The sequence below is a fragment of the Pyrus communis genome, chromosome 11 (assembly GCF_963583255.1).
Source record: "Pyrus communis chromosome 11, drPyrComm1.1, whole genome shotgun sequence".
NCBI classification, from domain to species: domain Eukaryota; kingdom Viridiplantae; phylum Streptophyta; class Magnoliopsida; order Rosales; family Rosaceae; genus Pyrus; species Pyrus communis.
Window position 1 is genome coordinate 6,507,313 of NC_084813.1, and position 71,317 is coordinate 6,578,629.

The 71,317-nt window shown below is 36.8% G+C and overlaps 8 protein-coding genes across 8 annotated transcripts; 2 read left to right on the forward strand and 6 right to left on the reverse strand.

Annotated features, from left to right (window-relative positions):
* The first annotated feature begins 6,669 nt into the window (after window positions 1-6,669).
* On the forward strand, window positions 6,670-7,947 carry LOC137707528 (protein LURP-one-related 12). The gene is made up of 2 exons (XM_068446412.1): window positions 6,670-7,006; window positions 7,256-7,947. The coding sequence occupies exons 1-2, from the start codon at window positions 6,782-6,784 to the stop codon at window positions 7,664-7,666; spliced, it is 636 nt and encodes a 211-aa protein (XP_068302513.1). The 5' UTR covers window positions 6,670-6,781; the 3' UTR covers window positions 7,667-7,947.
* Window positions 7,948-19,984: 12,037 nt separating this feature from the next.
* On the reverse strand, window positions 19,985-21,585 carry LOC137708946 (uclacyanin-3-like). Its single transcript, XM_068448103.1, has 3 exons — window positions 21,381-21,585; window positions 21,286-21,304; window positions 19,985-20,378 (listed from the first exon to the last, which is right to left on the reverse strand). Exons 1-3 carry the CDS (start codon window positions 21,583-21,585, stop codon window positions 19,985-19,987), a joined length of 618 nt encoding a protein of 205 aa, XP_068304204.1.
* A 1,327-nt stretch (window positions 21,586-22,912) lies between these two features.
* On the reverse strand, window positions 22,913-24,386 carry LOC137709412 (umecyanin-like). The gene is made up of 2 exons (XM_068448504.1): window positions 24,070-24,386; window positions 22,913-23,709 (listed from the first exon to the last, which is right to left on the reverse strand). The coding sequence occupies exons 1-2, from the start codon at window positions 24,245-24,247 to the stop codon at window positions 23,249-23,251; spliced, it is 639 nt and encodes a 212-aa protein (XP_068304605.1). The 5' UTR covers window positions 24,248-24,386; the 3' UTR covers window positions 22,913-23,248.
* Window positions 24,387-30,609: 6,223 nt separating this feature from the next.
* Window positions 30,610-36,614, reverse strand: LOC137709529 (cucumber peeling cupredoxin-like). Its single transcript, XM_068448614.1, has 3 exons — window positions 36,402-36,614; window positions 35,661-35,676; window positions 30,610-31,322 (listed from the first exon to the last, which is right to left on the reverse strand). The coding sequence occupies exons 1-3, from the start codon at window positions 36,561-36,563 to the stop codon at window positions 30,865-30,867; spliced, it is 636 nt and encodes a 211-aa protein (XP_068304715.1). The 5' UTR covers window positions 36,564-36,614; the 3' UTR covers window positions 30,610-30,864.
* Window positions 36,615-39,469: 2,855 nt separating this feature from the next.
* On the reverse strand, window positions 39,470-41,372 carry LOC137749153 (glucan endo-1,3-beta-glucosidase 14-like). The gene is made up of 3 exons (XM_068489267.1): window positions 41,138-41,372; window positions 39,752-40,785; window positions 39,470-39,658 (listed from the first exon to the last, which is right to left on the reverse strand). Exons 1-3 carry the CDS (start codon window positions 41,370-41,372, stop codon window positions 39,611-39,613), a joined length of 1,317 nt encoding a protein of 438 aa, XP_068345368.1. The 3' UTR covers window positions 39,470-39,610.
* Window positions 41,373-42,795: 1,423 nt separating this feature from the next.
* On the reverse strand, window positions 42,796-47,491 carry LOC137709362 (methyl-CpG-binding domain-containing protein 11-like). Its single transcript, XM_068448453.1, has 2 exons — window positions 47,279-47,491; window positions 42,796-44,000 (listed from the first exon to the last, which is right to left on the reverse strand). Exons 1-2 carry the CDS (start codon window positions 47,339-47,341, stop codon window positions 43,152-43,154), a joined length of 912 nt encoding a protein of 303 aa, XP_068304554.1. The 5' UTR covers window positions 47,342-47,491; the 3' UTR covers window positions 42,796-43,151.
* A 12,668-nt stretch (window positions 47,492-60,159) lies between these two features.
* Window positions 60,160-63,335, forward strand: LOC137707976 (G-type lectin S-receptor-like serine/threonine-protein kinase SD2-5). Its single transcript, XM_068446935.1, has one exon. The coding sequence runs from the start codon at window positions 60,732-60,734 to the stop codon at window positions 63,180-63,182; it is 2,451 nt and encodes an 816-aa protein (XP_068303036.1). The 5' UTR covers window positions 60,160-60,731; the 3' UTR covers window positions 63,183-63,335.
* A 2,607-nt stretch (window positions 63,336-65,942) lies between these two features.
* On the reverse strand, window positions 65,943-69,787 carry LOC137708836 (uncharacterized). The gene is made up of 3 exons (XM_068447991.1): window positions 69,023-69,787; window positions 68,564-68,736; window positions 65,943-66,388 (listed from the first exon to the last, which is right to left on the reverse strand). Exons 1-3 carry the CDS (start codon window positions 69,650-69,652, stop codon window positions 66,226-66,228), a joined length of 966 nt encoding a protein of 321 aa, XP_068304092.1. The 5' UTR covers window positions 69,653-69,787; the 3' UTR covers window positions 65,943-66,225.
* Between the last annotated feature and the right edge of the window lie 1,530 nt (window positions 69,788-71,317).

Here is a 71,317-nt window from a genome sequence, read left to right on the forward strand (position 1 = left end):
TGGTCAACGATAGCCAAAACTTTGCTTCTAGGGTATTTTCGTCAAGTCATGTTTTTTTTTTTAAAATTAATAAAATTGTAAATGTGGAAACAGGTTGTCACATATTTAATGTTGATTATGTACATCATTTTGCTACATATGATATCTTAATGTGTATAAATATATGATCTCATTAACATTACTCCTTCCTCTTGAAGAATGTTCTTTTTCCCATCTAAATATATTATAATTCCATAAGACATTATACGTCAGATGAGGCAGACACCTACAACAATTAAAAAAGATATTGTGGCAGTTTAGATAGTGATAATCTCATAAAATAAAGTAAATATGTTTTTTTTTCACTGATAAAATTTTAAGAAAGTAATCAAACCCTACTATATAAGGCATTTGTGTGAGGCTAACAAACTAAACGGTGTGGGGGAGGGGTGGGGGTGGGGTGTGGGGGAGGGGTGGGGTGGGGTGGGGTGAAGGTGTGGAGGAGTGGGCTAAACTTCACAATGAGTCAGTCATAATAATATGATTTAACTTTGTTTTTTTGTGAGAATCAAAGCTAAGACTTGGATCTCATTTATAAGTGAAGAAGAATATCAATCTTTCCATTGTCATCTTGCTTCTACGTGACTGATGGTATACTCCCTCCTTCACAGGCAACTGCAAAATTGTCTGATGGTGCTCCAATCCCTCCTCTGACAATCAAGTCCAAGTTTTTTCAATTTGGATGGTTTTATGCCCCCACTACTATCTTTGGATTAGCGTTCTTCATCCAACCAACATCAAAGACAAATGTGAAAAAAGATTTTATACAATTAATCTTGGGTCTTCTCTTCTACTTCTGGGGAATTTTCGAAAAGAAGATTGGATACAAGTATATCTATCATTTTTGTTTTACCTTCGTTCTTCTCAAAACAACCGTTAGAATCATGACCACTTTTTTACTTTTCATTGATTTTAGTTTGCAACTACAAAATTTATTTAAAAATAAAATAAAATAGGATATAACGGTTAAGGCAAACAAAATATTCCTTACACCAGAACAGTCTAGGATTTTTTTAAAACATGAATCAAATGAAAAGCATTTAGAAACTTCTAGTTATAAATGGATAGGCTTTTTAGCCAAAATAGATTATGAGATTTGTCTAACTCCTCATTTTGGTTCCTGATATTTGAAATTAATAGAAGTGGTTCATAAAATTGTTCACCATCAATCATTTTGGTTCATCGGTAAAAATTTTGTTAAATAAGGATCAAAATAATAAAATTACCCTCAATTTAATAAAGGTTTTTTTAGCCAAAGTGGTCCCTGAGATTTGAAATCGATAAAATTAGCCACTGAGTTTGTCCATTATCAATCATTTTAGTCATTCCGTGAAAAATCTTCATAAAAGAAAGATAAAATTACAAAAACACCCTCAATTTTTGTCAAATTATTTGGCCTATTTTTTATCATATTTAGGATAGTTTTGTCACTTGGATTTTTTTTAACATAATTTTTCACCGAATGACCAAAATAATTGATAGTAGACAATTTCATGGACCACTTTTATTGATTTCAAATCTCAGGAACCAAAGTGGGGAGTTATACAAATATCATGGACCATTTTAACTAAAAAGCCTATAATAAACAATATGTCAAAATGATTTGACAAAAATTAAGGGTATTTTTGTTATTTTATCTTTATTTTATGGATATTTTTCATGGAAAAAATGATTGATTGTGGATAAACTTAGAAATCAATTCTATCGATTTTAAATATTAAGAATCAAAATAAGAAGTTATGCAAATCTCATAAACAACAATTTTGGCTAAAAGCCAAAGGATATTGCCGAGAGGATTGCATCAGCAAACAAAATGTTATGGACATCCTCAATACACAGACGCAGCCTTCAAATGAGGAACTGAAGTGATACTGTCAGTTTGCAGGCAATAATTCCATACACCAACCCCAATCAATCCACATATGTATCCCCAAGTCTTTACAACTCGCTCGAGATAAACCCAGATAACTCAGTAGCACTCATTGAAAGCAACCGAGTCATATGAATTTGATTCGAGTGCCCCACTCGCTCATTTGCCACAGACTCGTCTTAGCTCTTAATATTATTTGGGTCCATTCAAGATTATTGAGACAGAGACCACAGACCACAGACCACAGACACATACTGACAACCCATATAGGTCCAATGGCCATAATCCGTGCATAATTTAACGTAAGTAACGAGAAAATTTTCGAGTGTGATGTGACGTAATATTCTAAACACTATTAACTTAATACAAATATTAGACGCTTTATCAAAAGGGATTTCAATTTTTAAGTAAAAATAAGAATTAGTTGTAAGGCTCATGCTGTGACAACCCGTTCCAAATTTTACGTTTTTATTTTATTTTAAAAGCGTGAATTTACTAAATTGCCCTAGAGGCAAGGACTTTGACTTCCGTTGACCATCGACTTGAGAGATGTGGGACTTATTCTTTAAGCATATCCTCGTAGTACTCTTTGGTACGAACGTATAGGCGAAAGCCGTTTGCGCGTTCGGATTATAACGGTATAGTTACGAACGTTCGAAATTGGTTATTCAAGGTTTAGTGGGTATTTAAATTAAACCCCCACTTTGTGGGGGAAGCCCAAAAATCAGAAAGGGAGGGAGGAAAGAAAAGAAGAAAAAAAAAAAAAAAAAAAAAAAAAAAAAACAGGGAAGAGAGCTTCCCGTGCACCCATACCCGCGCCACCACGAGACCACCTTCCAAGGCCGATTCCGGCCAGCTCCGGTGGAGTTTTTCGATGCCACCACCACCATCTTGAAGCTCTCATTCCCCTCTACAAAACCCACCCAAGAACCACCTTGATTGACCATGGTATGAGACGGTTTGAGGCCACGAAAGTTGACGAAAATCAATGGTGCTCCGGCCACCCTTTTCGATTTTCCGGCCAATCGGCAAAGCAATGGCCGATGCCACCACTTGGGCTTTGTAGCCCACAATCCCAGGAGCAAAACCCAACCAACCTTGACCCCGTTGGACCACCGTAGACGACGAATCGACGTCGGGAAGTTTTAGGCATCCGCCGGCTTCGTGGGCAAAATTGACCATCTTCCGTCCACTTTTGGACTTCGTGGCAGGTATGAAAGTTGCTCCACTCACTGAGATCTTCATTTCTGAGTATGGTTTGGATATATGTATATATGTTGTACTGTCTTATGGAAAACGATACGGGTTTTACATTAGGGCATTACTTTTAGAGAGGTAATAACTTTGGGAAGCTTGGTTTTATTGCTTACTCACACCTTCTGTTTGGTGCCCTCCAGGTTTTAGCTGCTGAGTTTGTATCGACAACAATCTGTGGTGAATCTTAGTATTAATGGATATTTTTGAGGGTATGATTCTTACCCATACTACTGTACCTTACTTATGCTCTGACATCGCGTGTGAAATGGGTTCGCTCCCACTCGTAGCGCACTCTGGTACTTAGACACTTTTAGATTCAAATTTATTCACTTTTTGTACACTATCACATTTTATGGCTTCGTCACCTTCCAGGTGTCGGCCAGCACAGTTCGATTCAGGGTCCAAGTGGACTTTCTGGGTCGGGGTGTGTCACATGCAATATCAAACTTTAACATTTGAACCATTTATTTTTTTTAGTCGCATTTTATAAATCATTCTTATAAAATATTAACAAAATCGAAAATGTTTGTAGCATCTAATTGAGTTCAAGGAAATTTACAAATGCTATGTTCTAAGAAACATTGAAATTTCATCATAACAATCAAATGAGTAAATGATTTCAGATTGAATTGATTTTTTGCAAGGATGATCTATGAATGAAGATTTAAAAAATAAACAGTTTGAATCGTTGAAGTTCGATGTGATATAAACCTTACAAACAATCCCCATTTTTACCAAAAAATAGGGATCTTTTTGGATAAAGCTTTAATATATAATATCACTTTATAAAATATAAATGTACTGCAACAAAATAAATGATTGATATACGATGGCAGTCAGTAACTCGCGTAATATTATTAAGGGGTTTCTTAATTTCAATTCTTAGAAAAGATTATTATTCAATTAAAATCTAAAGTTAGATTACAAGTTGAATAAAATTCTTTGAATAAATATTCACGTCATCATTAAAATTAAAATTTATAATTGTTATTAACATTTACTGCTTTTCTATTTCTAAAATGCTCCATAAATTTTAGGGCTAGTTTGAGGTTTTGATACTTTTTCAAAAAATAGCTTATTAAAAAAAAATCTGAAACATCAAATGTGTTTAGTAAAACAAAAAAAAAAAATGTGTTTTCTTAAAAATCTTCTATCAATGATAGTATAAAAAGCAAAGAAAAGCGGAAGCACAGTCTATATTATGCTTCTCAATTTTTTTTCAAAGCATAGTGAACCATGGCCATTTAATGAAATTTTTAAATGGCAATTATACTCCCATATATTTTATAAAATTATAAGCTTTGCCCCTGCAGTATTCTTTTCAGAAATTATTAAATCACATTCAATACCATTTTTTTTTATTAATTTAACATATTCATATCAGTTTTATATAAAAGATTATCAAACACTAAAACATTGTTTTTTTTTTAAAAGCACTTTTACAAAAAAATTTACTAAACACTCAACAACTTTATTTTACAACCGTTTATTCTCACATTACAGCATAAGCATCATTTTAAAAAGCACAGTAATACCAAACTAGCCCTTAGTCACTGATTTATGTTTGACCTTCTCTCCTAATAAATGAATCTGAATGATAAAATACCAAAAAAATATTAGTTACACATTTAAAAAGAAAAGGAAAAAAATGCAAAGAGATAAACTTGAAACCATTATTCAGAGCACATAGAAAAAAGTCAAAGTGAATATACATTGTGTCTAATTATCGGTATGGAAGAATAGGTACGCAAGTAATTTATATGGAAATATCGGTATGGAGGCATAGAAGTAAGTATTAATATGTAAGCATTGATGCGGAAGTATCGATATGGAAGCATAGGTACACAACTATTTATACGGAAGTATCAATTTGGAGGCATATGTACGAAAGTATTAATATGAAAGCATGGGTACAGAAGTATTGACATGGAAGCATAGATACGCAAGTTTTTATAGCGAAGTATCGGTGTGGAGCATAGGTACGGAAGTATACATATGGAATATAGGTACACAAGTATAGATATGAAAGTATAGGTACAGAAGTACCAATATGGAAGTATAGGTACAAAACTATCGATACAAAGGCATCGGTACAGAATTAGCGATACATAAAAGTCAAAACATATAGAAACATAATTTATACACAAACATATAGTATATATAGATACACATGTCTTACTCAACCGTGCTAAAGAATTCGGATGCATATACGAAGAAACATGGATATGGAATCTGTAGGGTTTCCGGACATATTATTAGATAAATTTAATTTGAATAATTAAATCACACAGCGGAAAATAATAAATAACATACAATATGTTATCCCAATATATATCTGGTTAGTTTAATTGATAAAGTAACAAATTAAGAAGTCGTAGAGATTAACAAGACGGTATGAAATTGTTAGATGAGCAAGCTAAGTCCACTAGAGTTCATTACTTGAGTCTCTTGCTCGTATATGCCGTTTGATTAGATCATCCCTATGTTTGCAATCTTCCTCTTTGTGATCAATCACGCGAAGCTCCCCAAGTATTGAGCCTCGAAGAGTATCTACACTGATAAAACTAGCAATGGATGATGGAGTGATCAATTTGATGTGCTAGTAATATCACTCACTTGGTTAATGTTGGATGGGGACACACAACGTGTTTTAGCTTTAGGGTTTTTCTTTCTTTTCTATGAGGGTTGGGATGGTTGGGGGTAGGGGTGGGGCAACATCATTGACAACATTGTTGGATTCATCACCCATTTTTCTAGTAATGGTATTGAGCTATTAGCGATGCATGATTTTAACGGCGTGGACATTGATCTCTACCATGTTTTTTATTTTATTTTTTTTAATTTATAAATAATCTTTTTATTGCATTCTGGTGAAAGAACTTGAAAAATTGGGACGAGCATCTACCGTTAAGTTTCATAAATAGGGTAGTAAGTTTCATAAACAGTTTGTATGAGGGACATGCGAACCTAAAATTAATTTCATAAACAGTTTGTGTGAGGGGCGTGCAGGTTCGCGCGTCCGTTTTTTTCTTAAATATTAAAATTATGTCTTTTTTTTTATTAAAATTTAAGTTTTTTTGTTATTATTATTTTTTAATAGTTAATATGCATTTAATAGTCAACGGATGTCAATAATATCCCTTAAAAGTAGGAAATCAACATACAACACTTTCCATTTAAAAATTAAACTAATGACACGTAAATAAATAAATTTAAAAATACTTAGGTAATTATTAGTCAAAGCGGTCTAATTAAATATTTAAAACACAGAAATATTTCATAAAAAATATATAAAAAGAGTGGGGCATTTTAATTTCCTCAAAATAGTATAAGAGTGGCATTTTGTAAGAATTTAATTTAATAAAAAGAATGAACTGATAAGTACATGTGTGGCGGTGACAGTAAGTAAAACTATGTGACAATAGTTAACATTATAATTTACTATAGTCTAAGTTTTCCCCCGTCCCTTTCTCTCAGTATAAATACTCCTCGTCCCCTTAGCTTTTCTTACCTTCGAAGTCTCTAATATTCTTCTCTTCCTCTTCACAACGTCCATATTTCCCCACTCACGGATTCGCATCAAGCACCTCAAAACACCCAAAAATTCAGAAGAAAATGAAAGAGCGGGTGCTTGTGGAACCTGCGTTCGTATTTGATCAGGATACCCACCTCACCGTTTCCAAAACCTCCATCTTCTTCCCCGGCGACGGCTTCACCGTCTACGACTGCAAAGGCCAGATGGTCTTCCGAGTCGACTCTTACGCCCCCGACGCCCACGACAGTAGCGAACTCGTCCTCATGGACCCCCAAGGCCGCTGCCTCCTCACTGTACGCCGAAAGGTAGCGTAAAAACAAAAAAGAACCTCCAATTACGCGAGTAGACTCACTGAGTTAACTCAGCGAGTTAACAGTTTTCGTTGTTGAATTTCATGCACGTGCGCTGGCAATAATTTTGCTTTCCGATTCGAGAATTGGGTTTAATTCACTTCCGTTTTCGCTTGCTTATTTTGGAAACCCGTCCATGAAAAAGATTTAACACTCAGTGAGTCAACTCGAGTTCTAATATTTTGTTGTTGAAAACTTTAGCAGAGGCCGAGTCTGCATCAACGGTGGGAAGGCTTTGTGGGTGAGAGAACGGACGGCCAAAAGCCCATCTTCAGCGTACGGCGGTCCTCCATAATCGGACGGTCGAACGTGACGGTGGAGGTGTTCGGAGATCCAGGGGAGGAGTACCATATCGAGGGCTCGTTCGCGCAGCGCTGCTGCACGATCTTCAATGCAGAGAAGGAACGGGTGGCTGAGATCCGACGCAAAGTGGATGCCTCCACCCACGTGGTGCTCGGGAAGGACGTTTTCTCTCTCTGTCTCAAGCGTGGATTCGATGGGGCGTTTGCCATGGGAGTGGTGCTCGTGCTTGATCAGATCAACGGCGACGATAACGTTTTTGATGATGATGTTGTGGAGGAGGCGGAACCCACCGCCGAAGATGAGAGAGCGTAGGTGCTTTGGAGTGGTTTAACTGTCACCTAAGTATCCGGAGTGTTCGGCGGACCGGTGGCCTCCTGTCTTTGGGCGTAGATCTTGATTGTATTTTGTTGAACTTTAATAATTTAAAACGTATAAAAATGTATTTTGTTATCTCACTCAAACGCTCAAGTGGGTTTGGGAAAGAGCACAAGTGTCAAAATGATTTGCAGGGTTGACTATGGTGATGGCAAGATCAACATGTTTATTATACAAAATGGCAAAATCAACATAACCATCATATAAATCCTTGTTAATATTTTGTTTCTGTCTTTTCCTTCTCTCCCCTTCCCGTAAGTTTGTATTTGGCGTCAAATTATTGTCGTGAAACAAGTTGGGTAGTCGACGTCTTTTGCCTTACGCACACAACCAACACAACATTTTAATTTTAATTGGCACCTTTAACATAGGTTTAGGGCTGCAAGGCATGAAATTTTTCGAGTTTCCGGAGGTTTAGAGTTTAGTCGGTACAACACTATGGTTCGCTTCGAGATATTAGGAGGATCTGGATTCGTGATACTATTTTGTCCCTTTAATTATGATTATGTAAATAATTTTTAAAAACTCATGAGGAGTTTGCTGATTTTTATTTTTCTCTTCGGAATCCCTTTTTTTTTCTTTCAAGTTTTCGTATTGGTGTGTACGATCTCTTTGAGATCTATGTATAAAGGGGAATAATTGTTTGATTTATTGAGCCTACTTTACTTGGTGTTATGTATTCATGACGGTGATTAGGTCATGCGGGTAGACTATAGCCATCGTATCTGAATACAATTGGATAGATTTTGTTCTCAAATCTCTGTGTTACACAAGTTTAGCGTTTATATTGAACCTTGTAATCGTATGATTCACAGTTAGTCGATGATGAAAGTCTACTTATTGCAATTACTAATGATGTACTACGATATTTTTAAATCTAGTTTGAAATGACTATTTTGGACTTAAATTCCTTATGAATATATTTCTGTAATGACCTTTTTCCAATTAATTAAATATTGTTCTATTTCAAAAAAAAAAAAGAAAAAAAAGAAGGGTTAAACGTAATATTATGGCATCTTGAGTGGTAATTGCATGATTTCTCATATGTAAGTCGGCATTCCTTCTTTTATAGATATAGTGATGTGTCATCATTTTACCATAGAAAGTCATATTTGAACCCATTCACTTCCATAATCATTGTTTAAAGATAATCGTCAAAAAATTGATTCAATTTGAAAAAACATTTAATCATCCATATGAATCAAAGAATTTGATAGTTCATTATGAGGAAGTTATTTGTTACCATAACAGTCAATTTGTTTAACACATATGAGTAGCTAAACAACCTCTTTAATTGAATGATTTTTTAACAAACGATTTTTAGATGATAAAAGAGAATAAACAATTTGTATTTTGACGATTGTACAATAAAATGACAAATAGTCATTGTGTAAGTGAAGAATGATACATGTAAGGAGCCAAGTATTGTGCATGCCAAATACTATAAATTTCACAATTTGGTTCTAAGTGGTTTCATTTGCACCAAAAACTGGTCTAATGCCGTCACTTAGTATTACGATCTAGTTGTATTTCTCTTCACTTGTGAGTGAGAGGTCTTAAATTCGATTCTCCCCAAAGACGAATTTGAACCACATTATGTTAGAACATTGTGAGACTTAAACCAATCCCTCCCCTTAGTATAAATAATATCATTTGTTCAAAAATAAATAAATAAAGAAATAAAGAAATTGGTCTGATGACACACCCCGATCCGGAATGTCAACTAAGACTCCGAATCGAGTTGTGTTGGCCGCCACCTGGAGGTTGGGGAAGCCATAAAGTATAGTGATGTGGAAAATGTGAATAAATTTAAACCTAAAAGTGCCTAAAAACAAAAGTGCACTGTGAGCGGAAATGAACTCATTTTACACGTGACGTCAGAGTATAAGTAAAGTACAGTAGAGTGGATTGAAAATCATACCATCGAAGCTAATCTCCAATACCAAGATTTGCCACGAATCCTCATCGATACGAAAACTGTGCTACTCGAACTTGGAGGGATAAAAAAACAAGAGTGAATGGGCCTGAAAATAACACTTTAATAAAGACCTTCTAAACATTATAATCCCTGGCTGTAATACATGTATAGTTTCTAGGAAATCATACTATGTATAAGTATGAAATCAAATGTAAATCAATAGTAAATCCAGGAATATTCCAAATTACTACATATCGGCAGCAGTATATAAAAAAAATCAGGTACTCATCAATCTATGATAACACACGAGTCGAAGTTGCCTAACGCAACTTGTACGACTCATAAATCAATTTATGATAACACATGAGTCAGAGTTATCTAATGCAACCTGTACGACTCATAGGCAACCTGTACGATAGTGTCAAAGTTGACTAGTATTGCAACCTGTAAGACAATGTCAGAGTTGCCTATTATTGCAACCTATACGACAGTGTCGGAGTTGTCTATTATTGCAACATGTACGACAGTGTCGGAGTTGCCTAGTATTGCAACCTATATGACAATGTTGGAGTTGCCTATTATTGCAACATACACGATAGTGTTAGAGTTGCCTATCGCAACCTGTACGACAGTGTCAGAGTTGCATAAAACATAAATAGAGTCAAGCCATAACTCAGTCATTTCAAATAACACCATAAACTCACCTAAACTTACTTGCACGTCCCGTTTTCACCTTAACACTTCCAAGCATTCACAACAATTATATGCAGGTAATATGCATATGGTTATGCCATGATGCAATCTAAAACTCAATCATATCTTAGTATTTTAAAATATATATTAACATGGCATAAAATGCATAAATCAATTTAAAAGCATTAGTGGAACTATCAATCATATATATACTATAAAAATGAAAAGACCAACTCACCTGAGGTTCGCACAACAACTCCCTAGCACGAATATCGAGGCGTCACGAACGATCGTTGCCTAGAACAAATATTCAATCATGTCTCAGAATTGTGATCGATAGAACACGTAACTTACAAAAAGACATCCCCAAGGACGTTCTAGAACGATTTGAGACCCATTGACCAAAAATCAATCGTGGGTCAAAAATCAACGGTAGGGTCCACAACCCTACGTAACTCAATCTGGAAGATCCTCATCTCGGATTCCCGATCTGTAACTTATAAAATACAAATTATGCTTTTAGAACATCATACTAAGGTTTCATTACGATCTAACGGTTGGATCTCCGCCAATTGCAAAATTCAAGTGGCGGTCAACGTTTTATTTTACGAACTTACAATTCCAATTCGGGAAGATCCGTAAATCAGATTCCCAATCCGTAAGTTTCTAATATCCTCAAATATTACGTACTATAATGTATTAAGGTTTGGTGACTATTTAACGGTCGGATCGTCAATTTCACATAATGTTCAAGTAGCGGTCTTTATCAAAACTATGTTCAAACGATGAGATTTCATCAATCAAACTTCACCTATGGAATTGGTGTGTCAAACTTAGCTTAGGAAGGTTAAGGGGTGACTTGGCTCACGCGCCGCCGCACACGGCAGTCGGCCGTCCCGATTCGCCTGAAAATTCAGCTATCTCCAAAAATTCTCAAATTTTATATTAATGAAGATCTCAAAGAGTAGAGAAAGTTTTAAGTCCAATTTGGCCGGGAAATGCTCCAATTTCACTCAAACCCACTGGAACCCTAAAATGGGTGAACTTCGATTCTTCTTCCTTGGTGTTCCAATGTCTCTACCACTAGTTGGGTCTTGTTCCTGGGTCCAAGGGAAGTTGATTAAGGGTAGTTATGGATGGTAAAACTCGCCGGATGGAAGGAATCACCGTCGAGCACCTTCAGTGCTCCGATGAGGTTTTACACGGTTTTGGACCTAAAACCTTTTAAATTTGGGTGGAGATGGTAAAGGGGAGGTTGTAGAAGATGTTGCAGGTGATGGATGGTTGAATTTCACTTGAAAAATGGATGAGATTGGCCGGAATTGACATCAGTTCGAAACTGGGTTGTGGAGCATGGACGGGTCAACGGGAAAGGGTGGTTCTTTCTCACCCTTCATGATTGGTCCCTCCTGCCACCACCTTCGCCCCCCCCCCTCCAAAAAAAAATCTCTTATTGATCCTAAAAAATTGGGCCCGTCCTTGATTGGTTACAATTCCAACATGGTGGGAGTTTTAATCAATCTAAAATTCATAGCTTAGTAAAACGACTTCAAATATCCATAACTATACCGTTAAAACTCGGACTTGCAAACGGCTTTTGCTTATGCTTTCGCGGCTTCGAGATCTATTCAGAGACATTAATTGTGATTTCGAACGGTCAACAAAAGTCAAACATCTTCGCATGTAAGGGTATTTTCATAAAATCATTACTTTAAAATTTATAAAATTTAAAATTAGGGATGAGTTGTCACATCTGATGCCTGATTTACAAAACTTATATAATAACAATTTATACTTTGACAAAATGACCAAAAGAAAAATCAGAGAAGGAAGACTATAACATATTAAGATTTATCGAAAAACACATATATATTAAGATCATGGGCCATGGCTGCGGGACAAAAATAATGAAAACTATGACATATTAAGGTCTCCATGGCTGACGAAAGTTTTCAAGTAGTAGAACCTAATTAGTATTAGGAAATTTAAGGAATGAATTGCTAGCATAAAAGGAGTCCCATATAGGTCAGGGTAAGAATCAAGGCAATCTATTAATTGATGATTTATTTTGGTCATATCCCTTCATGAACAATTAAGCAATATTACTATTTAGGCTTTTTTTTTTTTTTTTTTTTTAAGATGTTAGAAATTTGTTTAAGTCTTCTTGAGTGATTCCTAGAAACGACCCTAAACGCACGAAAAAAGGCTCCCAAAAATCTTGGAAAAAACATGCTTTTGCTTTCGAAATTAGGATTTCGTTTTTTCTCTCAAACCACTTGGAATTTCTTTACCAAAATTGAAATAGAATATCATATAAATATAAAGAATATAATCCAAGCAATAAAAAAAAAAATATGAAGGGAAACAAAAACAAATTTTCACAAAGTAGGAATCCATGTTTTTTCAACCTTTCTTACATGGCATATATATAAATAAATAGGAACCACGACACTATCCTGCAAGCATCACCAAATGCTCCACGATGCGAAGAACCTCCTTGTACATCTAGGAACTCGAAGGATGTCGGATTCGCTACAATATGTGAGTTATCCCACAGAGTTTCGCCTCCTAGTACCTAGGCCTAAAGTGATTATAACCCTATAGAGAACTAACTTCAAAAATGAACTATGAGAGCAGAGAGCTTTTGCATAAAGCTAGATAATCAAACCTGGAGGAGCACACTACTCCAGTCAATTAGAATAAAAGAAAATTAATGAAAAATGTTCGAAAATTTTGAGTTTTAACAATAATGACAAATTAAAGGGTAAAGTGAATAGTACCATGATTGACTTTTTATTGTAAAAATATGGTTTTTCGTTAAAGTAAACAGTACCATGACTTTTTCGTTAAAGTTCCTGAAAATTAACTGCTTCAAATTCATGACATAGTTTGAAAATATTAAAAGATATACCAAAGGTAAATTTGATATTTAGATCAAATACTTCAATATACCCTATGTACTATTTCTTGAATATGTATACTTTTAACTGCCACTACTTAGGACACAATGACTTTTCTAACAAATTTTCCCTCTTTGCCTAATTGAGGTTATTTTTTCATCGGTAGAGAACTGACTTGTATCAATATTATACGACTATTATATGCCTACTTACGAAATATGGGCCACCAAATGAGTTGACTCATGCAGATATTTTCCAAAAGTCATACCCTATATATCCTTGAATTCGAACCACAAACTTGAAATTTACACGATGCTGCTGACGTTTCAGTTATGATGCTCATAATATTTCTAATTAAGTTACAGTTTACTATATAAGAATATATTTATAAATTATACACGTTAGAGTATGCATGAATCCCATACAGTATCATATATTTTCACTAGGCTGAGTAGGCAGTCGTATATGTGTGAACTTATAGATTTGACAATGCGGACATTTTGGAAATGTATCATGCATAGTCGTTATAATTATAAAACTGTAGTATATGAGTTAGAATTAATCAAAAGTCAAGGAAGACCAAGATAATTTGACCACAAAAGAGAGGACGGCCAGGATAAGAAACCCACCACCTTCGCCCTTGTTTCCAACCATCAGCTGCAATCCCTACAAGCCCCGCCGTCGACTTCTCGTTCGCACCCGTCTCTCTCTCCCTCCAGTTCTTTAATTTGAAATTAGAATCAGGGGTTCTTCAATTTTATTCCCTCTTGCTGCCTCCTTTATTTAAATTTTCTGTTTTCTTGTTTATGTCGTGTGGTACTGTGGTGGGTTTAGCATTTTATCTAACACCAACTTTATACCACTACTTGAGTGAAAAGGAAAATCAAACAGCTCCTCAATGGCATTTATGCCCTACTTTGAATGCTTTAGTGAGAGCGAGGAGGCCAGAATTCAGGCTGGTGGACGACTCTGGCGTGGTGGTACGACGAGTTTTTTTCTTTTCACAAAATCTTGGATTTTCAATTTTTTGAGTAAGGGTCGAATTGGATTTAAACACTTATGAGGTAAACTTAGATGTGTAGTGGGGTGTGACTAAGAAAACTTCAATGATAATGCACTGTATTTTTTATGATCAAGTGTGATTCACGTTATATGTCGCTTCATTAAACAATTATGTACAACTTGGTGTAATATATATTAATTCTGAAAATATAGCAATATTGTAGCATGCCTATAAAAAAAATTTGAGTCCCAACTCAATTTTCAAGGGTTCCTTCCATTGTTTTTTTTTTTTTTTTGGTTCAAAGTAGTGTTACTACGTGCATAGATAGCCAAAATCAATTGGAGTGCGAGAACAACTCAAGATCTCGATTCAGCTGTGAAGAACTGATGTAGGGCTTGTTTAAAAGTGATTTTAAAATGATTGAAAGCATTTTTTGTGAAATTAATTATGGGTTCCAAAAACACATTAAGTGCTTCTTTGGAAGAAGCACTCGATATGTACTTGGATTTTTACTAAAGATTAATTTCAAAAACATTTTCATCAGATACGCTTTCAATCATTTTAAAAACACTTCCAAATGAGCCTATAACCACCAATAAAAAAATTACCCTCAAACTCTCGATTCTCGAATAGGCACACATAGCTTGATAATTTCCTAGTGGTTATATGAAGAGATCGACAAGTGTGAAGTTTCCTAGTGGTTATAGTTTTACTCACCAGTTAACTTCAACTAAGTTCAAACTCTTCCCTTCTTTATCGCTTATATTAAAAAAAAAAGAAGGTAGAATCACATGTACAACTTCAAAACAATCTACAGATAAAATATTGGTTATTAACTTAAGTATTGAAGGGCTCTTAGGGCTGGATCCCTGAAGTCTCTAAGTTTACTTTCTTTCTGTTTGCATGCTACATTTTATACCAACGTCTTGTCAAATCTGCCAAATAAAGAGCTGCCTCCCCAACTTATGAAATTCACTTTCAACAGTAACCAATCCGTTGATATCACAACCGTTGAAAGACAAAGGATAATTCACTTTAATTTCAAGGAATATGATATCCACACATCTCATTTTACTTCTCGCATATTTTTTTAATTTTCGACATTCGGATCAAATAAATTAAAAAAAATTAACAAATAAAAATTTTTAAAAATATGTAAAAATTAAAATAAAATATGTGGATAGCGTATCTCTAATTTCAGAACCTGGCCCCGATGAAAGTGTTAACTTTTTTAAAGGTTGGATGGATGTTGGTTGGAATCTTATACGTGTCAAAAGTATATTGGGCCGGCATATAAAGAGAACTTAAAAGCGGACAAAATGAGAGAAGTAGTATTGTGTGTGACCAGAACATTCACAGTGCATAATGGGATAGTGGAACTGCACATTCCATACAACACATGGGTTCATTGGAATGCAAATTATACTCGAACTCCAGAAAATGTACTTTAACTGGTCGAAGTGTTACTAGAAAAAAAAAATTATACGTCGTGTTTGATACAAAAGATTAGATTAAAATGGATAAGTGACTATTTTAAGGTATGTTAGAAGGAGAAATGAATTTTTTTATAGCTAATTTGGAGGTAAGAAATGTATTAATCAAGGTTATATGTTTGATTTTCATTGAATGTAAATCAACTATAAATAGTCCTACAATTGAAATAGGAATGTGATATTAGGGTTTAATACTAAGATTGTATGACATCTCATTATATTAGCTTTATACAAGAATGCTCTCCTAAGGTTCTCATTTTGAAGACCTGTGAAATTCTCTTTTATCTGAGCTATTAAATTGATCTAAGAGTAGATTAACCTATAAGCTTAACTTATCATTGTTTTACCTTAACAAACTATATGCAGCAAATGAATTAAATTAACAAAAATTTTAAAAATAATCTCTTCCACCAGGATTGCAATTCGTCTCATCTTCTTCCCAAGCCCTCTCTCCCCTCTGCAATCCTCCTAAAATTTGAATTCTCTTTCAAGATTTGTAATCAAATCGTGCCCTAATGGCTTTGTAATCATAAGGAGGAGAGGATGATGCACATCAACTCAGCACAATCCTTTTGGCTATTTGAATTAGATCAAAGAAGCACAAACGTGGTGGCGGCCACTGTTTGATGTGAATTCACTGCAAGGTAGATGGCAAAATACGGGATTGTCTCCAATAAACTTAGGGCCTTCGATAATATCTGCAAGGCCGCTTGTTTGGACCCGTCGGCAATGGCAGTTGGAAATCTGAAACATGTGAGAAATCTGGGGAAAGACGTCTCTGCCAACTGGAAGGAATTTTCACCCGTGAACTTTTTTTTTGTTCTTTATTTAATCTATTTGATATATTGTAATGGTATAACAAACGTTAATTCATCTTAGATCAATCTAATGGCTCATATAAAAGAGGATCTTACAGGTCCTCAAAATGAGAACCTTAGGAGAGCATGCTCTCTTAAGGTCTTCTTTTTTAGGACATGTGAGGACCTCTTTTATACGAGTCATAGGATAAATGTAACGGTGCAAAAACTGATGAGTTTATATAATCGTTTTACACTTAATCGTCATAAACAATTAAACCATTTAATTTTCCTTACTCAACTTCATATTATTCTTCAATCTTTACCTTAAGTGGTGTACGTTCCATTGGATTCTAATTAGCGAGGCAGTAGGCGATTAGAATTCTTACTAATCGATTGTAAATTTTAACTTATTTTCAATTCTCCTTTTAGTGAAGATTAATGATTGCTTATTTTTAAGACTTATACAAACCATGAGTGACACCTAGCAATATATCATAGCTACCTAAGCTAAGCATAAGAGGTGGAGAACCTATTTAGTTTGGGCAAAGTTGAATGTCATTCCACATGAGTAGTCTTATGTTGATGTAGTGAACATGTGCCACTAATAGCATGGTCAATTAAGCTTAACAATTTTGTGACTCTTTCTTCTTTTTCAAAGAATCCATACTTAACGATCCAAAACATCCATCAAAGGCCAACTTGTAACTTATGTATTCAAGGTGTTACATTTTAGTAGGGTTTGTCACTCCTTAGTAACCTTTTGAGTTTTAGACATCATTGTATTCTAACTAAAATGAAAAAAATTATTCATGGTCCATTTTAGAAATCTCCACAGACTTCCAAGCCATATTACACGTGTCATAAGATTAGCATTGACTATGGGACCTTTTGGCAAAGAAACATTGCTTCTTTCTTTATTGCATAACAGAATTTTGAACAGAAGAATTTCTTTATTGATGGTACACTAAAAAGAATCATCACGGGGATTCTTATACACAACCGAAAAGAGACTAATCAAATACAATTTGGGGCCACACACCCTATTTTACTTCTCATACATCTTTTTAATTTTTGAAAGAATTAAAAAAGATCAAGAGAAATAAATTATCAAAGGGTGTGTAAGAAGTAAAATAGGGTATAGGGATAGTACAACCCCACAATTTACCTGGGACCATCAAGAAAGACTAAAAAATGATTGGATCATCAATATAGTAATTAATTAAGTCTGTTGATGTCTTCACGGTAACTAAGGTATCGTTTGGTATGCAGACGGGACGGGACGAAACGAAATGCGACGGGACGGGACGGGATGAGACAGGACGGAACGGAACGGAACGGGAGCAAAGATGCCCTCGGATGGAAACAAGGAGGAAGAAGAAGGAGACGGAGAGGTTATAATTTTGTGTTCCATGGATGTGGAACGAGTCGTTCTAGGGAGGTGAGGTGGAACAAAAATTCACCAAAAACTCGTCCCATAGAACAGCTCGTTCCACCCGTTTTAGGCGCACCAAACGTGGGGCGGAACGCCTTGTCTCACTCTGTTTCGTCCCGTCCCACGTACCAAACGGTACCTAAAAGAACAAACCCACGACAAGAGCCGCGACCGACAAAGTGAAACTAGCCAAAACAGCAGGTGAGGAAGAATCCAGGGGAGGCTGAGACCCCGGGGTGATGTTCACAGTGGATTCACTTCCTATGATACCTCCGACCACATGTAATTTCTGCCCTGCCACACTGTGCAAAAACAGTGCCACAATCACACCAAAAACAATCATCACCTTGCTCTCCATCTCTCTGTCTTTCTACCGGATTGTGTTATTGTTGTAGGATATACCAAGAACTGAAGCCTACAAATAGGAAGGCCAAAGCTCAAGAGTAAAGAAAGGGCAAGAAATTAAAGACATGTTGGCATGGAGTCTTTGACGCGTCGGCCCGGCCTCCTTGACGTGAAACGAACGAGTATATCCCATCGTGATTGACTTTTTATGACTGGTAGGTCAACATTTATGGGAAAAGGACCACACTTTTCAGATTTGAATATAAGAATTATTTTGTTTAATTCAAATAATAAGGTGATGAATTATGCTTTCATTTGAGTAATAGCTTGGAAATTACAGATGGTTTGAATTCAAGTAATAAGGTGAAGAATTATATGCTTTTATCAGGCTGATTAAATGTAGTCCCCTCTTAACCCATCTTCAATCAAAATGACTAAATATAGCCCCGTCTAGAATTATAGCCATGTAAAAAAGTATTTTTAATGAATAGTATCATACTATATTCATATATCATCTCTAACTGAATAAGTTAAACATAACTCGTCAATAATTTATTGATTTTAAGTTTATTCTCTGAATTTATTGATTAATTTAATTAAACTACTACTTATACCATATTAAAATAAAATCAAATATTACTTTTGAGTGCTACATGAATGACAACTTCTGGTTTTTTTTTTTTTTGTCAAATAATTGGTTTTGTTATATTAGACGTTAGATTAGCCACCGACAATGTTTAAACCTACACCGTTATGCAATGACTCAACACCTTTCCACCACTGTGGTAAATGATCACTTGTGAAGGACAACTTCTTTCACTAGAAGACACTTGAAAAGATTTTTCACAAGAATTTCAACAATTTATCAGTAATAATAAAAAGGGTAAAGTACAAAAAACTATCTCAACTATTGGTGTCACAACACTTTCATGCCTCATCTTTTAAAATTGACAATGTGATACCTCATCTTTCGAATTTGTGTCAATGTCAGACCTCCGTTAGTTTTTCTGTTAATTGTTTTGTTAAATGCTGACATGGCTTAAGATGGGCTCCACTCCTTAGTCCAACTGGATTAAAAAATTAACTAATATTTCTATTTAATATTTTTATCCCCTACAAATTCATCACCCTCACCAAATTTAAATTTGTAACCAAACAACCCCACAATCCTCCTCTTCCGCCATCACCACAACCCCAAACTCTCTCTCCATACAGTTACACCACATCGACGCCAGGGCGCTTAACGAAACCCCCACCCAACTCTTCCACCTCCGCCTCCAGCGTGACGCCTTCAGTGTCGATCATGTGCTCTTTTTGTGCATTTATGTTATGGATACGAAATTGAGAGGACAGACGTTCACAAAAAAGTTCGAAGAGTTACATGTGCCATAAGATTAGCATTGACTATAGGACCATTTGGCCGAAAAACATTCCTTCTTTCTTCATTGCAAAACAGAATTTTGAACAAACGAATTCCTCTATTGATAGTATACTAAAAAAACATCACCCTGTACGGGTTCCTTATACGAAACAGATACAAAATTACTTAGAGCAAAAGAGAGAGACTAAAATCAAATTCCATTTACTTTTGTACCATCAAGATAGACAATATCAAAAAGGTTGGATCACCGATATAGTAATTAATTAGGACTGTGGATGTCTTCATGGTAACTAAAAGAGCAAACCCACGATAAGAGCCGCAGCCGACAAAGAGAAACTAGCCAAAACAGCAGGTGAAGAAGAGCCCAGCGGTGGCGGCGACCCCGGGGTGTTGTTCACGGTGGGTACTCCCCCATTCATGGATGGTGATGAAGCTGGGACTGGTGCGCAAGCGGCAGGGTCATTTGATGTAGGGGAAGGGGTAGTTGGAGGGGTGTTAGTGGTAGAGGGTGGTGGTGGTACAGAAGGTGCGGCACCTGGGGAGGCAGCTGAGACGGTGATGGCTAGTTTCTGGCCCGACTGGCAATGACGGCCATAAGTGCAGATGTAGTAGTGGTCGCCTGAAGAGGTGAGAGTGATGTTTGCTGGGCCAGTTGTGATAGCCGTGCCAATTGGGTTTTCCGAACTGCATGAGTCGAATGATGCTTTGGGTACTTCTTACTCAACTTCATATTATTCTTCAATCTTTACCTTAAGTGGTGTACGTTCCATTGGGTTCTAATTAGCGAGGCAGTAGGCGATTAGAATTCTTATTAATCGATTGTAAATTTTAACTTATTTTCAATTCTCCTTTTAGTGAAGATTAATGATTGCTTATTTTTAAGACTTCCACAAACAGTGAGTGACACCTAGCAATATATCATAGCTACTTAAGCTAAGCATAAGAGGTGGAGTTGAATGTCATTCCACATGAGTAGTCTTATGTTGATGTAGTGAACATGTGCCACTAATAGCATGGTCAATTAAGCTTAACAATTTTGTGACTCTTTGTTCTTTTTCAAAGAATCCATACTTAACGATCCAAAACATCCATCTAAGGCCAACTTGTAACTTCTGTATTCAAGGTGTTACATTTTAGTAGGGTTTGTCACTCCTTTATAACCTTTTGAGTTTTAGGCATCATTGTATTCTAACTAAAATGAAAAAAATTATTCATGGTCCATTTTAGAAATCTCCACAGAATTCCAAGCCATATTACACGTGTCATAAGATTAGCATTGACTATGGGACCATTTGGCAAAGAAACATTGCTTCTTTCTTTATTGCATAACAGAATTTTGAACAGAAGAATTTCTTTATTGATGGTACACTAAAAGAATCATCACGGGGATTCTTATACACAACCGAAAAGAGACTAATCAAATACAATTTGGGGTGTGTGGATTTGGGGTGTGATAACCACACACCCCATTTTACTTCTCACATATCTTTTTAATTTTTGAAAGAATTGAAGAAGATCAAGAGAAATAAATTATCAAGGGGTGTGTAAGAAATAAAATAGGGTATGGGGATAGCACAACCCCACAATTTACCTGGGACCATCAAGAAAGACTAAAAAATGATTGGATCATCAATATAGTAATTAATTAAGTCTGTCGATGTCTTCACGGTAACTAAAAGAACATACCCACGACAAGAGCCGCGACAGACAAAGTGAAACTAGCCAAAACAGCAGGTGAAGAAGAATCCAGGGGAGGCTGAGACCCCGGGGTGATGTTCACAGTGGATTCACTTCCTATGCTACCTCCGACCACATGTACTTTCTGCCCTGCCACACTGTGCAAAAACAGTGCCACAATCACACCAAAAACAATCACCACCTTGCTCTCCATCTCTCTGTCTTTCTACCGGATTGTGTTATTGTTGTAGGATATACCAAGAACTGAAGCCTACAAATAGAGAAGGCCAAAGCTCAAGAGTAAAGAAAGGGCAACAAATTAAAGACATGTTGGCATGGAGTCTTTGACGCGTCGGCCCGGCCTCCTTGACGTGAAACGAACGAGTCTATCCCAGCGTGATTGACTTTTTATGACTGGTAGGTCAACATTTATGGGAAAAGGATCACACTTTTCAGATTTGAATATAAGAATTATTTTGTTTAATTCAAATAATAAGGTGATGAATTATGCTTTCATTTGAGTAATAGCTTGGAAATTATAGATGGTTTGAATTCAAGTAATAAGGTGAAGAATTATGCTTTTATCAGGCTGACTAAATGTAGTCCCCTCTTAACTCATCTTCAATCAAAATGACTAAATATAGCCCCGTCTAGAATTATAGCCATGTAAAAAAGTATTTTTTAATGAATAGTGTCATGCCATATTCATATACCATCTCCAACTGAATAAATTAAACATAACTCGTCAATAATTTATTGATTTTAAGTTTATTCTCTGAATTTATTGATTAATTTAATTAAACTACTACTTATACCATATTAAAATAAAATCAAATGTTACTTTTGAGTGCTACGTGAATGACAATTTCTGGTTTTTTTTTTTTTTTTTTTGTCAAATAATTGGTTTTGTTATATTAGACGTTAGATTAGCCACCGACAAGGTTTAAACGTACACCGTTATGCAAGGACTCAACACCTTTCCACCACTGTGGTAAATGATCACTTGTGAAGGACAACTTCTTTCACTAGAAGACACTTGAAAAGATTTTTCACAAGAATTTCAACAATTTATCAGTAATAATAAAAAGGGTAAAGTACAAAAAACTATCTCAACTATTGGTGTCACGACACTTTCATGCCTCATCTTTTAAAATTGACAATGTGATACCTCATCTTTCGAATTTGTGTCAATGTCAGATCTCCGTTAGTTTTTCTGTTAATTTTTTTGTTAAATGCTGACATGGCTTAAGATGGGCTCCACTCCTTAGTCCAACTGGATTAAAAAATTAACTAATATTTCTATTTAATATTTGTATCCCCTACAAATTCATCACCCTCACCAAATTTAAATCTGTAACCAAACAACCCCACAATCCTCCTCTTCCGCCATCGCCCCAACCCCAAACTCTCTCTCCATACAGTTACACCACATCTATGCCAGGGCGCTTAACGAAACCCCCACCCAACTCTTCCACCTCCGCCTCCAGCGTGACGCCTTCAGTGTCGATCATGTGCTCTTTTTGTGCATGTATGTTATGGATACGAAATTGAGAGGACAGACGTTCACAAAAAAGTTCGAAGAGTTACATGTGCCATAAGATTAGCATTGACTATAGGACCATTTGGCAGAAAAACATTCCTTCTTTCTTCATTGCAAAACAGAATTTTGAACAAACGAATTCCTCTATTGATAGTATACTAAAAAAACATCAACCTGTACGGGTTCGTTATACGAAACAGATACAAAATTACTTTGAGCAAAAGAGAGAGACTAAGATTAAATTCCATTTACTTTTGTACCATCAAGATAGACAATATCAAAAAGGTTGGATCACGGATATAGTAATTAATTAGGACTGTGGATGTCTTCATGGTAACTAAAAGAGCAAACCCACGATAAGAGCCGCAGCCGACAAAGAGAAACTAGCCAAAACAGCAGGTGAAGAAGAGCCCAGCGGAGGCGCCGACCCCGGGGTGTTGTTCACGGTGGGTACTCCCCCATTCATGGATGGTGATGAAGCTGGGACTGGTGCGCAAGCGGCAGGGTCATTTGATGTAGGGGAAGGGGTAGTTGGAGGGGTGTTAGTGGTAGAGGGTGGTGGTGGTACAGAAGGTGCGGCACCTGGGGAGGCAGCTGAGACGGTGATGGCTAGTTTCTGGCCCGACTGGCAATGACGGCCATAAGTGCAGATGTAGTAGTGGTCGCCTGAAGAGGTGAGAGTGATGTTTGCTGGGCCAGTTGTGATAGCCGTGCCAATTGGGTTTTCCGAACTGCATGAGTCGAATGATGCTTTGGGTACTTCTTGTACATCGTGTGCGTTGGTGGCGAAGTTGAAAGCTGGAGAAATAATTAAGAAACATCAAATGTGAGAAACATGAGTGATGGATAGTTTACCTTGGAATAATTTCAAGGCTAGCGGAAATTAATTGAAACTTCATTTGATAATTATTGTCGATCATGTGCTCTTATTTTACGGAAATACTCGTGGATTCACTTCAAATATACTCTCTCTCTCTCTCTCTCTCTCTCTCTCTATATATATATATATATATATTATTAATGTGATCAGTAAATGTGGAGTCCTAACTGGGTTTGTCTAGCTGGTTCATTTGAAGAAGAGAGTGTTACACTATTGAGTTCACGAAGTTACTAACTTAATAAGAAGACGATGTAAATCGGAAGAGAAGTGAATCTTACTGAGAGTATCACTAACAACGAACTTGTTACTTGCAGCCCAAGTGACATACTCTTGTGCACCAGATTGAGGGATGGTCCAACCTATGCTTCCTCCCACCACATGTCCCGTCTGTGCTGCAACATTTTGCAGGAACACAGCCACAACTACACAGAAAACAATCACCATCTTGCTCTCCATCTATCTAGCTCTGTTTCTCTCTAGGAAAATTGTGTAGTAGGCTGTGATTACTAAAGCAAATTGTTTTGTTTTAGGTAATCGCTGGTAAGAGTGTATGGCAAGGATACATGAATTGACGCCTATAAATAGAGAAGTAGGGAAAGCTGAAGAGTGTAATGAAAACGCAAGACAGACTTGGTACAGTCTTTTAGACGCGGCTGCCTTGAACAACAATGAGAAGATGCATGGGACGTCGGTCATCTTGACTTTGTTTTCTGGTGCATGTTTAGACTATTCTAGTCTATCATGTTGTACCGAGACCCAAAGTGGAAAGTTCCAACCTTTTTCATATCATACTACATTTCATGAAAAGACTTGTTCTCTTTTTCTTTTTTCTGTTTAAAGATGCTTGACTTTCTCTCATTAGTAGGTCAACATTAAGGGTTCTTAAAGTAATAAAACCAAATTATTATCGGGTTGAAGAATTCTTGTGATGTACATGTCGTATAGTCTAACGTGATAAACTTGGGGGACACGCCTAAACTTCCAAATTCCAGGATTTTGGAAATTTCCTTGGTGTTGCAGTTTTGGCTTAAGTTTTCTTGTATTTCTAGATAATATGAATGTACAAGGATACACATATATAAAAGAAAAGAAGGACCAGTTACATCCAACGGTCCTTAGACTAAACCCCTGAGACCAGCTATACTCTTTCATTAAAGGAGATTACACCAAACACTAGATATTAGCCATACTCCTTAATTGGAGGAAACCAACTACAAGACTAAGAAGAGATTTACACATAATCTGTCAGGAAAAACAGAAGGTGTCGTGCATCCACACCCATGATTTCTGGAATTGCATAATCTGTCAAGGGTTGGTAACTCTCAATACTTGGCTTCAATTTTCACTCTTATGTAAAAAAATTATTATTACGAAAGATCAATCTACAACAAATGAACAAGCTTTCTGATACAATGCTTCCCTTTTAACCAACTTCTACCGAGTTTTAAACTAACAATTTTGGCCCTCCACGCTCACTGGACAAACTAACAAACTTTCAACAACAGTTTGAAAAATAATTTGTTTGAATCATTGAAATACAATGTAGAATGTGAAGAAGTTGAGGTAAAATGAATAGGTGTATGGGAATAGCCTAACTTGCTTATAAGCACATGCAAGGTCTTTTTTTTTACGATGTGGGATTAACACCTCATAGGTGGCAAATTTTCAAGTCTAACACGTGGGCAATACAAATCGGATGACTTGAAGCACGCTAGGCTGCTGGGCTTTCTCACACAGGACAACATACTCTGATATCATGAAAAAGTTAAAGTTTCATCATAAAACTAATTAAATTTCTTCAAAATGTACCTATGCTCATCAAATAAGTTTTTTGAGAGATCACTCAATAGAAAGGGATTCCATAACTAGGAAAACTTACATTCCTATTTCAATATTGTAATCTTCAAAAGCCTGGTGATTTTAATTTTTAACAACAATAAATTTGGTCAAATCAGATTTTCCTTTACATGGACCTGACAAATGGGTTGTGATGTTTGGTCGTGTTAACTCATTATTTTAACACCTCATATCATGTCTTTCCATTCAACTTACACGAAAAAAATTCAAACCCAAACAAGGCCCGTTAAAGTAGTAGGTGACATGGCCCAGCTCACGTCCAGCCAACTGAAAATGTAGCAGTAAAAAGACATCAAGAATTCGTCTACGAGTTTAATCTGGGAATTATATTTTGACAAGGAAGACATTAGACGTCTTTGTTTATCGATATATAAATGTCAATAAATGAAATTCGTGTTTGATAATAATGTTTTGTAATATATATTTTAAGATGGTGGGGTGGTGGTGGAGATGATTGCAACAAGGGTGGTGCAAGTAGAAACAGTGGTGGTGGTAACAATAATGATGGAATATAAGTGGTGATAATAGCAAGGTGGGGATATGAATGGTGGCAGCTAAGGCTCACTGGAGGCAGCTAAGCTTAGTGAGAAAAGAAAAAAAAAAAACAGGCTAAATAGCCAAAATGGTCTCTGAAATTTGCATAACTCATCACTTTGGTCCCTGAAGATTGAAAATCAATAGAAATGATCCATGAGATTGTCCACCATCCATTATTTTGGTTCTTCCGTTAAAAACTCTTTAGGTAATTTTTAAAGTTTCGTAACTCAATTGTTTCTTAACCAAATTCGACCCATAATATATCAAAATGAAGATAGAAAAGTGTAGAACAAGATTATACCTATTTGGAAGCCCAATGGTTGTTGAAGATGACCGGAAAATAGCCTCAAATGTGACTGGTCTGCGGGAAAACTGGAAAACTCGCCAAAATTGGGTAAACTTTAAACGTTCATTCTTCAATAATCAACGAAATTGAGTGATTAAAAAACAATGATCATACTTCTCAATGACAAAAAGAGAATGGTATCTTTATAGATGGCTAACTCGCGATGGTTTAGCCGAAAAACGGCTCAAAAGTGGCTAACTTGAAAATGGTTAGCCATTTTCTAGCCATTTTTCGGTAAAACCATGATGAATTAGCAGTCAAGAAAGATTAATTCTCTTAGTCTCATCGAGAAGTATGATTTTCGTTTTTGAATCACTCGATTTCGTTGAGTATTGAAGAAGTTATGAACGTTTAAAATTTACCTAGTTTCTAGCGAGTTTTCCAGTGTTCTCGCGGACCAGTCACCTTTGAGGCTATTTTACAGCCATCTACAGAAATCATTGGGCTTCTAAATAGATATAATCTTATTCTACACTTTCCTATCTTCATTTTGATGTATTATGAGTCGAATTTGGTTAAGAAACAATTGAGTTACGAAGCTTTGAAAATTGCCCAAAGAATTTTTAATGGAATGACCAAAATGATGGATGATGGACAATTTCAGGGACCATTTCTATTGATTTTCAATCTCAGGGACCAAAGTGATGAATTATGCAAATATCAGGGACCATTTTGGCTATTTAGCCAAAAAATTATGATATTATAGAATTTGCAATGCCAATAACATTTTTTTAGTACATTGATATTTTTACACTAAGGGAAAAGGGAAGTTCGACAAAGCCTGAGATTCAAACCTAATACTTCTCATTTCCAAGTAAAGAAGATACCACCAGACCATAGTACTGAGTGACATACAAATAACATATTGATTATATTATTTATGCTCCTTTTAATGAAACACATATAAAAAGACATGTGGAGATTGAACTAACCATAATTGCACTACTTTCAGTTTATATTCTGAAATAGCCCATCATTGTAAAAGCATTTCTCCAAGTTGTGAAGTTGTGGCTTAATGGAGTTTAAGGAAAAAGAAAAAGCAAATGAAATTATAGACGATATTTTATTATGATAATATTTTTTTTCTTAAGTATAAGTAGATGTTAAGGTCTCTCCCATTAAAAAAAAAATTATAACTCCGTCCATGAATGGGAGGGGCAATGGTAGTAGGAATGCTCACATCGCCGGTGATGATGGTGGCAAAGATTGGTAGTGGCAATAATGGTGGTTGAGAAGTGGTGTGGATGATAGTGACAAAGATATGGTGAAGGCGGTGGTGGGATAGTGGTGGGGATCGTGGTAGTTGAGATAATAATGGTAGTGACAACAATAGCAGTTAAGATGTTAGGTTGACGATTATGGTGAATATATGTTGGTGGTGTGTATATGAACTTTCTTCTTCTTTTCTTTTGAACAACAATATTATCTACACTAAGGGGGTGGGGGAATGGGTTAAGCCTTACAATGAGCTAGCAATAATGTGGTTCAAATTCGCCGTTGGCGAGAATCAAACCTAAGACCTCTCAGTTATCAATGAAGAGAAATATCACTAGACCGTAGTACTAAATGGCTATGGTGGTGGTGTATATGAACTTTCTTCTTTTTCTTTTTTTCTTCTTTTTTTAAACAATAACGTTTAATAACTAAGTATGTCTTGCTTGATGTTTTACTAAAACTAAATATTGTCTTTAGTTTTTTCCATTTGAGTTTGTTCTTAAAAACCAACATATCAAATGTTGAGAGTTGATGAAGTGAGGACAAAATGTCCCACATCTGTGGGATAGACCAATGCAAAGGCTTATAAGATGTTGGGCTACTCTTGATATTGCCAATTGGTTTATGGTAGAACACCGATTTTTTCATGGTATCAAAGCTAGGTTGTCCCTTGTGTGAAAGCTCAAGGGCCACACGTGTTCACACATTACCCAATTTGTTGTCCATATGTAGGCTTAAAAATTGGTCACATGTGAGGGGGCATGTTGAGAGTTAATAATGTGAGGACAAAATGTCCCACACCGATGAGGTGTAGACCAAGGCAAGGGCTGATAAGATATTGAGCTATTTTCCATATTGTCAATTAGTTTTATAGTGAAACCCTAATTTCTTCGTCAAAGACATTTTACAATCGTTTTTTGTATTTTGTAAAATGAATAGTGGTAGTTGAGAAAATAATGACAGCAATAGCAGTTAAGATGATAGGTGTGACCATCATGGTAAGATTGGTGCTTGTGTATATGAACTTTCTTCTTAAATAGTAATTTCATTTAATAATTAAGTCTACATGTCTTGCTTGATGTTTTACTAAAACTAAATAGAGGGATGATAGACCCACCCTATTGTCTTATTTTTTTCATCCACATTATAATTTCACCCACTATAAAAAAAAATATAAACTAAAACCTTATTTTCCCATCCACTATTATTCCTAAAATAACCTTTATCACAGCACCACACCTTCATTCTTTGCACCCCCAATCCCTCCCTGAACTTCCTGTAGCAGCCAAATGTGTTAATTGGTAGCCATGGTTGCAAGTCAAGAGGACAAAGTAGGGAAGAAAGAGTAGCATGTGAAGGACAACTAACCCTCTTCCCCCTTATCATCCCATCCCTCTTCTCCTTCCGCCGCTCTCTTTCTCCTCCTCTTATCCTTGCCCTTCCTCCACCACCACAGTCTCCCGTGCTTCCTCTAATCCTCTGCCTTTGTTTTCAACCCAAAATCCCCAATCTTGGTATTGAAATGATACAAGGGCAAAATCTCAGATGAGTTTCCTTTGAAATTTGGATGGTCATTAGTCTCTTGCCTTCTGCAGCAATAGGTAACTATTGCGGTCTAGGCTACAAGAAAGTTTTAGACCAACAACAACTTTTGGTTGTGGCGGTTGAAGCTGAGGGAGAGATAAAATGGAAGAGAGAGAAAACCATAGGGGATGCACAGAGAGACAGTGGGGGGAGAGAAAAGGGGTAGGGTTTAAAAGTCTTTTTCTATAAGGATAAACATGTCACCAATATTTTCATTAAAATGTGGGTGAAAAAATAGGACAATAGAGTGGATTTATCAGCTTATTTTATGAGTTTGTTCTTAAAAACCAAGGTATCAAAGACATTTCACACTCGTTTTTTTTTTTTTTTTTTTTGGTAGTTTGTATAATGATTTTTTATTTTATTTTAAACACCACACACAAGTTTAACGTTCAAAGTTCCAACTTAGTGCATAACATTATTTTCAACTACAAGAATTCCTTTATTGATGGCACACTCCAAAAAATCATCACGGTTCTGTTATACAAAACCGATACAAAAATAAAAAAGAGATTAAAATAAATAACCATTTACCCTGCCCTATCAAGAAAGAAAATATATTAAAAAAAAAAAGAGAAATTAGGTTCTCATCCTTTTTTTTACTATTCCATTGATTAAATCCCTATTTATTTTCAATTTTTTATCAAAGTCCTTGGGTATTAATAACATCATTAATTATTTCAATAATAAAATATTTTTTTATTTCTACATATATTCATTTAATGTTAAATGTTACAATTAGTATATTTATATTTATGACTAAAATTTTTTATCATACATTTTTAGTTTGAGTTTGTACCCATTTTTAATTTGTAATTCTTTTTTAATTTGTACCAATTTTCTTTTCAGTTTTAATTTGTACCCATATATTAATTTCTTTTTGTGCCCATATTTTTTAAAGTTTATTTGTATTTGTATCCAGATATTTTTTTTATTTGTACTTTTTATTTTGCTAAATGTACCCATGCTAATTATATGTACCCATTCATGCAAAACTTTTTAATCTTAAAATGTACTCATTCTTAAATATACCAATTTGTTATATGTAAAATGTACAATTTTTTTATATAAAATCTATTCAAGTTTTTTCTAATCCATTTTTAAACTTATATGGATACAATATCCCCTTTTTCTTTTTTTTTTTTTTTTTGGTGATTTTGAAGAATGTACCCGTGTTTCGATACAATTAATTTTTTGGTTAATTTTGATGAATGCACCTATGTTTATATACATACACACACTCAATGGTATATTTATATTTTAATATTTTTAATCCCACAAATTATGGTTTTTTATTTAAAATCTCATTTATATAAACAACTAAAATTTCTAATTTTTAATTAAAAAAATATAGTAACGTACATAGAAATAAATTATCATATTTATTTCAGGGACCGTGATCAAAAATTAAAAACTAACAAAGTTTCAATCAAAGAATATTCATAACTAAGGACCGTATCCAAAGTCTCCCTAAAAAAAAATATTGGATGACCAATATGGTAAGTAAGAATGCCGATGTCTCTTCGTACTGCGCCTAAAAGAACAAACCCACGACAAGAGCCAAGGAGGATAAAACGAAGCTAGCTAAAACAACATGTGAAGAAGAACCCAACGGAGGCAGCGACCCGGGGGTGGTGTTCACGGTGGGTACTCCACTCATGGAAGGCGATGGAGCCGGGACAGGTTCACAAGCAGCAGGGCCGTTTGATGTGGGGGAAGGGGTAGTGGGAGGGGTGTTAGTTGTAGAGGGCGGTGGAGGCACAGAAGGTGCGGCACCTGGGGAGGCAGCTGTGACTGTGATGGCAAGTTTCTGGCCCGACTGGCAATGGCGGCCATAAGTGCAGATGTAGTAGTGGTCGCCTGCGGAGGTGAGAGTGATGTTTGCTGGGCCAGTTGTGATGGCTGTGCCAATTGGGTTTTCGGAACTGCATGAGTCGAAAGATGCTTTGGGTACTTCTAGTACATCGTGCGCGTTGGTGGCGAAGTTGAAAACTGGAAAATTATTAAGAATCATCAAATGTGAGAAAGTGATGGATAGTTACCTCGAAACAATCACAGTTGCACACTATTGAGTACCAACTGGTTGGTCCAGCTCGTTTATTTGAAGTTTGAATGTTACACTAATGAGTTCATGAAGTTATTAATTTAATGAAGACGGAGATGGAAAATAGATGAGAAGAGAAAATACCCAGAGTATCACTAACTACGTATTAAGGAAGATAACAAATCTTCCATTTCTGTTGATGTTAAACAGTTAAGTAAAAGCTAAATGTGGTTAGTTTGTTATTAACTATAGTTAGTTAGGATGGTTATAAGTTTATTTAAAATAGTCAAGGGTAGATTTGTAAAGAGCCAAAGGCTATATATATATTCTCTTCTGTGTAATTGGAATTTCATTGAGTAAAATACAATCTTGTAGAAGAAGTTTTATCGTTCTATATGGTTTCATCGCCAGTCGCCTCACGGCTCTTCTCGATCCTCTTCTCTTCCGCTCCGATCTTCTGATCTTCTGCTCTTCTGATTTGTACCTTGATTCAATTGTTCTCTGTGGTGACTTTGTTCTACTCCTGTTGATCTTGATCTGTTTCTTGCCCTCTCATGGCGACTTCGTCTGAGTCAGTGCTTGGTATCCCTCCCTCTTCTAACCCTAATTCCTCTTCATATTCCTCTCTCACAATCCAAAACATTGGCAGCATGGTGCCAATCAAGCTCAAGCGGACCAATTATCTGCCATGGTGTGCTCTGTTTTCTCCGATTCTTCGGCGATATCGTCTTCTTGGTATTGTCGATGGCACAAAACCCTGTCCCGCCCCTCTTCTGCCTGATTGCACTCTTAATCCGGATTTTGAAGTTTGGTATGAGAAAGATCAGAATCTTCTGATCTAGTTTAATTCCACGTTGTATGAAGAGGTAATTCATTTCACAGTTGGCATTTCGTCTTCTCGTGATCTATGGCTTAAGCTCGAACAAAGATTTGGGGGGTGTCTCTGATGCACATGTTCATCAGCTTCATTCTCGCCTTCAAAGTGTTCAGAAAGGTTCTCAATCCATGTCTGATTATTTGCAAGAGCTCAAAGAGATCTCCGACTCTCTCACTGCTGCTAGATCCTCAATTTCCGATCGCGATCTCATCGCTGCTACTTTGGCTGGTCTTCCTGATGAGTTTGAATCATTCACCGACTCCATCATGCTTCAGTTAACTTCTACATCTTTGGATGAATTGCATGGCTTGCTCCTTACCAAAGAGCTCTCTCTGAATCGTCGCAAAAAATGTGTCCCTTCCAGTATGTCTGAACCATTTCATGCCTTATCCATTCAAGCTCAACCCCCACTTCTTCCCAACCCACCTCAGGTGTATGTTGCTCAGAATCCACCACTTCAGCATTCTTTTCGTTATAATTCGAACCGTGGGTAGATCAATCGTGGCACTTATCGTGGCAATCGAGGTTCTTATCGTGGTAATTCTTTCACTAATAGCTTCCATCGTTCTCATTCATCTGCTCAATCTCGTGGCTCTTCTTCTAGTCTTCGGGCTTTTTGCCAGATTTGTGGTAACTCAAGTTATGAAGCGCTTGACTGCTTTGACCGTATAAATCCTGAAATCTGTGGTTGCATCCCTTTTGTTAAGCTCCAAGCAATGTGTGCTCGTTCTAATGCCAAGTCCTCTCCTACTTGGTTAATTGACTCAGGAGCTACTTCGCACATTACTAATGACATATCCCACATCAACTCTCCTACTCCCTACACTGGTGAAGACAAGGTTTATATAGGTGATGGTAAGAGTCTGTCCATTTCTCATGTTGGTTCATCTACATTACGAACTCCTACTTCTTCGTTTAAATTGTCAAATGTTCTGCATGTTCCTCACATACAACACAATTTGTTGTCTGCCTTTCAATTTCTCCGGGACAATTATTGTTCATTAACTCTTGATTCTGATGGATCCGTTGTTAAGGATCGTTCCACGGGGAAGACGCTTTTGTGAGGTTCAGTTAAAGATGGCTTCTATCCTTTGCAGTCTACCACATCTCCTAGTTTCGTCTCTGGTAATGCTTCTTCTTCACTTGCTGCCTCAGCCTTTGTCAGTATTAAAGCTCCAATAAAGATCTGGCATAGGCGCTTGGGTCATCCATCTTCTGCTATTTTCCGTCGGGTAATATCTACAAATAATCTTGCAATGCAAGGCAAGTCTACAGTTGATTTTTTCTGTTCAGATTGTGCATTGGCAAAGAACCACAAGCTTCCTTTTGGTTTGTCTTCTTTAGCAACTACTCACAGTCTTCAACTTGTACACTGTGATTTGTGGGGACCTGCCTTTGTTACATCTAGCAGTGGTTTCCGCTATTACTTACTTCTTGTTGATGATTTTAGTAAATACAGTTGGTTTTTTCCTTTGAAAGCAAAGTCGGATGTACTTTCTACATTTGTTGTGTTCAAGAACTATGTAGAAAATTTGCTTGGTAATAAAATCAAAGTGTTGCGTTCAGATTCAGGGGGTGAATTTACTGGTCATTCGTTTGCCTATTTTCTTAGTACATATGGTATTTTTCATCAATTCAGCTGTCCACACACGCCTAAACAAAATGGTTGTGCTGAGAGAAAACATCGTCATCTTGTTGAGACCGCTCGGACCCTACTTGTTGCTTCTCATGTCCCTCATGTGATTTGGGTCGAGGCTTTCTCTACTGCCCTTTATCTCATTAATCGTCTTCCAATTTCTGGTCTCTCACAATCTCTCTGGGAGATTTTGTTTCATCAACACCCGGATTATTCCAAACTCAAAGTTTTTGGTTGCCAATGTTTTCCATGGCTTAAACCTTATACTCACAGTAAATTGGATTCTAAAAGCAAGTGTTGTGTGTTCTTGGGTTATAGCCTTCAACACAAAGGTTATCGGTGTTTTGATCCGATTGGTAACCGAGTCTATATCTCTCGCTATGTGATCTTTAATGAAGACTACTATCATTTTCAGTCTCTGCCCCTTTCTCCTCCTCGCTCTGGCAATGTTACTCCAGTTACTTCTCCTTCAATGGATCTCTATTTTAGCAAGTATACTCATCCTGCTTCTTCTCCTCCTCCTGATTTTTCCCCAACTCCTGATGTTTCTACCCCTCCCGGTGCTTCTCCCACTCCAGCTATTTCTCCAACTTTGGTTGCTTCTCCACCTCCGGATGCTTCTCACTCTGCTTCTACCTATATGATTAACACTCATCCTATGGTTACCCGATCCAAAGCAGACATCTATAAACCTAAGGCTTATGCAGCAACTAAGCATCCTCTGCCCCTTACATTGGATTCTGTTCCCAGTACGTATTTACAAGCATCTAAGTTTGCTCACTGGCGAGCTGCGATGCAGGATGAGTACAATGCCTTACTGTCTACAGGAACTTGGTCCTTGGTTCCTTCTCATTCTTCTCAAAACATTGTTGGTTGCAAGTGGGTGTTTCGTGTCAAGAAGAAACCTGATGGTACTATGGATCGTTACAAGGCCCGACTTGTTGCCAAGGGTTTTCATCAACAAGCCGGCATTGATTTCCAAGAGACCTTTAGTCCGGTTGCTAAACCGGTTACCATTCGTATACTCCTTAGTCTTGTTGTTCAACATAATTGGTTTCTAAACCAGTTAGACATCAGCAATGCTTTTCTTCGTGGGGATTTAAAAGAGGATGTCTACATGCTTCAACCTCCGGGCTTTATTGATCCTCTCTTTCCCAGTCATGTGTGCAAACTTCAGAAATCGTTGTATGGTCTTAAGCAAGCCCCTCGAGCTTGGTTTGAAAAACTGTTTCAAGCTCTGCAGGACTTTGGCTTCCATCAATCTTCATCTGATGCATCTCTGTTTGTACTTAATGGTCCTCAATTGGTTATCGTTCTCGTTTATGTTGATGATATCCTTGTTACTGGCCCTAATTCTCATCTCTGTCATAAATTCATTCACCAGCTCAGTGATCGATTTCCAGTGAAGGATCTTGGTCCTTTACACTATTTCTTGGGGCTGGAAGTCCAGCGTTCTTCTCAGGGGATTTTTCTTCATCAAACTAAATATTTACTTGATCTTCTTCACCAGACCAATATGCAGGGTGCCAAACCTTGTTGCACACCCCTTGGCTCCCACAAACTGGATCATACTGGTTCTCTTCTACCCCATCCCACTGAGTATCGCTCAATTGTTGGAGGTCTTCAATACCTCACGTGGACTCGCCCGGAGCTTGCCTTTGTTGTCAATCAACTCTGCCAGTTCATGCATTCTCCTCGTGACCAACATTTACAAGCTGCCAAACGTGTTCTTCGATTTCTAAAAGGTTCTGTATCTCAGGGCATATGGTTTACCAAGGGTACTGTTGATCTCTCAGCCTACTCTGATGCTGATTGGGCTAGCAGCATGTTTGATCGACGCTTCACCAATGGCTATTGTGTCTTTCTTGGTCCCAACCTCATCAGCTGGAGTGCCAAGAAACAACATACTGTCGCCCGTTCTTCTACAGAAGCTGAATATAGGTCTCTAGCTCATATGGCTGCTGAACTCACTTGGGTTTGTAAAATCCTTCGTGACCTTCACTGTCCTCTTCCTAAACTGCCTACATTATGGTGTGATAATATTTCAGCCATCTCCTTAGCCTCTAATCCTGTTTTTCATGCTCGCACGAAGCATGTTGAGATTGATTATCATTATATTCGTGAACTAGTTCTAGCTAATCTCCTCAAAGTCCAGTTTGTTTGTAGTGCCGATCAATTAGCTGATCTTCATACCAAATCTTTGTCTAAACCTCAATTCCGATACTTGTGTTCCAAGCTTCCCATTGGAATCCACTCTGATTCCTCCTCTCGCTTGAGGGGGTGTATTAAGGAAGATAACAAATCTTCCATTTCTGTTGATGTTAAACAGTTAAGTAAAAGCTAAATGTGGTTAGTTTGTTATTAACTATAGTTAGTTAGGATGGTTATAAGTTTAGTTAAAATAGTCAAGGGTAGATTTGTAAAGAGCCAAAGGCTATATATATTCTCTTCTGTGTAATTGTAATTTCATTGAGTAAAATACAATCTTGTAGAAGAAGTTTTATCATTCTATACTACGAACTTGTTACTTGCAGCCCAAGTGACATACTCTTGTGCACCAGATTGAGGGATGGTCCAACCTATGCTGTCTCCCACCACATGTCCTGTCTGCGCTGCCGCAGTCTGCAAAAATACTGCAACTACAAAGCCAAAGACAATCACCATCTTGCTCTCCATCGACTAAATTTCTTTACTTCTACGAAAATTGTGTATTGTTGTTGTAGATGATCACTGATGAGAGTGTGTGGCAAGGATACTCGAATTGAAGCCTATAAATAGAGAAGGAAAAGCTGACGAGTAAAGAAAAAGCTAGTTAGACTTGTTGTAGTCTACGCGGCTGCCTTGAGAAAGAACAATGAGAACATGCATATTGTGAAGGCGGTCATCTTTGCTTGTTTGCTTGGTCCATGTCGGTCTTCCGTGTGGAACAGACACAAAGTGGAAAGTTCCTACTTTTTCTTTTTCTTTGTTTCTGTTTAATGATGCTTGACTCTCTCTAATTAGTAGGTCAACATTAAGGGTTCCTTTAAGTAATAAATCCTAATTAATTATTGGTTTGAAGAATTCCATTTATGTACAGGGTATAATTCAACGTCACTAAAATTTTGGTGAACCGCCTAAACTTCAAAAAGTTCCAAGATTTCAAAACTTTAATTCTTGGCTTAAAACCCCGTTTGGTTTTTTTTTTTTTGGTAAGCTAAAAAGGTGCTTTATACATAAGTTAGAAGTAAAAAGTGTTTGATGAAAATAAAATATCATGCTTATTTTTGAACACAATGGCTTCCATACAATAGTTTTTAAAAGCAACATGTATTTGCATTTGAAAGTTGTTTTCATAAAAAGCAGAGCCAAACCGTTCTAGAATAAGCTTTGCGATTTGATTCCCCTTATCTCTTTATCACCTCATGACAATTTTTTACTTTGTCTCATCTTTTTTGAAACTACACCAATGATTTGATTTTCCTTTTCGCTTGGATTCAATCACGCCCTATTTGTCAACGCCCATTTTTATTCAATGAAATAGTTTTCAGAGCTACTCGCTTATGCTACATGTTTGTTCGTTCTTCTCTTTCGCGGTGAATGGAATACCCTAAAATTCCTTGAATAACACACAACTTTGAAACTTCGCATAACCGCAAGTTTAAAATTCAAACTGATAGGGTCACAGGTGTCTCCTTTAGCCCACTATGTAGCGTTCGGTTAGCAGCTTAGGAGGCTCGAGTCATATTAAGTGCGATTACGATTGGCGGGCTACAGGCACGGGGATATGACCTCCTAACTCGAAAGTCCAATGCACCATCCGGCTTTCAGAAAGATTATACAACCTAAGGGTTGTGGGTTCTAACATTCAACCTGAGCTCTACACCATTCGAGCGAATGATGGAAATGGCAATCGGGAATCATCCGAGGGGTGGCTCTGAGTCCCAACCTTGAGTACGATTACTTTTATCTCGGACGACTGTACTAAGTCAAGTGCATTATGCAACACCATGACAAGGTTTGAAAGAGGCACCCAAACTAGGAACTCCTCAAGAGGAATTTTATTCCAATGAAGCTTCGTACTTGAAAGTGCCTTAGCCAAGCTAGCTAGTATAGTCCAATCGGAAACGTTCAACTTTGATGCATTCCAAAGGTGTTTCAAACCCACATGCAAGCGACCAAGTCCTTAACAAACTTTTGTTTAAAATTCACTAATGACGGACATGCAATTCAAACTGGAAGGAAGCCCTTTCTCAACAACACATTGTAATCCTTAAAATCTTCATCTCTAGAATGGGGTAAGCTGAACGAACAAAGCAACATGTCATTCGGAAGAAGGAAGGCTCATCTAAGTCAAAGCTCCAAAGAACATTCCAAACAAGGTTTCATAATTTCTCATCCTTAATCTGACCAATGCACAATGGTGAGCATGGAGTAAAACATTTTTCATGGGCTTAGACCTGGTGTCAAAGAAATGTGGTTCTTCGATTATCACAATGAAAACCCTTATGAACACCAAGCCTAGGAGGTAATATTTTTTTCAAATCAATATTACCTAGGGGAGCTTTGAGCTCTGTCCCAGGCCTGCAAATTTGTTCGTGTTTTACTCTATTACTCATTACTACAGGGTTAGATTTATTTTGGAAAGATTTTGTCCAATTAAATATTATTCCATGATCAGGAAGCAAAGAATGAAAAGTTTCAAGTGTTTTATTCTAACAAGATTAATGATTTGAATAAAATTATAATTTCTCGTAAAACATGTAAATTATCAAAGTTCCGTGAACAGGCAAAATGAGTACAATTCTTTGGGGGGAGACAAACCCCCACCCTTTAGCATGCAAATTTTCTTAAGGATACTATGCAGTTGATTCAACTAGGATCATCAACTCTAATGAGGGTTAATTTGTCATCAGAAGCTCTATTCGAACGAAGAGCGAAGACGGCACCAATGAAGAAGAACCCATTGAAGAATCTCAACACTCTCCTAAAGTTGAACACATATGCTAAAATTGCAAGGAGAATGTTGTCGATGGTTCAGTAAGGGATGAATGCTATGGAACACATTAAAGGAAATAAAGGTGACTATTGAAGGGTTCCCTTTTTCACTTGACTTTGTTTGTAATGATAGATATGGATATGGTAACTTTTTTGGTTACAAATCCTAATCATCAAAGGCTCAAAGTGGAAATTGAGCTTGGGAATTAAGGCATGAAAGGGATAGAAGAGTTTCATGGTGAAGCTAGAAACTCAAACGAAGGGATTTGAGAAAGACAAGCCGAGGCTGGGCTATTTAATAATGGATTGCTAAAAGATCTCACATTTGAATTCGATGAGTCTTGCCTTTTAGAGTAGCAGGTGTGGACCGGACAAAACAAGTGAATTCGAATTATTTAGCCAGGTGGCTATTTAATACAAAAATGAATCAAACAACTGGCTTCTTACTATTAGTCTTATTCGATACTTTATACGACATGTCAAGCGTGGCTTTATTGCTTTTGCATGCAGTCGTTGAATTTTTCAATCATTAAGTTATTTTATGAAAAAATATATATAAAAAAATAGAAACGAAAAGAGAAACAAGGTATTGTAAACAGCTGGAATATTATTAGAAAACCGTGAGCAAATTGGCTGTTATCTAACTTGATAATGGAATCATAACGTAAAAATAATGGAATTGGCTATACATGGACATCATGTTACAACATTAATTATGTGTTAATCGAAGAACCCTAAAAGACTAATTATGAAGTTAACAATAGAAGCAGAAGAGCTGCACAACTTGTGAAAACCTGAAAAACAACCAAATTTTCAGGCAGATGAGAAACAAAATTTAAAAATAAAGCTTGAATTACTAAAGATAGGAGTAGTCTTGAAACTCATACCTTGTAGTTAAGAAGAGATGATGATGCTGCAGAAGGTCCAACAAGTCCAGTGAAGCCAATGTCATATGAAATGCTCCCATCAGCTTTGAACAATCCGAAGTTCCTCTCAGACGTCGGCCCTGGCTTCAAATTCTCGTTGAACAAAGCAAAAATGTAAGCTCTCACAACCATCTTTGGCCTATGTGGCGTCCCCTTCTTCTTCAACAGCCGTTTGCGCAAGTTGTAGTTGTACGTCCTGGCATTTTGGACATTGGCTCCTGCTTCACTTTCGTCCCCGCGAGACGCCCAACCAGTTTCGGAAACTATGACCTCTGTCTTGTCAAATCCAGCCTTCTCCAGAGCAAAATACGCCGCATCAACCATTGCGTCAAACATGTTGTCGTAATGTAGGTTGGTTTTTGTATCATGAATCCCAGCATTTTTCTTGAAGAGAGCATAGTTGAGGTCAATGTGCTCAGGGTCGCTCTTATATGCCAGAAATGGATATGCATTTATGTAAAAAGGGGAATTAATCTGTGAGAAAAATTCCAAAAGCGGGTTCATGAATTGAGCAACATCTTCCTTGAAAATGCAGGCAGATGGCGGGTAGGAATTCGCGAACACAGCCTCCGAATGTGGACTCGAGACCTGAATGGAGGTCGCCAGATTAAGCCTGCTAAGCGCATTGTAAACGTTCTTCACTGAAGGCAATAAAACCTCCGAGAGTTCTATATCAGTTCCCCCCAATATCTCATTCCCCACTGCTATTCCAGCAATGTGCGTTCCCGGAATGTATGGCTGTACATTTTCTTTTATCCAATCCGTGGCGCGATCCTCGTTCACGCTGATATCTTTCAGGAACTGATTTCCAAGCCCTACAATTATTTCAATTCCCGATCCCTTGAAGGCGGTGAGGACTTCGTGATCAGCGTCATATATCCTGACGTTTTTTATCTTTGCCGCTTTGAGAAGCGTCACCACGCTGTGAGGCGAAGGTATATTGTCAGCGATCCTGCCATAGTTTACTCCGTATGTTCCAGTAAAAGATGCATCCACTAAACACAAAGAAAAATTCATGATCCAGAGAAGGTCACACACATCATTTAACAGACATGAGACATGAAAACAAGATCTTTGAACCAAAGCATGTAAGTTCAATATAGCACGGGAATCCAAAAAATAATTCGAAGAATGTAAATTCCATTTTATTAGCAACTACAAGATTTATCTTTGAAGCACATAAGATCAAGAGTTTCATATAAAATGAGGAACCTGTATTATAACAAGCGAACTGGTTACACTACGTGATCGTGTTGCATTATCACACAATAATTTCTATGCGACCATATAGTTCATGAAAGACCATAGTATACATTAAATTCATGCAGAAGATGAAGAAGAAATTACCATTGAGAAACGTAGTGGTGGAGAAGAGAAGAAGGAAGCAGAAGAAAGAGAGCTCCATTTGATTTGTGAATGATCTATTAACAATGAAAGCATTCCTTCTGTGGAAAAGGAATGTTGGAGATGACCTAATAAAAATATCTTGTAACCCAACAACGACGGCAACCTCAGTCAAGAAACCGCCCCGCCCGTAAGCGATCCTTTGGATGATGCAATACTTTTGCTTCAGGCATGCCATAAGAGGGTAGATTCTTAACCTTCTCTAGGTCCAGAGATGACGTCCAAACAATGCTGTGATTCGTGTGAACAAGAATACCAAGATTCTTAACCTTAATTTTACTACAAAGGTGACAAATGTTTTCTTGGGGGTGGGGGGCGGGCATGGAATAGATTCTTACTTTACTCTCACTTTTTTTCGAGTTTTAAACTGTCTATCTCAAATTCAAAGTATGCCTTTTCCCCTTTCTGGTCTTGTTTCCATCGGAGTGCTTTTGTCTCTCTCTAAAGGATCTTTCTTTGTTTGATATGCTTTGGGATGAATGGTAGTACCTTTCGTGGGAAAGGAGCATAACCATAAATTGGGAAAATGATCTTTTTTTTTCAAATTCATTTTCTACTCCTGCACAACCATGTATACTTTTAATCGATTTTCTTGTAATTTATTGAAATTAAAGGCCAGAAACAAATATGAGTGTGGATGAAGAAAAAAGAGTACGAAAGACATTTTTCTAAATTGGAGGTGTCCGTACTTCAAAATTATATTGCGGATAGAGTGAAACAAAAATATAGGAAATGTAATACAAATCAAGGCTTTGTTTCACTACAACAATATTCTACCTTAAGAGGAGGGAATAATCTAGTGTACGGGAATGAGATTAGGTTAGGACCGTTAGGTCACACAATACGGTCATTCACTAATTGGGTATTAACTCAACACAAGCTCTAATATGCCATCATCATCTATGTGTGTTGAATTTAAGACCGCTCACTTTACTCAGCTGAAGCACAAGCTGGTAGAAAATATAGAAGAAAAAGTGGTTAATAGAAAGATAAAAGATCTGGACAATAACAAGCAGGGAAGGAAAAACAATAATGCCACTTTTCATGGTGGTCCTGGTTTTTCAAATCGAATCAAACTCGTACGAGTTAAAAAAACTGGTCTGTTTTGAGTTTTCTTGTTTTGCCCTCCAATGCACATATTTGCACATATTCAAATAGCAAAACTAATTTGTGTACAAGTCTAGCGTTACAAAACGCATAATGTTGTGTTACATTTGACCCTCACCGTGTTTTGGGTCTAACATTTTCTCGTCTAATGGAAATGGGCTTACACATTCATGTAAGTCCATGTCCATTGTACCGGAAATGTCAGACTGGATAAAAAGTCCGACACACCTTTTTCTTACCTCTGCCCTCCTTATGCGATCTCATAAACTTGTACAATATCCAATCTAGGGTGAATGTGGTTCTCAGAACCGCTACAAACTGCACAGCAGAGCAAAACTGCAAAATCTAGTACCTAATGTTCCCTCCCCTTTTTATCAAAATTTGCAAAAACAAAATTCCTTTCCAAAAAATGGAAACAGCTTAGAACAGCGCTCCTCAAACAAAAGCTCTGGCGGCCGAACATTTTCAATTTTCAGAACACAAGCAGAACAAGATAATTAAAACTTTAGTCGCATTAACAAAGGAACAAGTTAACAAACAAAATGTACCAAGCGACCATCTACCGACGACTAAAACGCAACCGGTCCAATAAGTACCTCTTACATTCTACAATCTAACCATAATTGCAGAATCTACAAGTAAGACCTAGTCTACCAGACCGGTAGGTTCCCTAGATACAGTTAAGTCTAACATTAACATTAACATTACAATCATCCATAACTCCCGGCGTCACTGTAACAAAGGGGGCGAAACAAAGTTCAATGGATGTAACAGAATCCCAACTGCAATAAATGGTACAGAACATTCAACAGCTCACCGGAGAGGTGGTAAAGTATGTTCAGCTGCTCAATTATAGAGGGGCATCCGCTTGCGCCACTTGCTCAACCTTACCATTTTCAACAACCTCCCCATCCTTGGGCTTGACTTTCTCTTCAGCTTGAGCATTGCATTTCCCATCGTTCTCTGCTGCATCGTGTTTCATTTTGATCTCTCCGTCCATAGAAGGTGCGGTTCCATCCAGATTCTCTTTCTCTGCTGCCCCATTTGCTTCAACAGTCACAGTAGCTGTGTCATCCTGTTTCTTGTCACTAGTTCCATCTGCTTGTCCTCCCTCAGCTTGCGGTACATCTTCTTTGTTGTTTTCAGCTGCTTCCTCTGCAGGTTTTTCCTCTACTGCATCTTCCTTTTTCTCCTCACCTAGAGTTTCCTTAGCATCAGTCGGGGTCTTATCCTTACCATCCCCTGGCTTAGTCTGGTCAGTTTCTTCCTCAGTTTTTCCTCCATTGCCAACCTGATTTTCCTTCGAAGCATCTTTCTCTTTCTCAGCTTCTGCATCCTTCTGTTTCTCACATTCTGCATCTTTCTTCTCATCTACCTCTGCATCCTTCATTTGAATTTCATTTGTAGCATCAGCTTCTCCACTGGAAGCTTCCACTTTGTCCTTTGAACCTGATGATTTTCGGCCTCTCTTTTTTGGAGGCTCGCTCTCTGGTGATGGAGCAACCTTGACCTTTTCACTGATCCTAGCTGATCTCCTAGGGGTTTCACCAGTGCTCCAATCAAACTCTGATATTGCGGGGTTACCAGGATGTGCTTTTAGGTATTTCTCCAATTGTTTTTTACTATTAAACTCCTCTCCTGTCGGAGAAATGAATATGATCTCATTTTTCCTTGGTGTGCCTCCCTTCTTGGGCAAAAACTGCAGAACAAAGAGAGAAAATTGTCAGAGACCATATCCAAGAATTATGTAAAATAACCACATGGACTCAATTCAATTGACCGTCCTTGATATTACCAACAATATTTGCATGGACCATATTAAATGATTCAGAGAAGCCCACATCTTTAGGCAAATAGTTCTGCGGAATGCAATATAAGTGATTATGTGAAACAGAACATCGTTATTGTCACCAGAATATCATTCAATTTTCACAAGCTGTTTTGAGTAGGTTGTCTGCAAACTTTACCGGGATAAACTTCAATAATTTCAAAGGTTATCTGCATCTTTCTTCTCTATGTTTTAAGAATTCATAGCCATTTTAGGTTTGGATTAGTTTGTACATGTATTTTTTTATACTTTCAAGAATGATATGGATAAAGGTATGGGGGAATTTCTGAGATCATAAGAACTAGAACAATGACGATAAAGCTTGCAGTTTATAGGATAAAAATGTCAGTAAACTGAAAACCATTCACTTTTAGTCTTCCCCAAACATGTATGTATATATATATATATAGACACACACTTTAGCACTAAAATAACTTGCTATACTTTTGACATCTTCTTATTGTATCAAACATGTGCATCTATGTGCAAGTGTAAAGTAAATATTGAAAACATATAAAGGAAAGAAAAGAACAGGAAATATCAGCACATTAGAACAGTATTCATTTCAAATTCAGGTTACCACACTGGGTTGTTCTTTCTTTAAGGATTCTCGTCCTGAAGTTTCTGCTGCTGTTTTGGATGATTTAGTTGGAGTGTCTTGGACAAGAGTTGTATGATCTAGGTCTAGGGGTTGAGTTTTTCTTTTTTGTGTTGTGGTTGTTTGCGCTTTGTGCCCATTTTCTAACCCAAAAGGAAAAAAAAAAATTCAACTGAACCCATTCTCCAACATCGTAAATAATTAAGTGGTGTTCAAGATGAAATTCCTATTTTAAATGGTCAGTGCTGGGTATAAGCACTGTCATTTCCAACCAGAAAATACTCTTTGCCAGATGGTTAGAACGTAACAGCGGTTTGTCTGTTATAGATCTCAAATTTAATGAAATATATGGTTGGTCACCCAAAGAAAAAAAAACCAGAATTTCCGCATCTAGACACATTCTGCCCCATGTCAATATTACCCATTCCTTGTCCTTAGGAAGAGGAAGAGTAGACTAGCAATCACAACTCAGGACCCTTTACTACCAACTGCTAAACATTTGAAAAATTGATTACTTTTTGACAACAAAATATTTTTTACCGAAAGTAAATCAAGAGAAAATTGGTCATGCAGCAGCATAAGTTATCAATATTAGAAATAAAATAGCATGCTGGGAATGCAGTTTGAAGGAAGAAATTTTGAATTCCACGTGCTTACTTTTAAACAAGAAAATGAAAGGCAGAAGGAAAAGGCTCAGCCAAAATCAATATTTATTATCTTTAGCAAAGTTGTAATAGCTGATGGTTGCAGCAGAAAGTTGAACACACAGCTAGTTCAAAACAAAACACTGTCATAAATTAGGTATACTGTGATTTTCCCATGCTTACAGGATATTGCCTTTAAAACATCCTATATGAAGTTGATTATAAATCAAGTTCTGATATACGCAAAGGGTACACGACCTATTTTTATAGGACCCAAATCATCAAGTATTGGTGGTTCACTGAACACTGGTAGACAAATTTCAGGTCCACAACCTAAAGGGCACACATCAAATGTCTACTAATACTAATACAAATTTAACAGAAGCGATTGTAACGTAAGGCAGATATTAGGTTAAGCTAAAGCTGCTAGCTAGGGCTCCCAGATGGGAGTCCTAATCAAAACCGCTTTTGAAGTTAGTGTAGCATACAACTGAAAAACTAAATTAGTGCACTAACAAAATGGGATTCCTCATCAAAGCATGTCTGACCAGGTTCAGGTTCTATCTGACCTTGTAGTTAAACAACCCAGAGTATAGAGATGTGTACAAAAATTGGAATTGCCCCAAGCCTAAAATTTGTAAAATAACCAGTGATAGTGCAACATTAGGTTTGTAGGGTTAGAATGGTTTCTACAAAGGGGGGCTACAAATTATTTCCATACATGATCATTGTACATGATTCATAGACAAGAATGACTAAGAAAAAAAACAGAGACGTGTGGAAACGCCATTCATGACTTAAGTGAGCCAACTGTAACTGAACAAGATTTTTTCTTTTTGTCGAAAGTAACTGAACAAGATTTGATGTGATTAGATTACCTCACTAGTTTATTCATTAACGGACGACAGTTAACAGATTGAAAAATCAGTTATGACCTAGTGGAATCAAAACTACCTAAAAAATAACAAAAAGAAACCCGTTGGAGTGGGAAATAGTTTAAACTTTCTTTTGGAAACTTTCACAGCACCTATCGATATAAATGGAATCACCAGGGTGCAAATGTTGAAGAACATTCTTGAGTTCAGTAATATCAGGAGGGTCCTAAATTTGAAGAAAAAATTATAGTTTGAAGGATACGTGGTTTTTGGATAATTTCCCTCAAACCTTGTACCCGACAAGGGAATGGGTCATAGGGGTTCCTTCATCATACGAAAAACTAACAACTCTTAAGTTCAGGACCACCTCTAGCAAGTCTATCACACTTGCAATTTGCAACGGTGAAGGAAACCGGCAGGATCTATTAGCAGCTAATAACATTCAGCTATTATTAATTTCTCCTAGCTTTTTAGATTAGTGAACTTACAGAGTTACATTTCCTTTATCTGGAAATCGCTCGATTTTTACTTCTACAAGAGTAAGTTTTCCAACAAATTAACAGAGATTCCCACAAACCGCCAACAAAAATATTCTTTCATCTTACAGAATAAAATTATATATTCCTAATTCCTATATTTGAACATATAATTGTTGGGTAATCACCAAAATTAGCTACTAATTTACACTAACAAGAGCAAAATTATACAACAACAATCAGCACAGACCAAGTTGAAAGCAGAGCACTTCAAAGGAAATCTTAACAATTGAAGTTACTGCACGTATTTGGGCACACAAATTTTACTTCCATGAATTAAAATTCAAATGCAAAAGTGAAAACCCTAACTTTGAAAACCAAGCAATTCAAAAACAAAGTTCTGACTAAAGCTAAAAATTGAAGCAACTCCAGCAGAACCAGAGGCAGAACCCTAAGATTCGAAGCAAAAAAGAGCTACAACAAAATTATACAGCGTTCAAATAGAGCTACATATAAAATTTGAGAGAGAGAGAAGAGAGAGAGAGGAGAGAGAGACCTTCTTCTTCCAAGCAGGAGGAGCTGAGAGCTCAACAGAAACCTCATCCACTTTGCTCTCCATGTCTGCTGCTGCTGCTCTACCCTAAACCAAGAATTCGCCCAATTACTCAACCCCTCTCCTCTCCCTCGCTTTCTCTCTCTAAATACACACTTTCTCTCTCTAAAACGCTTGAAGTTGTGCAGTTTGTTCGTGTATTGTGCGGACTATGGACGTGTGTCTTTAGACTTTAGAAGCTCTGAGAAAAACCGGTTGGAGCTCCTTTGTCCCTCCCCTTTCCCTTTTTTTCTAATTATTTATTTATTTTGCTCTTTTCGGTATTAAAACCGTCACAAAAATTTTAACGAGAAAAAGGAAACTGTCAGAAAATCCAGCCACAACAAAAAAGGAAATTACCGTTAAATAGCGTTTTGATTCAATAATGTATCGTTGTGTAAGCTTTTCGTATAAATTTTTCCCGGACTTAGATAAGTGATGCTTTATTAATTTCCTGTTCCTATCAAAATCGGTTAACTTTTTTCTGGATTTTTTGGGATAAATATGATTATTTTTTTATAATTTTTAATTTTATTTTAATAATCTCTCGTTTTGGATTTAACTAACGTGACGAGGGGCGACTTGTCACGTGTTCGTGATGCTTACGTTACGGATAACGTTTTTAAACTGACCTACCTACGCTTTTGCTTCCAGAAGCTACCCTTTTATCAAGACAGAGAAAAAATAATGTAATTTAAAACCTATTTGTCTTTAAAACTAGATGGGCTTTCTAACAAAAAAATAAATGTAATAATGGGCTGAAATGGAATGCAAGACAAGGCCCATGTGACCACCCAATCTTAGGCAAAGCCCAATGTTTTTTAGATTCAGCCATCTCCTTCGAATTTCAACTTCATATAAATTTTCATTGAAGAAGACGATAAACCCTAGAAAGACCATTTGTTAATCGGATTTCAACTCCACCCCCTCAAAAAAAGAAAAAAAATAAATCATTTGTTGAAAAAGGCAAATGAGGTATTTTAACCTCTCATTGATCACCATCGTGCTATTTACCAACATTAGAAATCGAACCCAAAATATGTCATGTGGAATACAAAACTAAAAATGAGAATACAAAGGAATGAGGGATTACAAGCAACGGAAATGTGGGATTTCGAATGTGGACCTATAACTCTGATTAGTCTGATCCGAGGAACTCAATTTTGTATATCGGATCTTGAACCCAAGAAATAGAAACGCTAGCCATGATAATTACTTTTAGTTTTCAATTTTCTTTTTTTTTCGAAAATTGAAAACTAAAAGTGTGACATCCCACATCGCCCAGGGGAGTGATCTTTAAATGTATATTCTCATCCCTACCTAGCACGAGGCCTTTTGGGAGCTCACTGGCTTCGGGTTCTATGGAAACTCCGAAGTTAAGCGAGTAGCGCGCGAGAGCATTCTCAGGATGGGTGACCTATCGGGTAGTTCTCGTGTGAGTTCCCAGAAACAAAACCGTGAGAGAGTGGTCGGGGCCCAAAGCGGACAATATCGTGCTACGGTGGTGGAGCGGGCCCGGGAAGTAGTCATCCCCGGGCCGGGATGTGACAATTTGGTATCAAAGCCTAACCCTGGTCGTGGTGTGCCGACGAGGACATTGGGCCCCTGAGGGGGGTGGATTGTGACATCCCACATCACCCAGGGGAGTGATCCTTAAATGTATATTCTCATCCCTACCTAGCACGAGGCCTTTTGGGAGCTCACTAGCTTCGGGTTCCATGGGAACTTCGAAGTTAAGCGAGTAGCGCGCGAGAGCATTCCCAGGATGGGTGACCCATCGGGAAGTTCTCGTGTGAGTTACCAAAAACAAAATCGTGAAGGCGTGGTCGGGATCCAAAGCGGACAATATCGTGCTACAGTGGTGGAGCGGACCTAGAAAATGGTCCCCCCTGGACCGGGATGTGACAAAAAGTAATTACAATGATGGTGATATGCTTTAATTGCTAATTAGTTGCCAGAAGAATATGGTTTTACTTAAAGATGGATTTGCTACTCTCACTCAAGCAAGCCCCCTACAGTAGGAACCAAGTCTACCCTTTCTGTTTTCTTCAGTATTTAATCTCAATTTGCTCACAAGTGGTAAATTGTCCAGCAGATAAAGCCTCCTGTTCAACTTATTCTGTATCGAATTTAAATTGGTTTCATACTTTGTGATTAGTGTAGTTTAAAATAGTAATATCGCTTAGAATAAAAAATTTCAAATTATCACACCAAATCCAGAAGGCCTCCAAACTTTCCATAATCTTCCTTGAACCTCAAGAAATTAATAATTTTTCATGGAATTATTCTTGTTTTGTGTGGTTTGATGTGGTTGCTGTCATGTAGACTATGCTCTATCAAATTCCAACCACCTCTGCTACCATACATTCATTGGCAAGCATAAGTTGGTATGGTGGTTTTCATGTAATATATCAATTCACATATCAATATATAAAATACGTGTTAAAATATGTGTATAACATTATACCATAAGACAATATTATAGTACCAGATAATAATTTCACGTGTTAGTGTTGTCTCAAATCAAGTATGGTTATGTAAAGGCCAAAACAGTCCTCAACTAATTGACAATTAGAACATATCACCGTCGTTGTGATCCCATAAACTGTCATTTTAATATATATATATATATATATATATATATATATGCATAGTTAGTGCAAATACCCAACAATTCTATGTGACAAACTTTTTTATGTTCTTTTAATCGTTGATGCTGCACTGCAACTTTATGGCCTGACCTTTACATTTTTACATTATAACACACAACACTAGTTGATGCAAATATTACCTACCACAACATTGTTAATGCTTTTGCAAACGAGTAATGTTTATAGGTACCAAATTTCTACATTAATTATTCGTCGCAACAAAGCCCGACTTTTAAATCTCATTTATTTTTAACAAGTACGACTCTAACATATATATAGAGACATTTTTTTTTTTTAATAAGTTTAATGGAGAAAGATTAGGCGATATCAGCTTTTCAGCAATAACCGTTGTTGAAGTCAAATTCGCGCACTGCCATGAGTGGTGGTTGAGTACAAACTTGAGCAACCTGCAAAATAGTAAACAACCATAAGCAAGCCTGAGACCGGGAATGTGCCGGCTAAAGACTCTCGGACGGTCAAGTTAATGAATGATTTTAAACTCAAGCAGTGAGCAAGAGAATTGAAGTGTTTAGATTGGGTTACCATAGATGAACCCTTAATGGGTGTATCTATACCGTGGGGAGAGAAACCTTTTTAGAATAGAATCTTCGTTCGAAGCCGGGAGAATCCTAGAGGTATTTAGAAGTAGAGATTGTATCCTCTTAGGAATTATGATTATTTGCAGCGCACGCCAATTCCTAGATTCCTAGATTGTAGGAACTCCAAGACTTATAGGATTTGATTGTGTCCATATCCGTGTCAGATCATGTGGCTTGCAAAACAAACATTGTCATCAAGCGTTGTCACTTAGGACTTATTATCCCAAAGTAGAGTGAGGGTAGCACCGCTACTTCGTCTGATACGATTCCGCCTGGAGCTGATGAGTCCATGACCGTACTTCTAAGGTAATTGTATTTGGATCAACTTTACTTTGACCTTGAAAAATCATGGTCTCACAGTCGCTTGCGAGACACATACCCTTCCCCAACCCCCATAGGGATGAGAACCACTACACCTAGAAATCCCCCGCTCGTTCCTTCTCCACCACTTTTATTAATAAATAAAAGGAAAGTAAACGAAAAATTACAGAGACATCATTTGTTGAAGGGTTTTTTTTTTATCACAAATGGTCCTTGAAATTGACCACATCAATGATGATGGTCCCTGAAATTGAAAATCGATTAATGTAGTCCCTGAATTTTAACCTTGCGAATCAATGTCGTCATTTCGTTATTGTTCCGTCCAAATCAATGTTAAAAAATGACACGTGACAGCTTTTTCATGGTAAATGACAATAATACCGTACTAATCCTATTCCTCCCTTCCCACTTTTTCACTTCTCCCACCGAATCTCTTACTTTTCCTCACTCTTCCCCATTCCTCATTCTTCTGTGAATTCTTTTCTACTATAAGACTTAGGGTTTGAAAAAATATTGGGGATTTTTTACATGAGATTCAATGAAACATGTTAGATTCGACTAAATTAGAGAATTGTCAGGAATAATTCAAGTTTGGTTGTTTGCGAGGATGATTTAGGTTGATTGCGATGCCATAAATATATCAAAAAAAATTAGAAAGCCTCCACAGTATGGTGAGTAAATCAAATCTCCTTTAGTTTTTGAGTTTGTTTGCACTTTTAGTAGTCCCAATATGGTTGTTTGTTCAGTTTGATAAGTGGGTGTTGTTTTCTTGTGAAATTATCAGTGGGCTGTTTTGTAATGTCGGTGTTTGAAGGTTTGAAGTGGGTTTAGACTTTTCTGATCTCCCAATGTATATGTTTGTCACTTTGTGTTAAATTGTTTCATTGTTTAATAGTTTTGGTTTGGTTGTTATGGCATTGACTTAGGTGTAGGGTTTAAATAGAAATGGGCTTTCTCTTTCGTGAACTAGTTTCTCCTGCTCCCCTCCTCATAGTTTCTGAAGCCTCTACTGTGACAGCCCGTCCCGAATATGTATATTATTTTATCCTCGATAGAGTGAAATGACTTTTATACCCTTGGACATTAGATGGTGTTGTGTGACATGCATTTTGGTTGTGGTCCAATTCATGTTTTCCTTAGTTTTTGGAACCAATTAGAACTTAGGTTTTATTTTATTTTATTTTGTTGTGGTTGGCTGCCATCTGGAGCACACACACATATCCATACCACTCTCCCGTTAACTCTCTCTCCTCCCTCTCGAATTTCTTTCCATTTCCGTACAACTATACGGACAATTCTCAAACTAACCCTTGCATGCACGGATCGATGTCGAGGATGTTTTTGTGTTCCTTGTGAGCCCAAGAGATCATCCATATAGTTAGTTCAACGTGAAGACTTCATTTACTCGAGAACCAGAAAACCCCGATGAGGTACACTGTTCATCCATCGTGATCGAGGAGGTTTTGTCAAGTTTGGAGGTATTAGAGAGCCTTAGAACTTCTTCACGAAGCTTAGGGAAGAATTTTGGAAGGTTTTAGATGTTAGGAAGCTTGGGTTTGTCAAGTTGCAGAGGTGGCTGGAGTAACGTGATTTTTCCGACGAGATCCCGCGAGTTTTAGGACCTAAAAGGTAAGGTTTTGTTCCTCTCATCCTAAGCTTCATTTTGGTTAAAATTTTGTGAAGTTTGGTTGAAAAATGAAGAAGATATGACGATTATAAGTTTTTCCAGTTTCCGACGACGCGACTCTGGTGAGGATCACTGGGAAGATGAAGAATATTCAATCAACTTTGGCAAAATATACTAACGGCGTTACTAACGGCGTCAGGTATATTTAACGATATATTCCATTTTTGGACGAAATATTCCCTAACGCCGTTAGGGTTTCCGTACGTGTGCCAGGCACGTGCTTACGCGTGGTCGGCGAGCGGGTGATCAGAAAATTTTTCTTAAAATATGGAGATGTTCGTGGGGTTGAGTAGATCATGTTGGTATATTCAAATATCCTATTTGAGCAATGTGTGAGAAGTTATTACCTAGTTTTGTTTATGTGCTTTAAAATAACGTTTATATAGTTGTTTCGCATATAGATGAGAGCTATCCTAAGGACGAGCGCAGTTAAGCGAGACTCGGGGGCTACGACCCTTCCACATATCAATGAGTGGACTTTTGGTTTTCAGTATATATATATATGCTTGGTATTTTTCCCAGAAAATTGATTTAAATGATACATATGTTTTGAAATGCCATGCCAAATGTCTTATACTTAGAATATGCATTTAGTAGTTGCATATATTGTCGTTGACACTGCGGACGCTCAGGTAAGTACCAGGTGAGTTTATTGATTGTGGATGTGAGTTGCACGATTATGTTGAGATGTATCTTGAGCTCATAAACCTGCATCCCGGTGTTAGTGCTCCCGCCCGTGGTTAGAGCATAGTCTTTCACGTGATGTTCCCCTTCCGCACCATACGCTCACCTTGGATCCAAGTTAGGTACACAGTCCTGTCGTACAGACCACTATAGGTGGTTTTGACTCGTAGGTCACCCGTGATTATTCGCACAGTCTTCACGTGATTGTAGCACTTAAGCGTATTTATTTACACCTAGTCCTGTCGTATAGACCACTTTAGGTGGTTCCGACTCGTGTGCAGGTATATTTGTTTAGATGTGGATTTGAGCCGTACAGGTCACGTTAGGTGACTCCGGCTAGATGGATGAGCTCTAGATTCAGCCGTACAGGTCACGTTAGGTGACCCCGGCAGGTCACGTTAAGTGACTCCAGCTAGATGGATGAGCTCTAGATTCAGCCGTACAGGTCACGTTAGGTGACTCTGGTTGACATATCATTTTGCATTGATTTATATCACTTAGCTTATATATTTTTATGCTAAGATGTTCGACATGGCATATATGAGGATTTTGCTATTTTGAGCATGGTTGTGGTATAAATATGTATTCTATTTTATGGGAAATTATACAGGTGTTACGGTGAGGGGTTACTATCTTTGATAATTGAAACAGTTTTGAAAAGCTTTGTTTTTGCCTCACTCACACTTTCTGTTTTGCGCCCCTCTAGGTTCTAGTTAGGAGTGCTTGTTGGTGGCTTGCGAGGAATCCACGGTAGCTCTGACAGATTATCACCATTGTAGGATCACCTCTGGTGTTGTATAATTAGTATTCGTCCTACCGGACTGCACCTAGGCTACTTATGCTCTGGTTGTGAACTCACACTTAATTTCGTCTTGCACTTATTCTTATCTAGTGCTCTGGTTGGTTTGGTTGTTTTTGTTTATTCGCATTTCTTATATTATTATTGCTTTCGCACTGTGCATATGGCTACGTCACCCTCACGTGACGGCTAGCATGCCTCGATCAGGGTCGGGTTGTGTCTTCTACACATCACCTCATTTGTTGCACCTTGAACACCTTGCTAGTCCTCCAATCAGGAACAACATGCTTCCTTCCATCACTAGCCACACCCAATAAATTAATTATGCAAACAATTTATGATAATAAAATTGAAGGAACTTAATAAAGTTGATGGGGAATGACTAATTAGCATGTTCTTCGCATTCCTCTCAAGCTTAGAGTATCCATATCATTTTTTTTTATAGATTTGACAAAACCTTGCTCTCAATTTCCTTTTCCTAATTTATTGGCTTCTCTCTCTTTTAGGTTAAATAAATTGATGATTTAACTTGAAAATATTCTAGTTGTAATGCTTTAATATTAGTTCAATATTAATATGTAAGTGTCTTCTCTCACTTTACATTTAACTACCACATTTGATTAACTCATCGCTAAAAATGTAGTTTTGAGAACTACTAGAAAGAATTGCATTTGCATGATTAATTATAGGAGAAGAATTTTGTGTTGCATAAATACAAGGAACGAAACATAGTAGATTTTGATGCATGTTACCTATTCATTGTAAGTGTAACATAATTTTGACTTGAATATGTATGTCTTGTAGCTAATCCCAGCTTTTTCACTTAACAAAATCACCATGGAGGTCAGTTGATTAAAAAAGGACGCAAGGAAGTATAATGGGGGTGAGGTTATATTTCTCGATTGGGTTGATTGTGACATACAATCGTTGGTAGAATGTCACAATATTGAAAAGGACCTAAAATATGAGGAGGAGTTAGTACAATATAAGAAGCTTCGTGATGGGACTTTTGAAGAGATGAAATGCGATGCAGATGTAATGAATTTGATTGAAGACTTGCCTGTGAACAAAATTGTTGATTTGTACATGGTCCGACGTTCAAATGACAATTGGAAGAGGGAAATATATGAGGTTCAATCTTCCACTCAAGTTGACAAGCAAATAATGACAAGAAACGAATTATTTGATGTGATCGTGAACTTAGATGAAGAGTTGCAAATAACATATAGTTTGAATTGGGATGATGAGTTTGGGAATTTTGGGATTGGACAACTTTACATTGTTACAAGTTCATTGTAGCTGATAGTTTTGCTTAAAACGAAAGCATCGCTCCCATGTTCTCAATTGTATTTGATAGCTTCGTGGACAGAACAATTGTTACACTATCATTTATTACTTTCAGTTTTTTCACACATAGAAAAAACAAGGAAATGAAGAAATTGGTAGGTGATGGTACCCAATTTCTTTGACAAGAAAAATGATCAAAGGTGGACTTTGGCAGTAGCTTTTGGAGCTAACCCAATTTCTTTTCTTTTTTTTTTTTAATTTTTTTTTTTAAAAAAAAGGGATGGATAAGATTGTAAATGAATTGACGAAGATCTCAAAAAAGAAAAGTCTTCCAATATAATGAAAGAATAACATTAAAGTTGTAGCTTCAATTTCTGTTGGAAATGACGAGTTCATCTGTTGATTATTTTATTCTTTTAGTTTTAATTAGAATTCTTTTTACTTGATATTAAAAAAAACTAATATTTCCCACTTTTTTAATTTTTTAATTTTTTTAATTAGGTTTATCGCCAAATCCATGAAAAAAATGGAGGAAAAAGTGAAGATGGAGAAAGGAAAAGAGAAGTAGCAAGTCAAATTATAAGTAACAGGGTTATTTTGGTCATTTTACCATGAAAAATTGGTTGTCTCATTTTTTTTTAAAGTTAATTTGGACGGAACATTGATGGAATGACAATATTGATTCGTGAGGTTAAAATTCAAGGACTACATTGATTGATTTTTAATTTTAGGAACCATCATGATTGATGGAGTCAATTTTAAGGACAATTGGTGATAAAAATCGCTTGTTAAATAGAGTTGGTGGTGGAGTGCCTCTAATATTATTGTTTACCAACTACCAAAAAGGGTATGGGATGCAAGTCATTGAAACTTTTAACCTAACACCACATTACGTAAATAAATGATAAACTTGATTAGCAGCTGGATTGTGGGTGCATCCCCATAGTCAATTTTCTCTTGCCAACTAAAGGACACAGAACAAAGAAAACTTCAGAGACGATCAAGTGATGTGTGTGGAAACAAATGGTGAAGGTAAAGATCTAACTCTAAGTATGGCACTCAGAATACCTGGTAAACGTTTTTTTTTTTTTTTTTTTTTTTTTTTTTTTTTTTTTTAACAAACAATCTACACTAAGGAGGTGGAGAAGTGAGTTAGTCTCACAATAGGTTAGCAATAATGTGGTTCGAATTCTTCTTTAACATGAATCAAACCTAAGATCTCTCATTTACAAGTAAAGAGAAATATCACTAGACCATATTACTGAGTGATACCTAGTAAACGTTTTGAATTCAAAGTTTGCTCCTTTCAACTTTACTAAACCAAACACTAAATAGAAACAAAATTAAAACTACATGGTCTCACATGGAAGGCTACGAACTCGCTCAATCATTCACCTCGACTCATGTGGAGCTGATTTAGGCACCGCTTACGTACTGGTAATGGCGACCTACCTAACTCAACTGTCGTAAGCGTAATTTTCCAATGTGGGAATAAAATAGAACAGCAGAAGCCTAAAGAGAATAAGGCGGCATTGATGTGGGAAACATTTCAGCCAAATTTCAAAGACAGTTACGTAATACAACTCCAATACGAATTCTTTCAACAGTCGGCGATGCTAGATTGACTTCTTTGTCATGTTCAACTAACATCACTCTTTAAAGTCCATATATATGTCTATGTATAGATTGTTTAAAGGAATAGATTCCACCATTTAGTATTACGGTTTAGTGGTATTATTCTTCACTTGTAAGTTAGAAATCTTAAGTTCGATTATCTCAAAAAACGAATTTGAACCACATTGTTGCAACCTCATTTTGAGACTAAGCACACTCCCTCTTCCTTAGTGTAAATAATATCGCTTTTCCAAGAAAAAAAGGGAAGCTATTCCAATTTTTTTTATAAATGGGGATTAGTTGTTGCTTAAAAATAGGGATTAGTTGTTGGGCCCACATCACATCGAACTTCAACGATCCGAATCGTCTATTTTTCAAGTTGGACATCATAGATCATCCGTGCTAAATATTAGCCAAATCGAAGATATTGGAGACATCTAATTGAGTTCAAAGAAATTGACGAACACTTTGTTCTATAAGAAATAATGAAATTTCATTGTGATAATTAAATAGGCAAATGATTTTGGATTTAATTGAATTTTTGCAAAAATGATCTATGAATCGAGAATTACAAAATAAACGGTTCGGATCGTTGAAATTCGACGTGAAGTAGACCTACAACTAGTCCCCTTTTTTTACCTAAAAATGAGAATTCCTTTAAATAAAGGGCATGTATATATAAATAGATAGATAGGTGTACGTCTGGACATTTTGCACAGGCTCAAGATTGACTTATAAAAAAATTCATTTGTTGAGGCACACATTATATGAAAGATTTTAAATTCGAATCTCATAAGATATATTGGGAGGTTGATTAATCCACACACTCTACACATTGCCAATAATTGATATCTTCAACTTTAACTACTACCTGCTCCGCCAATTGAGTATTACACTTTGCCAAAAGGTTTCAACTTATTAAGATTATACAATATGTTTCCCTTCTTTATATAACTCATGTAATTAGCACATCTTTCAAAAGTACTCTACGGATGGAAATGCAGGATAAATATAATTGTATAAAAATGTCTTAATAGTATTGTTAAAGCTTGAAGCAAATTAATGGAAGATGATAATCTCATAGCCAAAAAGAAGAGAGAGAGAGAGAGAGAGAGAGAGAGAGAGAGAGAGAGAGAGAGAGAGAGAGAGAGAGAGAGAGAGAGAGAGAGAGAGAGAGGAGGATAGTCCTCTATAAGGAGGAGGATTTTCTCTCATTTTTATTTTCATCCTACTTAAACAGTTACGATTAAGTTACGTCAATATTTTAAATTATTTTCTTTATAAGGACAAAACGATAGAAAATAAAGTGTGACAGGAGGGGAGAGAAAATAATAAGAATAAAAAGAAAGAGAATCCTACTCCCGTCTAAAAATCAATGCCAGTTGTACTTCATTGTTTTTTACTTTAATTGTTACCATCTCTTTCTCTTGTAACATGTTGGACCCTTGTTTTTATTAAGTTATAATTTACACTAAATAACTCTATCAACATGCTAATTACTCTTATCTAACAAAACACAAAAAATGCTACGGTAATAATCCAAATAATTAACAGCCGCAGCCGCCATGGAAAAGAAAAGAAAAGGAAAAGGAAAAGGAAAAAGAAAAGGAAAAGGAAAATGAAAAGGAAAGGGACAATGGATGAATATAGGTCCTGGTTTTATTTTTTTTATCTTGTTCCTTTCAAAATGTAAACAGAGAGAAAGAGAGGGAAGGGTAATTTTTATCATCTGTTCTTATTCTTTTCAAAAAAAATTAAAGAAAGAGAGAAGAGAGGAGGTGAGGGTAAGAAGGTAAGAGACAATTGGAGCTTTAGTATTAGAATTAAAAATCCTACGAGTATTGGTCTTTAGATTTATTGTAATACAGAGAAATGGTCATTTTTGTATAATTCCATTAAAACTTTCATCATTTATTTGTCCTTTTTTGAGAAATTGAGATTCCCAAAAGAACAATTAATCCAAGATTGTGACAAGTTCAGACACCAATTACGAACTTTTAGTTTAGTGGCCAAATCTCCAATTATGCAAAGGTCTAGAGATTAATGCTCCAATTTCTCATAAAAATGACTTAGGCTAGATGAGAGGTGACATAAGTTGAAATGGTTTAAAATAAAAGTTAAAACTTGTTTCAAAGGGTATCTAGTTTTTTTTTTTTTTTAATTTTAATACAACGATATATTTACATTAAATGAGTGGGAGAATAAATTGTTTTTCAACTTGTCATCCACGAAATTTGAACCTAAGACTTCTCACTTACAAGTGAAGAAAAATATTACTATCTTCTCTCATTTTTCCTCTTCTAAATACAGAAATAGGAAAATGTGTTCGAACAACTGCATTATTGTAGCATTCTTGAATAACACCATTCTTTATCGATTTTCAGGGACGGATCCATTAGGAGGTAAAAGGATTTGTAAAGTCCTCCATTGAAGGTTTTGGGATTGACTCCTTGAATTTTTTAAGTTTCCTTAAAGGTTTGATAAAATGTTGATATTGTGGATTTGTTAAATAATAGTGATATGTGAGGATACTAACATAGTAACGCTATTTAAAATCATTTCCGTAAAGAATAACACTAACATTTAAAGATAAAACCATATAACCAACTATTACTATAATTTAGTAGTATATTCATCTTCACTTGTAAGTGAGAATCCTCAAGTTTGATTCTCATGGATTGAGACATATGATATTTATGTGGCTCAACACCTAATTATAGTTGACCGATTGTGTGGTTTAAGTCAATCTCCTTCCTTCTAAAATAAAAATATCACTCCATCCAGTAAAACAAAAACAAATAAAATAAAACAAAAGGAGTGTACCTACATAACCTAATCACAACTTTTTTTTGGTGAACACGGAATCACAACTTTAGACAAAAACACACAACACGTGAGGACACCAATACAAAGACAATTTTTGTTCATATTTCCACGAGTGGGGAAGAGATCGGGTCCTGATCTCTTCTATCAAAGACCTAAAATTAAGTGATTTGAGCTGTTGAAATTTGATCCAACGGTTACAAATAGATGACCTCTCTAAAATTATAATAATTATAACGGTTGAATCAAATTTCAACAGTCAGATTACTTGATCCTAAACCTTTAACCGGAGAGATCCGGACCAGATATCTTCCCCCACGAGAGCGGAGACCATTTTACATAAGTGTTCACACGAATAAAGACGTTGAACACATGCACTCTATCATGAATCCGCGGCCCTCCTTTACAGCTTTTGGACAAATTTATGGTACAATCTGGCCTGTCATTTCCTCCTTCCTCCATTCTCTTGCAGATCAGTAGAAGCACATAGATTCAAGCAATCTTGTTCCTTCCAAGAATCTGTGAATCCATTAGCAACGAAATGTGGTCAGTCATTTTCTTTTTAAATTTGTGATCTCTTCTCTCACTTCTTCTTTTCCATTTATTTCCTGCTTTGTTTTGCTTTGTGAAGCACTATTTGTTTAACCTGCCCGTAGATTTTCAATCTGTCGGCAGGCCAAAAACAACCCCACCAACTATATTTCACCACTGATTTCCTCCTACTTTTCTAGTTTGTTTGATGAACTTCATGAAATTGTACTACTTTGTGTTCGTAACTTTTTGAACCAGTTTTTAACTTAAATCGATCCATCATTTGCCCTTCTATTCCGGTGTAGCAGTTCCCGGAAATTCTATCTTAGAGGCCATATAGCAAAATACAAAGAAATAGTTCACTCGAAAACCCGGAAATTCTTGTAAAGAAACCAAGTCCAGGGAATTGGTGAAGTCGATTATGGGTCGGTTTCAGATTAGAGCCTTGTGTTTCTGTCTCCTCCTTCTTGTGTTCAAAACCTGCATAGCCGACGAACAACACAAAGCTCGAATCTTTCCCGGGTTCCAGGCATCTCAGGTGGACTGGAGTGATCATGTGGGGCTGTTCCTGCTGTCGAACAACTCGGCGTTCGCCTTAGGGTTCTACCAAGCCCTGGATGTCAAGTTGTATTTACTTGTGATTATTCACTTGGGTACTGGTAAAGTGGTCTGGACTGCTAACAGAGGCAAACTGATTTCCAAGTCCGATAAGTTCGTTTTTGATAAAAATGGGAGTGCCTACTTGACAGGCAATGATAGCGTGGCCTGGTCTACAAACACAACAGGACAGGTAGCTTCAGCCATGGAATTGCAGGATTCTGGAAACCTGGTGTTGCTTGGAGACAAAGGAAGCATTCTTTGGCAGAGTTTTAGCCATCCCACGGACACTCTCTTACCTGGCCAGGAGTTCTTGCAAGGAATGCAGCTCAAAAGTTTTCGCAATCCCAATAACGTGTTTCACTATCTTGAAATTCAGTCAGGGGATCTGGTCTTGTATACAGGATACGAACCTCCTCAAATCTATTGGTCCTCGGCGATTGACAGCAGGATGCGCAACAACAATGTCATTGGCAATATTCACTCTTTATCTCTGGTGTCCAGTGCGTTGAATTTCTATGATGCAAATAAATCCTTGCTTTGGCAATTTGTCTTCTCTGATAACAAGGACCCGAATGCATTCTGGTCTGCGGCTTTAGGAGCTGACGCCGTGATCTCCTTTTACGATCTTCAGAAGGGAAAGTCTGTTACTTCTGAAGCAACTAAGATCCCGCAAAATTCGTGCAGCACTCCTGAGCCTTGTGACCCTTATTTTGTGTGCTACTTTGACAATTGGTGCCAATGTCCTTCGCTTCTCACTTCCCGCTTTAATTGCAGACCTCAAGCACTCCCAACTTGTAATAGCTCCAGAAGCTCAACGGAGCTTTTATATGTTGGTGAGAAGCTTGATTACTTTGCCCTTCAGTTTACCAAACCCTCCCTGCTGAAATCCAATCAGAGTTCCTGCAAAGAAGCTTGCATTAGCAATTGTTCTTGCCTTGTGCTCTTCTTTGAAAGCAGCTCTGGACATTGTTATATGTTTGACCGGGTAGGGAGTTTTGAACGCTCCGGTACAAATTCTACCGGGTACATCTCTTTTATGAAGATTTTAAGTGATGGAGGAATCAATGCCAGACAAGGAAATGGAAACAGAAGCACACACATCTTGTTAATCATGGCCATTTTGATTACAACAATTTTTGTTATTGCTGGTCTAGTTTATATGGGATTCGTGTACTACCGCAGGAAGAGACTACTCTATTATTCTCAAGAAATCTTGGAAGAGGATAAGTTCTTGGACAGTCTGTCTGGGATGCCTATTCGCTTCAAGTACGGTGATCTTAGCAGAGCAACTAAAAATTTCTCCAACAAAATTGGCCAAGGAGGGTTTGGTTCAGTCTACATAGGCGAGCTCCCAGACGGCATCCAACTGGCTGTGAAAAAACTGGAGGGCGTTGGCCAGGGGAAGAAAGAGTTTAGAGCTGAGGTCACTATTATTGGGAAAATTCGTCACGTCCATCTGGTCAAGCTCAGAGGTTTCTGTGCAGAAGGGCCTTACCGGCTTCTTGTTTATGAGTACATGGGAAAAGGGTCTTTAGATAAGTGGATATTCAATAGCAACAAAAAGGAGGTCGTCTTGGATTGGAACACAAGATTCAATATTGCACTGGGCACTGCAAAGGGGTTGGCGTATCTACATGAAGAATGTGAAGAGAAGATTGTCCACTGCGATATAAAACCCGAAAATGTTCTTCTTGATGACAATTTTGTTGCCAAAGTTTCAGATTTTGGTTTGGCAAAGATGATGAACCGGGAGGAAAACCTTGTCCATACAACGGTGAGGGGTACAAGAGGGTACCTTGCTCCGGAATGGGTTACCAATCATGCCATATCAGAGAAGAGTGATGTGTACAGTTACGGCATGGTGTTGCTTGAGATCATTGGTGGGAAGAGGAATTTTGATCCAGTGAACAGTTCTGAGAAAGGTCACTTTCCTTCTTATGCATTTAAGCTGTTGGAAGAGGGAAATCTGAAACAATTCCTCGATCCGAAGCTAGATGTTGATGAAAATGATGAAAGGGTTGTGACTGCAATCAATGTTGCATTGTGGTGCATTCAAGATGAGATGGATATGAGGCCTCCGATGACAAAAGTAGTCCAAATGCTTGAAGATCTTTCTGCTTTACCACCACCACGGATTTCCTCCTCCTCTCTGTCAGGTCGTCATGTGAGTTTCTTACAATGGAGCGGCAAGGAACCTAGTTCGTCGTCAGGACTCACTAATTACAACAGTGATAGACTCCTGTCGGATATTCGACTTTCAGGGCCAAGATGATGGAAGCAAGCTATATAAATTCTGATGTACGTGTGGCTGTTTAGTTTCAAGGATAAAAGGTGTAGTGTATCAACCTTTGTATGGTCAGTAAAAATTCTGAAGCCAATGCATGTTCCCGTATCGTTTTATACACCCTAAACCCTAAACATAAAACCCTTTAAGCTGTGTGAAAGCAGTCGAAAGCAGCCTTTTTCCGAAACTCTGCAGTCCGTGCCGCTAATGAGAGCTGAGGCTTATTGGAAAGAAGAGAGACCAACCAATCTACAGAAGTATACATATGTTTTGGCTAACATCTGCGAATCAATCTTCGTTTGCAGCCTCGAGAGAAACCGAGCCATCACCATTTTCTTCCCCATGCCAGATCAATGACTTGTTCTGCAGGAAAATTTAGGCAGTCCTCAATGACTTGTTCTGCAGGAAAATTTAGGCAGTCCTATAAAGTTTGTCTAACTAATTAGCAGTCTAAAATTGCAGCATTAGTCTCAAGTCCGTCCAGCTAGAAGATTTCATATAACGTAAGAGATAACTAAGGTGAATCTAGCACCAGAATTTGAACACTTGAACATGGCCAACCTTTGAATCTAACTGTATGATTTTCTAAACAATACTTTTGTAATGATTTTTTTGCTTATTAAGTCTCATAACATAATGCATACCGCCATAGTGGTTTGAAACTATTCCATATTAGATAAACTTCAGGCTACATGTCCTTGTTTATGATGGACGAGAGACTCTGTCCTATCACCAGATGAAGAAAGTTGAGGTTCCACTATAAACTCATAAGGAGTAGTCCAACTTATAAGGGCATGTAAGGTATTTTTCGCATCAATATATGATTTATTCTCAACACTAGATATCAGCATATATTCCAGTTTAGTCGGTGGCATCCAAATTTTTTTCTTTAAAGGACTATCAGTAATGTTCAAGATTTTACTATCTTGGGCTTCTCATAAACTACAACTGAGTCACATTTGCTACTACATGTGATTACTGCAAGACTATAGATGTGAGAAACGTGTATTATGCAATAGGTGCATAAAAGTTTTTCTGGTCACATATACAATAATCTTGTAAAAAGATTATATGTAACAAAAATATCTAAAATGTCTGAGGTGTAGGTTTATATTCAAGGCTTTCCTGGTCCACAAACCTTATTGCCTTCATTCATGATGGCTATAGTTCTTTTTCTTTACCATCAGCAACCAACACAAGGCACCAAAATAGCCAGCCAATGGGAATGCTTCAATACCAACAAAACCTTTTGATATTTCCCACTTGGAGACGAGAAAGAATGGCCAACCCACCAAATGGGCCAAATTGCTGAAAGACGTGAACACTGAACAACCAACTTGTGAATGAAAATAATTAACACAATGCAAGTGCAGAATGCAAGATGTGAACACTGAACAGCCAATGGGTGTTTTCTATTACGTTTGGTTGAGAAATGCTGGGAAAACTCTTTCAAAAGTAAGACTTTTTGTGAATTTTTTGTTATTTCATATTTTTATCACAATATTTTATAAATGTTGGTATCAAAATTAACAATAAACTATGAGGTAGTAGAGGATCTATGAAGAGTCTCGTTTTAAGAAAATCCCTTTAACATTTCACTGTTTGGTTTTCACAATATTTTAAATCTTCTAATTTTATTCACAACCGTTCATCTTTTGTATCTTTCAATGCTTCGTACCAATAAAGTAAAAATAAACTTTTGAAGCATTATCTGGCCATGGAACCACCAAAGTATGCCTAATAATGACAGTATTCCCTCAGTGCAGCTCCACACAATAATTACTTAGAAATCACATCACATCAAAATAATACATTCACAAAGAAAAAAACATGAACCAGCAGACCAATGAAATGAATCAATAAAATAAAAATGTGGAGAATGACATCAGCTTATCACCAACAGATGAAAAGCCAAAGTTGTATTTATCAGCCGACCTACATAACATAACTTAGGCTGAAATATAAAACCCTACGAACCACGAAGAATGAAGATATCAGAATACCCACACAAAGAGAATAAATTTCGTTTTGGATCAATCTACCTGATCACAAATCACAATACCTTGATCCTTCTACACATCTTTTAGTTTTTCATCTTTTTCATTTCAACGCATGATCAAATTTCTGTTTGAAAGTGATTTTGAGAAGGTCATAATCACTTTTAGAAAGAAAAAAAACATATCAGATGCGTTACTTCCCATAAGTGATCCGAATCACTTGCATACGGTTCATTAGTACTCAAAATCCAACAACTCAAAGTATTGAAAGGCATAGGATGAAAACCGGAGAAGAAATGACCTTACTTTCTTTGCTAATTGTCACCCTATAATTTTGGATGATTAAGTAAAGAGCAATCTTTTCACGCGTTTGATCCACTTGTGCTGCCTTCTGTTAAAATCCATGTAAAATTATAGTCCCAATGCATTAGAGTTATAAAATACTACAGGGGGAGAAAACTTGGTATGAGTCGATGTGTCAATTACATCATCCATGCGACGTCTCAACTCCACTCAACCCCATATTAATTTTACACAATGTGAGAACTTTCCTAATCAAAGAGACCAAATTTCTCTCAAGTGGATGAAAAAGACAAATGATTAGACCCCAAAAAGGGATTCTTTCCTTTTCTTCCTTGTATGCACGAAATTAGAAATAGAATCACAGGCATAGCAGAGGATAAGAGGGACTGTCATTTCTTAAGCTCATACAGTGGAGATAGATATTTCACAGAGGCTTACACATCATGCATAGTCTTTTCTTACTCTCTAATCACATAAACCCTTAAATTATTTGAATAATAATACAAAAGGAAGTCCACAAAGTCTGCCCAGACTGTTCTTATTTGGACGGAGCATATTAACAGAAAGCAACACCCAGGAAGATGACCACCACAGCATGTAATATATAATCTACATATGTATATGTATGTAAATATATATGGAATAAGAGGACAAAAGGTAGAAGTTACATATGATATATCAGCTAATTTGTTATTTTAATTATCATACAAAGTCACAGCTAATATCTATTATTAAGAGGCTGCAGTTAAGGGAGAGTGGTGAGGAGATCCATGGAAGAAATTCGACGAGGATGTGTGGCTCCGATCGGTTTCACGTTGAATCCCTTGATTTTCTTCATCATCTTCGTCGTCTTCAGCATCCCAAAGGAAATGAGCATATGAAGCCAGGACATAACTGCAAAATGAGTGGAGTTGAGCCATCAGTTTAAACTTTAAACAATAATTAACCCAGAAAAACAGATCAACAAAGATCTATAAATATTTCATTACTAATCAAAATATGTGTGTGTGTGAGAGAGACAGAGGGAAAGAGTATACTCAAAATATATCTGGACAGAAAAAATTTGAGCAAATCGAGCATATTGAGATATGCAACACTAGTTTGTAATCGACCGAGATTATAAACATTAGGAACTCAAAAACATCGAACTTAGATTCGCTAATGCTGCAGTAATGCATACTCCAAAGCACCAATTGAGTTGTTCCATAGCGGAAACCATGAGAACACGGTTGATCATAGAATCAAGGATTTAAAGAGGAGCATCTATTTGAACACCGTCCCAAAAAGTATAAATGGTTGGAGAAGTTGTGCTTGTATAACGATTTGATCAAATTTGATCAAACACGAATCGTCGAGTACTATAAGCCAAGGAAGAAAACAAACTAAACAGGATAATTGCAATAAGAGCTGTAACTAGTTCCGATTTTCCGATTCAAGCAATATATTATATACTAAGATCATCTCCAATGGTTGGACTAAAAACTAAATTTTTTAGCCCAAAAAATTAGTTTTTAGCTCATAAATAGTTTTTCTGCTCAAACCGTTATAGCCTAAAATTTTAGCCCAGAAAATTTAACTTTTAGCTCATAAATAGTTTTTCTGCTCAAACCGTTATAACCTAAAATTTTAGCCCAGAATTATTAAATAATAAACTTAGGCTATTTTTTTTGTTAAATTAAATTTAAAAAAAAATATATGTAGACCATCGTAAATTAATTTTATAAAAATTTTAATCTAAAAAAATTTAAATTCCGATAAATATTAGGTGGAGTCCTCTCCGATTTCTGGGCTAAATTTTGGGGGGAATTTGACATTGGCTTAACATTTAGCATTTAGTCCAAAATTTCCCCTTGGGTTGGAGTGGGTTTGGAGGGAAATTTTAGGGGGTAATTTGGCTTTTAGCCCACCATTGGAGTGGTCTAAGATATGAACGAGGAAGTAGGGGCGAAGTGACCATAGGATCACAGTAGTCGTAGGCCCACCCTGCTTTTGTTTATAAAAAAATAAAAAATTAGTACTACTTATTTTTTTTATATTTTTTATCATTTTTCCACAGACTTTTTCACTTAAACCATTCCAATTTCCTAGACAAAAGATTCGGCCCACTTTAAATATTTTAAAAGAAAACTAATAAAAATGACTTGAAAACTTTGAGTTTTAATGATAAGAACAAAATAAATGATAAAGTGAATAGTATTAGAATTGACTTTTTAGTGTAAAAATGTGATTTTTCGTTAAAGTGAACAGTATTGTGGGTTTTTCATTAAAACTCCCATATTTTAAAGATATTTATGTAATCTAGTCTGACCCTAAAGCCTACCTATTCCAACTTCCAACACTTCTATTCCTTTTCCCAATACTAAAAATTAGAATTTTATTATTCTCCAAGTTTCTAGCTTACTGCAGTCTACCAGTTTGGGTTAGGGTTGATATCTGTGTATTGTTTTTCGATCAATCTTCAATGATCCTCAAGGGTATGAACTTCGAATCTCCAAAGTTGTCATTTTCAATTTTTTTGAAATTCGCTAATTCATATATGTTGTCATCTACAATTGTAAATTAATTTAACAAATAATATTTTTTTTGCAGATTAAAGATTTCCATTATTCCATCATTCCATCAAAGAAAGACATTGAAGTTTAGTTAATTGGTCAACAACCCAAAGTACATATTTTACTCTCAATTTCTCTTACAATTTTTTGTTTATAAATATTAATTAAATTGATGTCTTGCAATTTCTCTTAACTATTGCCTAAGTTGTTTTAGTTTGTAAAATTAACATATAAATATTGTGCAATGGTTTCAAAATATAAAAACTCGTCGAGAATAATTATTTTAATTATTGGAGATATGTAATATTATCAATGCTATGTTATTTTGAATTTTGGTTACTTTTCATATATATATATATATATATATATATATGTATTATGATGTTTTGGTTAACAGTTTTGTAACCACTATTGATTTAATTTTTTTTAATATTGTGAGAGGCGCTTCCTAATCCGAAATCCTGGCTCCGCCACTGCGAGGAAGTTTGATCAAAGGGGAGCTTGTTCTATTTCTTACCAGTCGTCTGGGGAAGTTTTAACTGCTTGATCAAAATAATTCTCAGCTCGTTCAGCATCCTTGTGAGCATTCCATATTAGATCAGCGTATAGTGATAAGGTATTCGCATCACTCGGGTTCGCCAAGATTGATCTTCCACAATACTCCTCTGCTTTCTCATAATCTCCTCGGACCTATTCGCATTAGTCACAACTAATCAGAAACACTCCTAATTTATCAAACAGCAAATCTTCACGTAAAATATTTAGACCAATTGTGTGAACATTCCTAGTGTCATGAATATCTAGAATTTGCAGAGTAATCTACCTTTGTTGTTTTCTTTATATGCGCGAAAATCACTTCCCGTTATAAAATAGTCAATTAATTAAAGATGACAATCTCCATTCTTTTCATAAATTTTCTCAGCAACCAAACAGAAAACAATAATCCAAGAAAGTGTTGTTTAGTTTACAAGTTTACCTCTTTTAGAAACTTTGCATAGTTTCCAAGTAAGAGAGCATTTCCCGGGTCAGCTTCAATCATCTTCTGATAATAAGCATCAGTACTCCCACTCCCACGATTATTACCCTCAAAGAAACCAAACCCACTTCCTTCTCCGCCGTCCGATCCTTTCCCGCCACCTCCGCCGCCGCAAATCTTCCCGCCATTATTCCCCACACCGCCCCCCATCACCAGCGTCTGCAAAACACTCTCTTTCTTCTTCCCCCCACCACAGTCCTCACCATCCATGATTTCCTCCCCCAAACCAGAGCTAGAAAACAGCCTTTCAGCTTCGAACGACAATCTCGAACTGGGTTTTATCTCCTCTTCCGGTTCCTCTGGTTTCTCGGCCTTGGTTTTCGATTTCTCCCGGAGGCTTCGAGGTATGGGGAGGTTAAGCTTCTTGTTTCTGGGTTTCTGTTGGATTTTGATGTCGGATTCTAGGGAGACTTGGGCTTTTGTTGCGTCAGTTGTAGGTGAGTGAAAGGTGCACAATGGTAGGGAGACAGACCTGGTTCTAGAGAGGAGTGGCTCCGGCTCCGGCGAGGAGTCTTTGCAGTGGGACAACCATGAGTTCAGGATGGGTGTCGAGGAGCTTCTCAGAAGCATGTTTATGGCTTTAACAAATTAGGAGCTGAAAAAGGTGATACAGATATATATAAAGGAGAGCGAACAGGTGCAGCCAACAATGGTGGGGGAGAGAGATACAGAAGCGAGAACAAGAGGGAGAGGAAAAACCTCACTCCCTTGGTGGTTGGTACAGTGAACTGCTGAATCAGATTTTATAGGAGTAAGGTATTCTATGACAGAGAATTCTCGCATGATTCTCTTTGGGAAGAAATTTTTAGTTGTAATGGACATATGTTATATCATGTGTTTTTATGCAAGTGGTGGAAAATTTTAATTTTTAAGTTATTAACATTTTAACACACATAACCCACTATTTATATAGGGACACATGGTGTACCATCTCGTGTGACAGTCACATTGAAAAATCACATTAGTTCATTGTACATCGTGAGACCAGTTTTTGTCAAATACTGTTTATATTCAATTTTAAATAAAAAAAATTTAAAATGATTTTTTACCGCACGATGAACGAATATAATTGAAATTTTTTTAGAATTTTCACAAAAAGGATCCAGCGATGATCCTCCTGGGTATTCTATACCACATTTTCTTCATTACAAAAGATTATTTTTCCAATAAAAAAAATGAATTGTTATTGGCACTCCAAATTTCACATTCTACACTCCAAACTTTCTATATTTAGAAATAAAAATACACTTGTAAGAAGTGTAGAATGAGATTTTTGGAGTGCCAATAACACTTCACTAAAAAAAATGTAATATCCTTTGTTTTTACTTTTGTTGTCAATCTTTTTAAAGATTTTAAACAAGCCTTAATCTATTGAAAATGTTACATCAGATAAGCCTAGTTCAATTTCTATTATATTAGCTAGGGCATAGAATTATGGTCTCCACCAACTAACGGTCACCACCACCCCATCAAGTCATCGCCTCCAAACCCAACACACAACAACCAACTCCACTCTACAACTCAAGCCGCCAACATTGAAAAGAAAGTCATGAAAGTTGCTGAAATGGTATGGATTGTCATTTGCTGCCACCACCATCTTTACCGCCCACAAAAAATAACTGGAAGGTTTACGAGTCGAGAATCGGCGAATGAGGAAATCACATAAGCAGAACCAAGCTCCTTGAAGCGTTATCTAACTTCTTAACCCTCTTTTTTGTTAGGAGATTGCCCTCATGGTGCAATTTTGATTTGGGTCAATTTTTTATTCAATTCAATACACATTTGATCATTTGGTTCTATATTAAGCAGAGCCAAGCTCCTTGAAGCCTTATATAACTTCTTAACCCTCTTCTTTGTTAGGAGATTGCCCTTATGGTGTCATTTTAATTTGGGTCAATTTATGATTCAATTCAATACACATTTGATCATTCGGTTCTATATTATACAATCTATATTTGAAATTTGGAGACAACTAATATTCATATTGACCATGATATACCTAGTTGGTGGGTTTTGAATATAAAGGTTGGGATGGGGTTTCAATGGTCGTAGGTTGAGATAGGAAATGGCGAGTGTCTGATATTTCTCGATCTTCATTTTTGTTTTTCATTTTCTCTGTGATTTTTTTTTCATCTTCGTTTCTTTTTGGAAATTATTTTCATTATTATTTTAGTGATCACGTAAGCTAAAAAGTGAGACCCATATTGTTGCCACATGTACATTTGATGGAGAAAA

Bases quoted from the DNA above. Each gene is read 5' to 3' on its own strand.
- LOC137707976 (XM_068446935.1), top strand. From the start codon at position 60,732: ATGGGTCGGTTTCAGATTAGAGCCTTGTGTTTCTGTCTCCTCCTTCTT.
- LOC137707528 (XM_068446412.1), top strand. From the start codon at position 6,782: ATGAAAGAGCGGGTGCTTGTGGAACCTGCGTTCGTATTTGATCAGGAT. The intron at 7,007-7,255 runs GTAGCGTAAAAA...AAACTTTAGCAG, and splicing joins TCCTCACTGTACGCCGAAAG to AGGCCGAGTCTGCATCAACG.
- LOC137749153 (XM_068489267.1), bottom strand. From the start codon at position 41,372: ATGGCATGCCTGAAGCAAAAGTATTGCATCATCCAAAGGATCGCTTAC. The intron at 40,786-41,137 runs GTAATTTCTTCT...CTTTGTGTTTAG, and splicing joins CACCACTACGTTTCTCAATG to TGGATGCATCTTTTACTGGA. The intron at 39,659-39,751 runs GTATGAGTTTCA...GTTGTTTTTCAG, and splicing joins CATCTCTTCTTAACTACAAG to GTTTTCACAAGTTGTGCAGC.
- LOC137709529 (XM_068448614.1), bottom strand. From the start codon at position 36,563: ATGGAGAGCAAGATGGTGATTGTCTTTGGCTTTGTAGTTGCAGTATTT.
- LOC137709362 (XM_068448453.1), bottom strand. From the start codon at position 47,341: ATGGAGAGCAAAGTGGATGAGGTTTCTGTTGAGCTCTCAGCTCCTCCT. The intron at 44,001-47,278 runs GTCTCTCTCTCC...TTTGTTCTGCAG, and splicing joins CTCCTGCTTGGAAGAAGAAG to TTTTTGCCCAAGAAGGGAGG.
- LOC137709412 (XM_068448504.1), bottom strand. From the start codon at position 24,247: ATGGAGAGCAAGATGGTGATTGTTTTCTGTGTAGTTGTGGCTGTGTTC. The intron at 23,710-24,069 runs GTAAGATTCACT...TTATTTCTCCAG, and splicing joins CGTTGTTAGTGATACTCTCA to CTTTCAACTTCGCCACCAAC.
- LOC137708836 (XM_068447991.1), bottom strand. From the start codon at position 69,652: ATGCTTCTGAGAAGCTCCTCGACACCCATCCTGAACTCATGGTTGTCC. The intron at 68,737-69,022 runs GTAAACTTGTAA...TAATGCGAATAG, and splicing joins ATGCAAAGTTTCTAAAAGAG to GTCCGAGGAGATTATGAGAA. The intron at 66,389-68,563 runs GTAAGAAATAGA...CTCATTTTGCAG, and splicing joins AAAACTTCCCCAGACGACTG to TTATGTCCTGGCTTCATATG.
- LOC137708946 (XM_068448103.1), bottom strand. From the start codon at position 21,585: ATGGAGAGCAAGGTGGTGATTGTTTTTGGTGTGATTGTGGCACTGTTT.